Source organism: Ischnura elegans, chromosome 6, assembly GCF_921293095.1.
Source record: "Ischnura elegans chromosome 6, ioIscEleg1.1, whole genome shotgun sequence".
Classification (NCBI taxonomy): domain Eukaryota; kingdom Metazoa; phylum Arthropoda; class Insecta; order Odonata; family Coenagrionidae; genus Ischnura; species Ischnura elegans.
The window spans coordinates 63,355,123-63,427,211 of NC_060251.1; positions in this window are offsets into that span (position 1 = coordinate 63,355,123).

Consider the following 72,089-nt stretch of genomic DNA (forward strand, 5'->3'; position numbering starts at 1 on the left):
AAAAAAGGAGTAGGAAGTAAATGCTACAAATGAAAGAAATCTTCACAGATGTAATTTTAATAGTATGGTTAAGGAGAAATCACAATCAATGAACCTGATATTTTAATGTTGTAATGTTATATTACAATGTTGGCTTGACATTTCAATGCCTTGATGGAAACAAATGACATTAAAATACCATCAAATCACAGTTGAACTAAATATGTACTCTGAAAATTTAATCACCATATCATATACTAATATTCATACCTGCGATTGATGATACTAATATGAAAAAATATAAAAAAATTGCATTGAAATTAAAATACACGTAAATAAGACCAAACTTTATTTGATGAAACCGTTTTCCGGTGAATCATTAATTATGACCGAAAAAATTCATGAAATTCATGGATAAACGGTTCCCTTTATTTAAAATGCAAAATTTTCCAATAATTTCCCTAAATAAAACTATTCTGCTCACTTGATATCAAATGGTGGTAATTTGAAAGTAAATATGTACCTGGTTCTCAATATAAAAAGTTTAATGTTAGACAGATTAATTTTCACAAATTTCCTATTGTTAATTCATGTCCTGATTATTTAAACATTCGAAAAAAGAACGATATTCAACATTAAATACATAAAATTTATTTAGTAAACCCTTTGTAGGCAGCAGGCATGACAAAGGAATTAAGCCGAAAAATTATGCATGGCTAGTTGCGGAATTCTTTAGGTAATATCGTCCTCTTATTTTCGAAATCTCAATGATACCTGAAAATTACGGATGACGAAATAGAACATTGTAAAGTCCGTTCGAATTAGAGTAAATTGGGAAACTACCCAGTGATCAAGACGTTGCCGTTGGCAGTATTCGCTTACACTCTCTACTGCAAGTTACGAAAGCTCATGAGTTAGGGAAGAAAAGAAAACAGAACTATTTGGAAGATAAACTGCCGCCTACAGCCATCTAACGATTTGATCGTTGGATTATTCTTCCTCATAGAATAATCCTCCAAGGTCGTTAGTATATTAATTGCGTTTGCTTGGTTTCGCTTATAGTAGGGCCCGCCCGCCTTGTGACGGTGCGGGAATCCTCGTCCCTTCCCTTCCTTCCCCGTCCTTTCCCTGGAGGTGTCGTCGGGCTCTCATCGCGGCGATGCCTCCAATCCTTTTTTACTGTCTCTCCTTCCCCTCTCGAGAGGCACGGGCGTATTAGTCTCAGACTTGGTTCCCGGTCCTCGAGTTGTATCCTCGCGGGGCCCGCCCTGGGACCCCCGAACCCACTGCCGCCTACAGCCAACGATTAATCCAAAGATTTGATCGCTGGGGTTTTCTCTTTAATAGGAAAATCCTCCAAAATCGTCGGCATATTAATGACTGATGTCAGGTTTCGCGAGTAAATGGGACCTTTCCACTTCTTGAGCGATAAGGTGTTTTTCCCCGTCCCTTCCCTTCCAACCCTATCCCCTGAGCCGTCGACGGGCTCCTATCGCAGAGGCGCCTCTTTCCTTGTTCCTTCCCATCCAAACCCCTCCCTGGGGGCGCGGGCGTATAAGTCTCTGTCTTGGTTCACGGCCCCGGTGTGTTGTATCCTTCAAAAGACCCACCTATAGGAGTCCTGATCTCTTTGCCGCCTGCGGCACAACTCATATGGGTACTCAATTAACAGTTAATTTGGTTATTAATCCTGATGAATTATTTAAGAAAAGCCTCCTGATGATGTCGTTCTTCTCAGATTCAAAGTTTGACGTTTATTCACCAACTTGCCTTTTCCCGAATCTATTCCCCCTTTAAAAAATAAATTTTACGATATTTTCTCCGAAATAAGTAATATTGTTACGATTTTAAAAACTATATCTTGGTATCCCGCTAATATATTGAATAATTCACCCTGCTCATAGACTTGTCGCCCTAGAGAAAAAAAACTTTCTAATAAACTTGCTATTCACTCACTGGCAGGCACAGAAAATATCAAACTGCTGTCTGTAAAAAAAAGCAAGGCACCCAAGTTTGAGCTCTATCATCTAAACGAAGCTATCAAGTTCAATGCAGCAAAAAGCAAACGATGGAGATTTTATTTCTACGTTGGATCATGTACTTTAAATAAATGTCAGCTTCGCAGTATTTCTTGAACTTAATTTTTTCTAAAAAATACCTCTTTTTTGCGCGTAAAATTGTTTCCCAACTTTGAGCGCTTGGTATTCCCGTAGTTTTCCTTTCAATGCCTTAAATTTTTGATTTTACGATGCCAAATTTATTATTAACAGTTTTCAGAAAACAAATTATTTATAACATGAAAATTGATGGATTTGTTGTAAACAACGAAAATCTCTGCTAACTTAATTCAATACCTTGGAATTTTGATATTACGAGGCCAAATTTATTATTAACAGTTTTCAGAAAACAAATTATTTATAACATGAAAATTGATGGATTTGTTGTAAACAACGAAAATCTCTGCTAACTTAAAAAACCAATGGGTCGATTGATATTTAATTGGTACTGATGTATGTTGTGCGGTAAATTGAAGATTGGTACTTCTTAAATTTACATAAATATCGCAAATAAGGTCAATCTCGATTATTATTTTTCTAGATGTTTCTATGCGCGTACCGGCAACTCCCTCGGGGAAGAGTGAGGCGAAAAGAGCGCGCGTGGTTGCCACCGACTCGGCATAAGCAACCAGTGGAAGATTCATTAACTGCTAGGGTACTGTGCGTCACGATGCGCAATGTGACAAATGTGGACGGCTTTGAGAGGCTTTCTCTTTTCTGTTGCTTTGTTTTGGCCCGCCTCGTTAGGCAGAGAAAAAGCGACAACCAAAGCTGAAAAGAAAAATAAACATCAAACGATATTGAATATACGGCTGACATTTAACGTGTATGATCTACATACTTGCATTTATTAAGGCCTTTTTACACGGTACACGGAGTTGCGCAATCTGGCGTACGTGCGAAGGCGCAATCAAAATTGCGCCGTGTAAAGCGGTGAATTGCTAGAACACATGAGAGAATGCGTGGATGCGAGACGGAAAATAGCCCCTGTTCTAATTTCGTTCATGCATTCGCGCAGTTCCACGCCATTTTAGAAATTGATGCAGCTCTAACCTGCGTGCCCCGTGAAAAACGGCCTTTACATTCTACCGCACACAACAGTACCAATACATTTTCAATTGATCCAATGGTTTTGAAGTTAGCAGCGATTTGCGATGTTTACAGCAAATCCATTAATTTTAGTGGTATAAACAATTTGTTTTATGTAAACTGTTAATAATAGATCTGACTCTCTTACATAAAAATTCCAAGGTAATGGAACGAAAAATACTGGAATACCAAGCGCGGAAAAAGAGTACTTTTTTTTTAGAAAAAAATAAGTATAGGAAAAACTATGGAGCCAAAATTTTTTTGAAGTAAATGACCCAACGTAGAAATAAATTCTCTATCGTATGCTTTTTGATGTATTGCAATTATTTTCTTCGTTTATACGATAGACCTCCTCTTTCTTGGGTGTCTTGCTTTCTTTTTTACAGATAGTAAGTTTTTTTCGGAGCATGAAGATAAATTTGTTTATAAAGATAAATAGATAAAATATTTTCATAGAAGATAATTATTAAAGTCTCCACCGATATATTATAACCAAGCATAAGTGATGCCATTGTGTATTGCTGGAGCAATTTTTAGGGGGTAACAGGATAAAAAATTCTGCTGACACTAATTATCTCGAATCATATATCCTTCTGCTGGAGTAATTCAGTCCGGACGAACGCAATCGTGATAATGATATGCTATATTTTAATTTTTAGCTATCTCCTGGCTACGAATTTCATCTTCATGCGTGAGGGAGAGGGTAGGCTGGGGCGATTTGCATTACGTTCAATGTATTAAAAAAATCTAAAGCTTCTAAATGAATAGATACTATCCATAAATGCTCGGAAATTTCCAGGTTTTGTATGACAACACCAGCTACTGCATGATTTATGCATATATTTACGAAAGGCAATCACGTTACAGGTGCTTGTACGTATCTCTGAGGCTACCTAAAAGGCTCCGAATTATTTGCGTAGAATGAATTAAATCAGTTAAGGAGTAAAAAAAAATATACAAGTAAACCTTCTTTCACCGATCAATCAGTGATTCAACCCGAAAGTTGGTTTGGATAGGTAATGGTAGAGCTCACCCAAACATAGTCGTAGATATGTGAATTTTCAGGCAGGGTATAGCGTTGGGGGTCCAAATTTCGCTATTTAGAGCCAAATATTGACGGAAAAATTCAGAAACATCTTTTTGTTCTTCAACAGAAAAAAATCATTTTGCCTAATACAGCTCCATGATTGGATATGCCACTCACAGTTTTCGTGTGACAGCGAAACGGTGCACAAATGTTCACCTAAAATAATAATTATAAATAGCAGGGTATAATGCATTCATGTGGAAGTGAAGCTTCTTCTTACCATCTCTCAATACCACAGCCATCTATGACGGACTTGTCCAGGGGACGAAAATCTTTCTACTTACTACAATGATGAACCCGCATGGCATGTTCCCTGGGTGCGGTGCCCTGTAGAGCGGAGACCACCGGCTGGTGCGGATTTTTCATTATGTCACGTTTCCACTCCATCTCGCATGAAACCTCAGATTACTTACTACAACTCTATGAATAAATACGCCACTCACAATTTCAGAGCGAAGGGAAGACGGCTCAAAAATATTCACCCAATCCCCAAGCTACATCCACGTCTGCCTCCCGCCAACCATAACGATCCGCGGGGCGATTTGCGTGCTGGCGATAAAAGAAAAATGGCATGAATCGCTAGCGGAAGGAATCTGAGCGTGGGAGAGCGCTAGATCGAGGGGCCTGAGAGGGATATATATTTCCCTCAGCATCCACCGGATCCACTACATTGATTTCCTACGGGTAGGCATAGCCATCATATTTTTCCCGAGCTTGGGCCGCGCCATCCGGTGGTCTCCGCTTTACAGGGCACCGCACCCAGGGAGCATGCCATGCGGGTTCACGGTCCGTTATCGAACCGCAGCAACAGAGGATTGTGATGAGGGCATTACCTAACCGCGACTGAAGCACGCGAACATGGTGGAACAACTGGGTAGTCCGAGTCAATGTGCTTTCTTTATATAAAAAATTAACATAGTAGTTTGTCGGGGGTAATAGCAGGCGTAGTAATAATAAAAGGACTTTGTAATTTATACACTGGTTTAATACTAATCAACTGGTTTCGTCGTGCTCCACGTCATTATCAAGCACATGTGCCAGGGATGCCTACTTACAGAAAATATTGGGGGGCCCAAAACGGGGATCTTGCCCCGGAAAATTTTGTAAAAAGTGAGTTTTAAGTTTTCTAAGCATTTTAGAAGAGTCATATGATCAACATTAGAACCATGATAACTCGAATCTCGATATCTGGACACTCCGGGGAAAATCGACAAGTCTGACACATTCTTCCTCACACCCATAACGAATTTTTGAGGGGGTTCGGGCCCCCTCAGGCCCCATGGAGTCGGTGCCACTGAAAATTGCTGTAATATTTTTGCGGTTGTGCGCGATAATACCTACGTCAAAACTGGTTGCCGAATAATAAACCACTATGGAAAGTACAGAGTGCCTTTAATTATCACTATGCAAAACTCGAACAATGTGGATTCGCCTACTATCAACCTCAACTGTAAATGTTACTGGAGTATTCTTTAAAACGTAATTCTGCGGGCAATATAATTACGGTGGTGCTTGAAAGATGACGGTTATGAAAACTTCTACGAAAGATCGATTGATTATTTTTCATCGATTCTCGCAGTTCATTTAAAAATGCACCGTAATGAAGTTGGCCTCGCTTTTATTTGGTTTATCATTGATATTCTTATTAAGCCATGTTCGCGTCTGCATGATTAAAAAACACTATTCGCGAATGTGGTTGAAAATATTTTGCCATCATTGACGATATCCATCGAAGTTTAAACGATATTATAATAATGGCACACTGAGCGTTATTAATATTTACCATATACATTTTAAGTTAACAATTTTTCCAGCGTTCTCACACTTTAGCCAACCTAATGACATTCTCAAATGAGTTAGCTTTAATTGCAATATCCATTTGCAAACAACCCAAAAAATGGTATGTTGACAGGATTTAATTTACTTTCATCATATTTTTAATTGACAACGTAAATTTTATCAGATTTTAGTACACATGGCCATGGCCAGTATGGCCATGAAAAGTGCATAATAAGTTTTTTTTTCCTTGATCAAACAAATAATTCAATTTGCCTCAATGCTTTCCATTGGCGTACCGCATTCTTGAGCACTTTCTCTCAAAATATTTTATCGTTAATAACGCATTGTTAAATATGAATACGCATTGAAAACATTTCAAAAGCAAAACTCCAAGGTGTGCACCTTAAAATTTTTAATCTACTGAAGCATTAATTGTGCTGAAAAATATAGAAACATTAAATACAAACAATAAAGAAAAAAAATTTGAAAATTATGGAAGAAGTATTTAACTTTTCCTATTGATTGCCCACGTTCAGTAAACTACTAAATCACTGAACATCACCAGAGTATATTTATGCGACCTGATTCTTGGACTACATATTGAGTGACTTCGGAGGATAAAAGGAAATTAAGTCTTCTGGAAATGAACAAGGGTGTCGGAGTTTCTTCCTGACACTGACTCGATTAAAAGGCGCTATCACTACACTTGGAGATTCCTTCGCTCGAACGGAAATAGAAAAAGATAGACTCCAGGGAGGGATGACAGGTTTAATTACTCACTCTTTCTCAGACAAAAGCGAGTCCATGATGAGGAACCTCTTGCGCGCAGCATAAGAACGGTAATTTCCCACTTCAGGCGCTAAAAGTTAGTTCCGGAATGAATAAATCATTTGAAAGCAATGTAACACGCTCAACATAGAGAATAAAGGGGGAGAATTTAATTTTTTGGTAGGCTGCCAGATGGTGATGTTTCATGGATACAGTCATTATGAGTCACAGCACAAATTTGAGTTTCACGATGATACATATTTTTCCCAGGATGTACGGCATGATTTTTTGTATAAATACATTAATGTCAGTAATAATAAAAAGAGCTGTAGTAATTTTCCACTTTTTTTAATTAGCTAAACCGGTTTTAATGTTTGCACATTGGCTTCAAACAGCTCTTGATAATGATTTGAAACCAGTTGAGCTAATTAAAAAGTGTGGAAAATTACTACAGCTGTTTGTAATAATGCTATCGATGAATTTTAACAAAAGGCACTCATCAACAATCAATCTCATTAATGTCATCTGGGTACAGGCTAATAAAAGTCAATGTTGCTGAAAAAATTAATAGCTACTAAGCGAAGACCTAGAAAACTGAACAGCTAAAAACCTACTAATACTCATGTGAGCAGTTAGATTTATCCTGGGATGAAAATGTATTTACTTCCCAGATTTTCACGATGAAGATACATGCATTATTTTGAACTGCGAATTTTCCATTGCTTGCATGTGGATTTGATATTTTGTTTGGACGAATTATTGCAGTCGTTGAAAACAAGTGTGTATTTATACTTCTGTAATGATTTTGTAAAATAATTCTTTTGTAAAAATTTTGTAAAGCAGTAAGTTTTTGGAATAATCATTGTAATTGGTAGTAAATGTATTGTGAAAGTGTTTTCCGTTGGGTCATTGGGTATACATAAAATTGAATATATAAATAACGTTTTTCTGACAGCTTTAACTTATGAATCACCGTCAAAAAGTCTGTTAAGTCCATAAATTGTTTTCACTTACGCTCGAGCGGGGTACCATTGCTTTAGAAAATACAGACTTCATAACGTGAAAAATCTGAAATTTTAGAACTTTAAGGTCAACATAGTGATATGACTTGTACGAGATGTGAAGATGAATGTAAATGAAGCGAAGCGGAAATCTTTTACTCTCGTAACCATAAGAGTAAGAAAATATTGCTACACCGCTACGCATACTGGGAACGTCTCCTTGAGTGCTTTTTTTTTGTCATAGCCTAGCCTCACAAGAGTGAAGATAGTCAAAGAGTGAGGAAAGAAAGCACTCTTCCAGATTTTTGATTACAGAGAGAACTCAAAACGATCGCTTGTTCATAACGTCAGGTTCTACGAAGATAAAAAGCCCACGAAACTGCATGCCCTTTTTCATTTTCCGGCGGGAGTAATGGCAGTTGTCACCATGAACGACATTTCCACTTTGCTCCGACCGAAGCGAACCGGAAGACAAATCTCCGGAGGTCGTATCAGCATCCCCAGCATCGGAGACAAAAGAATGGACAAGGAAAACGACGAAGGGAGCAGAAAGCAGTAGAGGACACGCCTTAAAGCAAATTTTATCACATTTATATTTGTGGAATAATTAACCTTTTCTCCGCAGAAAATTTTCTTTCTTGAAGTGAAGATGATAGGTTTCATCAGCCTTTAATCAGTGACGTGAAATGTTTTCTGCATAACCTTTGGCGAGCTATCTGGGAGACTACAACAAATCAATTATTAATAAAACGTTGTAAAGTCATTTTCAAAGCGTAGTTAAATAAGTTCAACAGATTCAGGCTTCAATTGGTGGAAGTTAGACGTATTTAAATAAATAAAAGATCGTAGCACTTTTCCACAAGAATTTTTAATGCGTACAACGCGCTTCGGCTTACTGAGCCATCATCTGGTACAACACCATTTGCTTGTGCCAGATGATGACTCAGTGAGTCGAAACGCGTTGTACGCATTAGAAATTCTTGTGGAAAAGTGCTACGATCTTTTATTTATTTAAATAGTTAAATGTTTATTCATCTGCTTGGCTATTGTACAACTTAAATTTAATGTTCTTCCAAAACGAACCAATTATTCGGTAAAAATAGTTATCTAAAGAAGGATCAAAAAACTGATGTTAAAAACTCGTGAATTATTATTTTCGTTTTTAAGTGTCAATATCTCGCCAGATTTCGAAATAAGGCTTCCAGTATTAAAGTAGGATGGCTAAATAATGAGTTGAAATTGAATTCATCTCGTTTATTTCTTTTCTTGATGCATTCTGCAGGTGTGAAGTTGAGGTCTCTCAGACCGCTTATTGAATTCAGTTGCAAATTTACAGAAATAAATAGTAAAATCGTTAAATTTTAAAGAGTGTTATATCCTTATTTTACAAAAATATGAAGCTAACGATAATTATAAATATTTAAAAACTTTTTTTGTCATTATGTAAATAATTATAATTTTCAAAAAGGCAGACAGAGGTCTCTAAGACCGCACGTCACCAGTTTAGGGTTATAACAGTATCATGGAATGCAGGTCTTGAAAAAGTTGAAATGGCAATTTTTGCGGGTTATTTTTAAATTTCCATAAGGGCTTGAAATGGAAATGAGTACATAGTGTTAATACATACAAGGGCGTATCCAGGATCAAGACTAGAAGACTAGAGGGGGGGGGGGGGGGGGGAGACAAGCCATGATAGTTCAAGTTGTAAAGTCCCAAAAATTTTAGCATCATTTTCAAATTCGAATGTATGGCTTTTGTCTTAACCGTAGTTTGCAGGTACACATAGATAATTGTATTTTATTCATTAAATCACTTTAGCACAGAAAAGGTTAATGGGACCAAAATTTTACGAAAATTATGACAGCACTTAATTAGTTTTTAAAATTATTTTCTTCAAAAATTAATAAATTTTGTTTTAGGTCTATGTCTTATACTAATATTTTTTCTTAGAAAGAAAAGTTGTTAAAATTTTTTTTTTGAGCTAAATTTATACACACTTATAGGGCGGGGGTCAGATGCCCCTCCTAACCCCGCTGGGTTCGCCCATGTATAAAAAAAAAGTTAGACAATTTTTTTGATATTAATATAGTCAAGTAAAGGTACAAATTTAGTGGTAAATTAACAAAACGCGAAGACTAGAACATCGACGTAACTTTTTGCGATGTTCATTGATGGTAACTTAGCTAATAAAATGAATGGCTACCTGTCAATTTTGATTTATTAAATAATGATAAATGTCTTTAATTGTCTCCATCTGATATTTTATAACAACTCTTTCTGGTTTCGGTAATATATACCATTTCTTTAAATAATTTTTTTGTAAAATTATATTCAGTCCAAAAAATTTTAGCATCATTTTCAAATGTATGTATGGCATTTGTCTAAACTGTGGTTTGCAAGTGCACATAGATCGTTGTATTTTATTCATAAAAGATGATTTATTGTGAGTTCTTGAAAATATGTTCTTATGCTCTGTTCTTGAGATTAAAACCCAGTTTAACACTTTCATCTGCTACTATTCTGATCTCTGACTCTGATAAAGATATTAAACCGCGTTCTGATATTATTCACGAGAATTACGGAAACAGATCAAATAATCTTTTATATATTCATTCAGTCAACGCCATTCCCACACCAATATACCAATGTCAATTGACGGAAGGGGAGACAAAGGCATAGGAATGTAAAATACAGAACTGGTTTTTTTGGTTGATAGCCACAGAAAAAGAAATGAGAAAATATTATCGAAAAATCTACAATTTCTGGGAAAAAATATACTTTAATAGAATTTCTTCTACATACTTTGAACTTCATTTCTGCGAATCAAATCTTAGCTCAACAATTTAAACGCTGTCAGAGCTTTGATTATTTTAAAAAAATTTACCAGCTGTTACCAGCTTTCTATTGGTAATCGTTTGCAAGTGAAAATAATAGCAATAATCAAAGGATACCAGATATTCTTGACAATTTTATCCAGTACTACAAAATAAAATAAATACTCATAGAAAAAAGCGTTATTAGCGCGAATTTTAAAGAATACTAACATTTTCGGTATGCAATAGTTCCACGTTGAAATATTTTAGTATTCTTTATAATTATTGCACATATGTTAATATTATATTGTACATAATTGTTATATAGAAACGCAAACCGTGAAGAATTTGACTTTTCAAAAATTACAGAATAAAAATCCTACACCATCTATCTCCTCCTTATGTATTAGCTCCACCTTCCTCTTTTGCTAGTAAATTAATGTTCAATCGGTTAAAATAAAAATGTCCGATATATTTAATCGATTTTCCCATCACTATTCCCACACCTCCACCTTATCATGTCCGAACACATACAGGACTACCTATACCTAGCCTGCACGCACGGAAATACACGAACTTTCGGCGCTGGAGATAGGAAAAAGGAACGGAGGGTTTAGGCGCCTCACTCTCTTTTTATGGCCTGGAAAAAAGGGTCTTCCCTTCGCCCTCAAAGGAAGGAGGAGGAGGAAGCACCCTACTTGGCTTCTTTCGTGGAAAACCGCAGAAAACGCCGAAGGGGTGACGCTGGGCCTTCCTCTCCTTCCCGTGGCGTTCCTCCGCTCTCGCACTCTTGGAGGCTCCGGTTTCAATCGGCAAGGAAGGAAGGGAAGAGCAGGGAGGGACCGTTGAGGGCGTGGAGGGTGCTAAGAAAAGGGTCGACCCTGGCTGACTTCTTGGTGGTCTCGCATCAAATAGGGATTTAATCCTGCCCCTTAATCCGAAAAAGGAGTCAGGGAGTTGGCGAAAGGGGGTCGTAACGTAAGAACTTGATGAGACAGGGACAATAACAACCTGTTCGACGAAATATACGGCAAGAAATGAAGTTGAGAGGTTTTTTTTAAACGGTATTTTTCCTAAAAAGCTCTCACTTTTCCCACGGAAATATCCCAGAAATTCGAGCACCCATTTTGAATCAAAGAAGGGAATTAAAATGTAGTAGAAAAAGATAAGTTTCACAAATTAAGAAGAAAATAAATGTGCTCCCAGAGCTTTTTGCAATGAGCAGACAGGTAATAGTGCTCCACCAATATTCCGATAGTTACTGGAGAATTGAAATTATTTTTGGAGGGATAGAAATAAACTTGTGGTTGATTCGTCATGTCCATACGTAACGAGATAATCTATTTTTATATATTACACAAAAACCACGTTAGGAATATGTGTGCATTTAATGTGAGAAATTTTGAAACTAAAGTAAGATAAATCCAAGTATAAGTGATATACATCACATTTTATCATCAGTTGGAAAATAGTATACGTAACTGACACAATTACGTAAAAATGTCCCGTAAGTAACATTGGAATTCTCCATTGTCAATTTTATGGTCTCACTAGCTGACCCGGCGAACTTCGTACCGCCTAACAATCAATGAACTTACAGTTTGCTTACACCATTCATAAATCAAGATCGGCTGTATCGTTTTTAATCATGATTAATTTATTATAATAAAATAAGGATACAAATTCAATAAAACTACGTAAATGAGTACCAAAATTGCTTGTCAGAAAGACATTTTCTTTATTAAATCTACATAGGGTGAATCGGAGCACGTTTACGCGGATTTTTTTCAACAAAGTTTCTTACGTTTTAGCTTAAGAAATTTTGGGCATTGTGGTTTAATAAAGCAGTTCATGAAATAAAAATTATACGCATTCAGTTGTTGGCTATTTGCGTTATTAGCTGTAAAAAAATATTTTTAGGTCCAAGTCTGTGGCATACACTTGGCCCATTCAGGGGGCAGGTTGACACGACCCCAGACCGACGCTTGACTGATGCTCAAAATCGTGCAAGAAAAGCCCCTATGAAGCAGCATTCGCATTAAATGACTTAAGGCGCGCCAGTTGTAGTATCTCTGTTTGGAAAAAATGCACTGCGTAAACGTACTGCATGCGTAAACGCACCACGGTGAGCCCTACACATTCGGGTTTAATGTCTTGCGTCAAGCACCTTCTGAGAAACAACAGTTTTTGTTTTGTTATCAGGCGCAAGATGAAGCGGATGAAGCTAAATAATTATAGCGAAGCAAAGTAGTGACGCAGCGAGGGGAGGTTTTGGGGGATAAACCCCCCCCCCAAGAGCTTAGAGAATTTTTTAATGAAAGATTTTGTTATTAATATTTGGGGGACGGATGACTAACAAACAAAACATATTTAACTATTCACACAGCCACAAAACCCACTATTTTGAACCATTTATCTTAAAAAATGTCTGGGGGAAGTGCCTCCACACTTCCCGCTTACCTTAGCGAGTTTTCTATACCCTACAGACCCGTGGTATTAGCTGCGCCCAAAACCCCCTATCCTAGCTACGCACTTGAAGCGAAGGAAGAAATACAGAGGATGGTTTATCGACTCGTGAACATAGCACGCTAAATTGACCATGAGAAAATCATGGGTTTTCATTAGCACATGAGCACAAACAACACAAAAACTAAAAGAATGACCACGCGATTTTTTAATCGTTATCACGAATGCAACACGAATTGTAAATTGAATACGTTTAAGCTCAAAAGGGCATATGAGTTGAGATCATGGAATCTACGGAATGAGGACTTCCTAACCTTTGAATTTTCCTTTGAGTAAAGTTGCGTGAATCACATTCATCACCAATTTTTTTAATGATCAAACACGTTCCGTTGGATAGTTATGGTTGGTTTAGGCTTCGAAAGATCATGAGCACAGAAACTACGTTTCTCTGTAAATCGTGCCTTGGTAAGCCAGGTACGTCCAAGGACTTAAAATATTAAGATAGATAGTTGGTGATTTCGTCTTCGTTTGTTACACATTTAAAAGATTCGAATCCATGCAGAGTACGAACTATTTGAATTTACCTCGTTTTAGTCATCCACATCTTCGTTCTTGCTCGCTAAATCAACCATCTTTGATTCTTTTGGTGATGAATCATATTCTGGAACTCTTTGTTGATGAGCTCACCTTCAGCTGAAACTAATTTGCAATCATTTCAAGGAAATGAGTTAAAAATCTTCGATTCCTCGACAGGAACACGGACATTACCGTTTGTCAACAATTGCTTGGAGATTTGTTTACAAACACGGTATTGAAGTGTCAACTCGAGCTGGGCCACGGCTGGGCTTACAATCAGCTCGAATTAAATTTTTAAAATGTAATTTCAATTTAATAAATATTTTGAATATATTTAGTAATTAAAATGTTATATTGTTACTAAATTCAGTTATTAAAGTGGTAAAAACAAAACAAATTATTTAATTTGTAGTTTTGACCGACTTATCAATTGTAGTGTTACTATAACTCCTAAAAGCATGCCCATAGGAAAGAGATGAATTTTTTGTGTGAAATTATCCTTTTTTAATGGCCTATATGTTAACCCCGCCTGAGACGAATCCAAAGAACCAAATCTCATTGAAATCGGTGCAGCCGTTCTCGAGTTATAAGTGTTCTAACTAACACGATTTTCGACTTTCTTTATATATATAAGAAGATAGATTGTTGAGTACCTCGGTAAATGAGGCGTATTTATAGAGGTATTCGTTACTGTAGTAGACACTAGACACCTGCCTCTTTGCTTCGCCACGGTAAACTCGAGAGAAGCTGTGAGGTTAGTGTGAAAAATTTTTTGCTGCCCATGTTTTTATCTCTCCAAAAATAATTTCAATTCTCCAGTAACTATCGGAATATTAATGGAGCACTATTACCAGTCTGCTCATGTTTCAAGAAAAATGACTATGTCATTTTTATGATAACATTTAATATTTCCTCGCTATTGTACCGTGTTATTTATTCCTGATAGGATCTCGATGACTGCTAATTTTCGGGTTCTCCAGCCGCGTCTGTCGTTTATGGTTGACAACAGTTTCGGGAGCCATCCTGCTTCCGTCTTCAGGTCGAAGGTGAGAAGTTTTCATGTTTTGCCGTCTTATATAGCACTGGCCGATCTCCTCCTGTGCGCTGATTGGTCAGAACTCTCCTCCAAACGTTGCTGATTGGGTAGCCGTTGTCCCTGTTGATATTTTGTGTTTTTTGAATTTCAATTGCTTCCCTGATTTGCCTTGGGTAGTACCAACTCTCTTTTGCCACTATCTTCGCTTTTTCGAATTCAATGTTATGGCCCGCCTCACTCCAAACATGCTCTGCAATGGCTGACAAGTGCAGTTGTTTTTTATTAGTAGCTCTCACATGCTAGGATCTCGTTTCAAACATAGGCGAAAGAGTTTCGGGTGGGTGTTGTGGCTATAGTTGGCCTCCTATCTAGGGAGCCCGGGTTCAAGTCCCGGCGGTGGCAGAGATTGTTCAGAGACTGCCCGTATACTGCTTGGGTACCTTGTGCGGAGCACACTTTCACATGTATCCACTCCTCGTTTAATGCCGCCTGTCACCTACCAAACCAATATACTCTCGCATTTCTGACACGTGGATTGGGTTGAGGTGGTGGCTAGAGAGTTGGCATCCCCCCCCCGTGGGCTCGGGTTCGAATTCGGGTGGTGGTAAAGAATTTTCAGGAACTGCACGGTTACTGCGTAAATGTTGCTTGGAGGAATTTTCAAGTGCAACGCATAAAATCGTTCATGGCTTGATTTGGTGGAAGTTCGATATATCGATAGTAAAAGAACAAAAATGCTACCTTCCACACTTTTTAATTCCAAAATTCTACAACCGAACATGGTTTCAACACATTGAGTCATTTTCAAGGTTGAAAGGCAAATGTACCTTGGAAATGACACAATGTGCTGAAACCATGGTCGGTTATTAAGTTTTCGAATTAAAATGTGTGGAAATTACCATTTGCGTTCTTTCGTCATGGTATCAAGCGCCAGGGGCGCAGCAAGGAATTAAGGTTGTGGGGGGTTTAGGCGCAACTAATACCGGAGTGTGTGGGGGTATGGCATACCCACCAGGATAAGCGGTAGATGCGAGATTAATAAATTGCGGAATTTTAAGATAAATGGTTCAAAATGGTGAGTTTTACGGCTTTCTGAGGGATGTTTTTATCAATCCTTACACTATTCTATTAGTAATATCAATCAAATTAAGTAAAATGAATTAAACTTAAAAATTTCCCTGAGCTCTGGGGGGGGGGGGGGTTTATCCCCCAAAACCCCCCCTCGCTGCGCCACTGTAAAGCGCAACACTCCGTCCGTCAGATGGGACGTTCAGCCGTAGTCCCCTTGGCGCCTTGCGCTAAGAGCAGGCTTATACCGACGCCGGGTTTCTCTCGACTCCTCCTTCCCATTAAGGCGCAAATGACCTTAGCTATCGGTCTCCACCCCCAAAGATTATCCTCATTCGAAAGAACATTATAGGCGAAAATTAAGCAATAATTGATCGAGCCATCGTCAAAGTTTCCTTCTTCCCCTACATTAATTCAGTGCCTTGAGTGATTTGAAGTCTTCCCTCTCTTCGGGACTCAATGTCGGGCCTATCACTTACTTTCTCCTTTCCTGTTCCACCAGAGATAGCGTCGCGACTTTCTAAGAGCTAAGTTGTCGGCTCCCGGAAGTATTGAACTCGCCGAAAAATTCATCATCTTCCATTCTCTATACGAAGGCACCCTTGCTCTCATAATCTAAACCCCACGATTCAACATCCTGAGAAAACGCTGCAAGGAATTTTGCCATGGGTGGAATGAAAGGATTCAAGTTTTTGAAGAAGAGGCGTTAATTGATGAAGTGGATAAGTTTTTTTCAGAATGGCACCGCTTCCCTGAGGGTGGTGGGGTAACTTGTGTTGCTGTTTGGGTCCTTTCTCCATGGACCCAAATGTGAGTTTGTGTTTCAGAACAGATTAAACCCAAGAGACCAATGTAACTCTGTCTGATTATGGATCAATTTTGACATAAAACTATGCGTTAGAAGATTAATGTCGAATTGTTTATACATGTAGCAATCTTTACGTCTTTCTAAAAAAGTGTCTCTACATTACATACTCGACATGGCGTACGTTTCTTCATCGGTTTTCCCTGGAAAAAAAGAATATACGATGCCAGAGTTATGCATCTTCTCTCTTACTCGGTGAAGAACCCGTGAAGGCTACATCATCTCGTCAATATTCCCTCTATGATCATGCAATTAGAGAAATAATATTTACCCTCGCCGTCTCGCTTAACTGGCGGAGTGCCCGTGAAGACTTAATCATCTCGTCAATATGCTCTCTCTGCACATGGAGGTAGAGAGAAAATACTGACCCTCTTGCCTTCCAAAACGAGTCTCTTATTTTGCGTGGGCCTAAATGGCCCTGAGGATGATACCAGAGTTAGGCGTCGAAACGTCGAAAGCCGCCGTCTCGCTTACCTGGCGGAGAGCCCGTAAAGACCTTATCATCATGCCATTATTCCCTCTATGTCCATGGAATAAGAGAAATGATAATGACTGTCACCCCTCTCGCCTTCCCTAACGAGTCTTGTTTATCCATGGGGTTCCGTGACCCTGAGGACGATACCATAGTTAGGAGTCAAAACGTCACCAGCAGCAACCAGTCGCTTACCTGGCGGAGAGCCCGCGAAGACTTCAGCATCTCGTCAATATACTCCTTCTGCTCATGGAATTAGAGAGAGGATCTTGACCCCACAACCCCTCCCTAACGGGTCTAATTAATGCGCGGGCCGCCGTGGCGCCACCTCCTACCCAGAAACCCCCTCTTCTCCACCCATCCTGTCCTTCAAACCGACCATCTCAACCCATTTCCTCTCTCCAACACACACTGTCCCCATCAACTTGCGCCTAATAATTAACTCCGTTTCACACGGACCGCCGAATAAGTTCTTTGGAGCAGACGCTCTTCCCCCTCTGCCTTGAAGCACTCTTCCCCTCAGTCTTTCTCGCGAATTTTTGGCCTCCGATAAATTATTCCGCGGATTATACATGCCGGAGTTGCCACCGAGGATACGAAGAGACCATACGGGCAGCTGCGCGCTTCAGAAAAGGGGCGGAGCGTCTTCTGGTTTGAGTTCTCGGAGATGACGGACGAAGTGTGAGAGAGGAGAGGAAAAGTGGATAAAAAAGAAACACCACCCCGGATCTTGCTGTAGTTTTCAGAAAGGACATCTGCATCTACGTCTAAATTTACATAATACCCCGCAAGCCGCCTAAAAGGCGTGTGGCAGGGGGTGTTAGGACACCAGCCGTTTACACATAAAAATGAAGTGCTCTAACGAAGTTGGGATTAGCGTTTATTAAAGTCTGTAGAAGAGGCACTTTTATAAACGTCGCGGAGGTGATAGTATACACGCAGAAACGATTTACTATATTTTTATTGCTCAGTATTGGCGATACACAGAGACAAGTGTTCAGGTACAGCAGTGACGGGCGCAGCAGGCATTGCGTCTATGACTGGGCACACAAATCCTTGACAAGCGACTCCCCGGGGACTTGCGCAAATCATTTCGCCACTGTTTTCCCGGAGAGCTTCCTCGAACGGTCGCAGAGGGCGCGCGGTGCGCCGTTGTGAGACGATATACCTCCAACCATTATGGCGTGCAATGCAAGACCGCAAAAGAGTTCTTTATGGTTCGGGGGAAAAACGAATTCCCATATCTATCCATTCGGCAAAAAATCTCTCTTAATTTATCGCTTCTATCGGACCTGAAAATATAGTGTGGCTCTAATATTATGTTCTCCGAGTCGATCTGAAAGGTATCCATTCTCAATCGTTCAAGAAATCTAAGCCTAGCGCGCAGCCTCCAAGTCTCCAGCGGCTCCCAGCCTAATTCTTTTAACATCTGGGCAACACTGTCTTTACGCCCGTAGCGGTTTATGACGAAACGCGGACGCAGAACCATGCAGGGAGTTTCTCCTCTCGCAGTTGGCAAAAGGAAGAAATTAAGTTAGCTCCCTGAGCTAGAGCTAAGAGAATTAGCAATCGTATTATTTAAGGCTCTAGGGACATGCGAGACTATTTCCCTCAAGTTCTCAAGCGCGTTTACATCAAAAAGGCATAATAAATTGAGGTCCTTTTGGCCTCACTTACCGTATCTCTCTAAATATGAGCTTCACTTTTTTTAACCCTGATTTTAGAACCCTAAAATCTGGGATCGACAGTTTGATTCTCGAACCGGCTCAAATTCGAGAGCTTTCCTAAATAATCGAACAATGTCTGACGGATTGGAGTAAGCCAGCCATTTGGATTCACGCGGACACCAGCTAAACTTGCCGAAACCACGAGGAAATTACGAAATAGCAATGTAATATTTGGAATCGGTACTAAATTTACTTATAGAACCGCAGTATTTACAGATAGTCCCGCGGTAGGTCTGTAGTGAGAGCGCTGAGGTTGCAAGAGATACAAAGTGCAAAGCAATGGGGAACATGCACAAATTTTTCAAAGTACTAGAATAAGGAGGTCCCTACCTCAAATGTACTCAACGAAAATTTCGCGGATGAATGATGTTTTTTTAGCTGAGTTATGAGTCTTTGAAAATTAATCTTCATCGGCTGCTTGAAAACACGACGTCATCGGAGCGTGACGTCACGGCACGGAATCCACTGATGATAGACTGAGGAAGTGGATTAAAAAATCGGTCTATGCAGGGGCTCAAACACAAATATGGTGAAAATAATTGCTGTTTTATCGTCAAACAGCAGATTGTGAATACGTTGGGTCGCCAAGGCGTTATCGAAACAAATGAAGGGAATTGTTTGGTGAGATTTGGAAGCAATCACTATTTTTAAGAAAATCAGCCGCCATATGGATGTCGACCAAAAGTAAACTGTCGTATTGTGCTTTCTTAAATCCCTCTTAAGTATACTTGTCCTTTTAGGAACTACTAAAAAGCTCGTAGATGATTTTTACTTCGATATATTGCAATCGAGTGTCTGCCTTCCTACTCTCTTAGCGAAGTGAATGGTGTACCGTGCGATGACGCCAGAAGGCGTTTCAGGTCACGTGACACCAAGCGATATTCTATCACTTTTAATAAGCATTTCATGACGTTTGTGTAATGCTAGGAGAGTTTTGGCTTATATGTTTGGACTCGTGAGAAAATTGTCTATTCAATAAGACTTACTAGCATGATGAACAAATTTCATACATGTTCCCCATTGTTGCCAAGTGATACAGAGTTGAGCTGATGATTGAAGGCACTCATAAAAGGTAGCCTTTGAAAACCTAAAATATGGTAGTAGAATGAGACGGACAGAAGAAAAAAATATCCCGTTTAATTTAAATACGATAAATGCATACATTGGAGGCTTATTTCGGGACAAGCTTTACTCTCTTACATCCTAACCAATCTTTTCGGGTGAAACGAGGAGTGAGCTTCATTTAATGTAGGTAACGAATCAACGAAATTAATTCAATTAAGGTCCTTAAATGCCTTGTAAATTATTCTTCGTGTTTTGCGTACAATCAGAATGAAAACGAGAAAAAAAATGCGTGGTTAGCCATCGGAAATCGACGTTTCACCATCGGAAGTTCCGTCTTGTACAAGAGTAGTTCTTTTTATATTCATACACTGATCGAAGATTTTTGCGTCGCTGATCAGGTGATTTATGCTTTTTATTTGGCTTCTCACCACGTCCTCCGACCAGATGAAGCTACCTGCAATGTTAGCGAAACAACTGTCTACAAAAGCTAATCTAATGAGAACACGAAGAAAATGCAATTTAGATAACCTCCTCAAAATTATATTGTTGTGAAGATTGAGTAATTTTGGAAGGACCAAATATCGGATAAATAGCGCTAAATCTTTGGTGTACATCAGTTATCAATTATGCACTTGAATTTCTACACAGAATGTGGCAATGAGTTTCCACACAGAAGCTCAGGTAAAATTTTTCATTAGGCAGTACTCAGTGCTGGTTGTAAAATACAGCTAGTATAATCTTCATTCCTAATAATAATAAATTTATTCATAAAGATATTAAAATTAGAATAATTAGCAATTAATGGTGCTGATGAATAAAATTTACTTTGGATTAAGACACAAATTTACTAGACACAACCTAATTTTTATTTTTAAATTTTTACGAATATAACTGGAATTCATTTATTCTTCATTTTTTCTATTTTGTACTTTCCCTTTGCTAATATATTTGGCGAGAGTAACTGCGAAATCCTTTAGAAAAGCTCCACGTGTATAGCAGAGGAAAGGTAAGATTAAGATATAAAAAAAGGGTCGAAAATTTTCCATGGTTGCGCTAAATTTTCATGAACTTGAAAGTGCTTTGATTTGAGTTCTTAGGCGGTAGTCTCAGGTCGTTCCCGAGGGATGCCAACTCGATGATTCATTAATTTTTTACGGACACACCTTCCCATTCCCCAACTTTACTTTTCCTCCTCCTCCGTTTTCCCCCCTCATCACCAACGGCAGAACTTTCCCGAATATTTTCCAAGAAGCACTTCCTTTTTAAGGTAATTCAACTACCAGAATTCCCACTCTGAAAAATTAAATTTAACAACATCTCTCAAAGCCAATTATCTCCTTTTATTTGCATCGATATGGTGATTAAATTGAAAAAAAAATAAACGTAATAAGCATGATTTTGGGGGAAAATATACTCGACTTTAGCACACTCATTTCCCCAAAATGCGCTCGAGAATGTATTAGAGTCAAGAAAAGGGGACATATTTCACTGTTGGAATATGGTTACTGAATTACTTGCAAAATATGCATCAAAGAACGATATACACAATCATATAATCAATTGATTTGACTTGGATGCGAATCACTGCAGATTAAAATTGGTAGCAGTGGTTCTAGTTAGGCAGATTATAGCTTCATCTATGAGCTCCAAAAAAATTACCCACAGATCTCGTTTTTAAATTTCGCATTTAAGACATAACACCGAGACCATATCACTATAGTAATCACTCTAACGTAAATGCATATCTCGCATTCAACTGTCTGCATACATATACATTCTTATCTCCAAATAACATGCCATCGTATTGAAAATAAGGCTAGAATGATCTATGAAAATTTGTTAGTATGGGCGACGTAGAGCTCACAATCGACTGACAATAAGTAACATGTTCGTGAACTATACCCACATCCAAGAAGGAATTGCCTGTAACTTTTCTTGGGCCATCCCCACTACGATGATTATATTTTACGTTACACGGAGGCTTGCAAAGGATTTAACCCATGAACCTTCGCTCTGCAGCCCAATGCTGTGTTCCAGGGGTCCTCAACCTTTATTAATGCAAGGGCGAAAAACCGATTACACATAGTCCGGAGGGCCACGATGCTCCACGTCTCTTTACCATCACATCAATAAAATAAAAAAAGCATTATTTCAAAGTGCAGAAGTCTTTATTGGTATAACAGTTCAATAGATTATTGCTAATTTGGAAATTTCTCATTTTTGACTGGCGTGCCGATATTTGGTGGTTCGCGATACAATATTTTATTAGCCTTGAGGTGCCGTACGAAATTAACCATGGCAGGCCTCATGCGTCCCGGGAGTAACGAGTTGAAAACTCTTGCTCTATTCAATAGACTACCAAGCGACTTCGTAAAGGTCTTAATTATCATATCAGAGGTAAAAATATAACTGTTCTTCTCGGGCGTGATGTCAGTCGACTTATTGTAATGAAAATAAAATTATTATTATTACACATAAATTTATCGATGAACAACCTAGGATTCGTCGGAACACGTCATTATATGGCACATTTGAATAGAAAAGAGAGAATATATATGCATACTTTAGGACTTTCGTAATTACAATTTTTTTAGTAGATACGAAAATCCTCTCCTTCCTCCTGGACTCTGTGCTCTTTAACTCTTAACCCACACATCATACTGTTGAGTTTTTGGGATTTTTATTGTTTTTTTGAAATCAATTTGTATGTGACTATATAATCTATAGCTTCCATATTGACGTACCAGACGATGAGATACCACGCCGAAACCTCGGTCAAACGTGTATAAATGTATGTGGAATAAAAGTTTTGTACGTTTCATGAGGCAAAAATATGTTCGAAGACGAATAGATACAAAGACCTACTATAATAGGAAAGTGATATCGATGATTCATCTGCAACGAGAGTCGGAGGAACATTCTTAGACAATTGTAGTGGTCAGAATCAGAGCATTAGCTAACCTGAATAATGAGTGATATTTTTGTACGAAGAAAGCTTAAATACCGGAGGATAATGTGTTTCAACAAATTTTACCTCATAGGATGCGGCAAAAAAAATCAGCTTCCCCGCTAGCACCGCAGTTGGTCTACTATTCGTATTTTTGCCCGAAAAAGTATCTTTAGCCAGCATGGAGGCACAAAGTTTTAAAACACACCTCCGGCGAGACGAGAGTATGTCCCAGGTGGGTAGACAATCGTGCGTTAAGCCCAGCCTTAAAGTTACCACCAGGGGCGCGGAAAAAAGGGCGATGAAAGGCACTCATTCTTACGCCGACACATCACTTTGCGCGAAAGCCATGATTTTCGCTCCGAGGGGAGCCATTTTGAACCACTTGGAAAACGAGACGCGCGCAACGAGAGGTATATATATGAAAAAAGCTTGGCGTCAGGTGGCGACACCGCGCGACGAGTGAGTTAAACTCTCGCTCTCCACATCGTCCAATCTCACATAAGGGATCCCACCTGTTAATGAGAGACGATGACTCGACTCGCCAAAGTTGACGCTTCGAAAGCAGTTACCATGCGTTGAAATTCAAACCAGAGAAGGGATCTTGGCAAAAATGGTTTTACGGAGTGGACGACACGAGTGGAAATCACATAAAATTAAAAACGATGTAGAAATATTGCCGAAATGTTTTACAGGGTGGATGTCATGTGTTGAAATTCACATAAAACTGAAATCAAAGAAGATATCTTGGCGAAAATCTTTTTCAGAGCGGAGAATACGAGTTAAAATCGATATAAAATTGAAACCAAGGAAGAAATCTTGGTTAAATAACACGAGTGGCAATTCATGAAAAGTTTAAAATATGGAAGAATTCTTGGAAAAAATGGTTTTAAAGAGTAGATGATACGAGTTAAAATTAGCATGAAATTGAAACCAGAGAAGGAATCTTGGAGAAAATATTATTACCGAGTGGATGATACCACTTGAAATTCAAATAACATTGAAAACTGAGAAGAAATCTTGGAAATATGGTTTCACTGAGCTAATGGCACGAGCTGAAACTCGCATAACATTAAAAACGAAGAAGAAATTTGAGCGAAAATAGATTTAATGAGCGCTTTCCCCATTCTGGGTGGTTCAATTTTATTTACATGAGTTGAAAATCACATAAAATCGAACTAGAGAAGGGATCTTGGCAAAAATGGTTTTACTCAGTAAATAACGCGAAACCAGAAAAAGTATTTTGGTGAAAATGGTTTTAACGAGTGGGTGACATAAGTTGAAATTCACAAAAAATTGAAACCACAGAAGAAATATTGGCGAAAATGGTTCTACTAAGTCTCAATCCAGGAAAGATATTTTGGTAAAATACCATTTCATGAGAGAATGACACGAGATGATATTCAATAAAAAATTGAAAACAGAGAAGGCATATTGGCAAAAAAATTGTTTTTACTGAGTCAAATACAAGAAACTAGAAAATGTATTTTGGCGAAAATGATTGTGCTGAGTGGATGACACGAGTTGAAATTCACGAAAAACCGAAACCAAGGAAGAGATTTTAGCGGAAATGGTTTCACTGGGTGGATGGTTCGAACGATTCGGCGAAAAAGGCTTTGAAGAAACCAAATATTTCATTCAAACGCGTGTTCTCCAGCCGTTGAGGCTCTCACTAACGCACTGAAGGGGCATTATATCCAAAGTTCCCACGAAAAGCCGTTAAATTATCGGGAGAACGACCAGGAGCGCGCCATAACGTGAAATGAGTTTTAGAAGTTGGTTCCAGTCTAGTAACATAGTTACTCCCGTCCCCTCCCCTCATTCACAATGACTATTTCACAACTCATCATGTATTCACTTACGCTACGGACTGTTTACTGCGAGAATTTTAGAGAACTTGCTCTTCCTCTTCCGATCCTAGGAAGTGGGAGGTTTCGTCAATATTTTTTTCCATCCTTGAATATACCAGGCGTTGAGCTTAGATTTCGACGTTGGCATATGAAGGATACTAACCAACAGAAATGGTCGTTGTCGCAGCTGAGAAAAACGGAAAAAAATGTGAGAAATTCCACAGAAAAAAATCATTCGCCTTCGCCGGGATTCGAACCCGGATTCCTTGATTTCTGGCCAGGTGCTATACCCAAATAACCGATTACAACACAATGTTGCTTCTACGTAACATCATAAATGCATACATTTTCAGCTCTATTCAAGAAAGATACATACTACGCGTCACTTTGTCCAGACAGATTTAATGACGAAATATGTCGCTTCCACGATAATGTAATAGAAAATTTTCACATGGTAAAAAATGATAAAACTTGAAATTTGATTTCTATCAGAAGCACCTCTGGGTTGGATTGGGTTAAGCTACCGAGGCGTCAATTCCCTCTGTGGAAAAAATAAATCGAGCAATCCAGGTTTGAATCCCGGTCAAGGCAAATTATTATTTCTCATCTGCGGAATTTCGCACATTTGTGAATGGAATTTCGCACTCCGCAAAGTTATCGCCTTGGCTAGTCCCGGTATACTAGAAAAGTAAAGAATGGCTAGACAAATAACGTGCTTCGCTTGAACCAAAGGCATGACGCCAAGGACAATTCGTTCAACGTACAGTTCGCTGGATCAGGTGATGTACTTGAAAGGCACTCACGAATCACCTGAATGGGTGTCTTCTCAGTATGCTGGTGATTCTAGCGATGATGGTGATCCCGTCCGCTTAGATTTGGCAGAAATTTCTCCAACGAATTCGTAGGTTGAAGGGCTTTTTGTAACTTTTCACACTATTCCTAAACTCTTGCCTTGCCATGATGTTGTCTATCTGATATCTCCCCATATGCCGTGACCTTTTTCAAGAATGCCTTCATCCTTCATGATGGTTGAACCATGTGTTTGTGAGGAATGACTTGTTTCTTCTGCACAATTCTAATGTGCAGGAGGAACAACATTTAACCTCCTTAACGTTTGTCAAATATAGTCGCATTTTCATCCGTGTTTATGGTTATAAGTAGAATCGAAGAAGGTGAAATCCATCTTACGCGGTAAGACAACCCGAAGGAATCGTTATGTAGCGTGAACGAATATTACGAGAAAGGATCCTCAAGATGGCCTTTAAATGTATCGTGACTCAGCGCGCATTTAAATGAGTTAACGAAATCGGCATTGCGTCGCTGACAGACCATTTGATCCGAGTTTCACGGGCAAATAATTTGAGGTGCTAACCGAAATTTATATACGCGATGATGTGATCTATCAAATTTATAACTTTTTATTGCTATTTATTGCAATAAATAACATTATGCTGAAAAAATGGAAAAGAGTGGATCGCATTGCAATCATCACCGCGGAAATTTTTGAAAACCAATTCAAAAGCGACCCAAGTGGCAACAGAAATCAGCCTTCTATGAGATTGAATAGGTTAGTTTCCTATCATTTTTTATTGCCTAAATCGAAAGATTATTACTCCTGGAGTAAGTATTTCACGCTTTTAGATTTTTAAATGACAAAATCTATTTTTCGCGATTAAATAAAAAGTGAAAATTTTCAAGCGCGTGAAAACGCGACGGCTAAGTATAAATGCTGGGAAAACTCCGTGTGACGTCGTTCTAGTTCCCGCTGCCGCAGGTAAGGTGACCTTGAGGCTAGGCTCTTAGCGCTGATACGGCGCAGGATGCTAGCAGGTAGCGCTTGAATTAAATAAGGATTATTAATACCTTATCAAACGAAGGAAACTTACCAACCGTAGGCAGTTTTAATAGGTGGTTATTAAGACATGTTTCCCTGAGCTCTGTGTCTCATGCATGCATTGGTAATCTCAGGCGATGTAAAACTACTATGATCTACACGTATAGAAACTAGGTCCCTGTGACGTCACGTGGAGTGAAATCGCATGGGCGCCAATCTGGCTTTTTTCAAATGAGGATTAAATTGACTTTTGCCATTCGTCTAAACTGGGATTTGTAAAACCAAATAATTTGTTTAACATGAATACACTAATAGTGGGTAACGAATCGCAATCAATGCCTTTCGTTTTCTTTGATGAAGGAAACTACCCTATTGGGCCTACTCCACGATGTCCCTTTGGTAGCGTGCATTAAGCGTAAAGGGAGCCAAAAAAGAGTAGACAGCTCCCGGTGTAAAACTCGGTATCCAACTCGCTTCTTCAATATACTCACGATGTTCATACCGCAGAGTTGTATTCGCAGTTTTACATGTTTTGTGGTAATACATCCTGAAGGAATCGTTGTAGCGTGCATGAAGCGTAAAGGGAGCTCACAATAGCGGAAAGGTAGTGCAAATGACTCCTTCCCGTTCGTACAGCTGGGCAGAAATCGACATTTCCGGTGTAAAACTCGCTGTACAACTCGTTTCTTCAATATTCTCACGATGTTCACACCGCAGAGATGTGTTCGCAGTTTTACATGTTATGTGTTATTACATCCTGAAGTAATCGTTTTGTAGCGTGCATGAAGCGTAAAGGGAGCTCAAAATAGCGGAAAGGTAGTGCAAATGACTCCTTCCCGTTCGTAGAGCTGGGCAGAAATCGACTTTTCCGGTGTAAAACTAGGTGTCCAACTCGCTTCTTCAATATTCTCACGATGTCCACACCGGAGAGATGTATTTGCAGTATTGCACCACCCTCCATCCCCCCATCCTAAATTTCCTCCCAGAGAGAGAGCGCACCAGTTGCCCATCGACGGCGCAACGACGGAGTGCGCTCTTCATTTCATTAAAAATGAGAGAGAGAGATGAAAATGAAAAGATGAAGTCGAGGAAACGACTCTCGACGACGAGGAAAATATTTCCATCCGCCTGGTCACGAAAGACTCGCGACTTTTTGACCTACTTATAACAGGGGGAAAATAATAATTACAAAAACTATATATAAACTCACTCACACATGTGGAAACTCCAACAAACGAACGCGGCAAGGAGGCCGGACGCGCTGTTAGGCCGAGTTGCTCCCGGCCTTAAATAATAATAATAACAAAAATGAAACGAAAATGCGCTCGGTTTAATTATTGCAAAAATAACACCGAATCGTACTTTCGCGAAAAGCTCGTTTTGGATATTTCGTTCGAAAATTATTCTTCCCTTGTGAGTGAGAACTTAAATATTTTTTTAAAATCCCACGCATATTAGCGAGTGAATATCAAGGGAGAGTTTAGGACCAGTAGTTTATGTGCATCATACTGGGCTATCATGAGAAACATTTTATTGAAGGAATAACTTATCGATTTACTCTGTCATAAATCATCGCACAAAAGTAATAATAATTACATTGAAACACACTTTTGTACAAACATGCGCGAGGATATGATAACATCTTATCACTATCACGGGAATGCTGGCTCGTAAACAATCACGTATTACTGATTGGATTTGCTAACCGTTGGAAGTATTAGTAACTCCTTTAACTTAAAAAAATTGTTTACTATTGGTGTTGCTGTCGCCATCCTTAGAGGCAGTGGCGTAGCTAGGAATTTCATTCGGGGGGTCCAAAATCAGAGGGAAATATTTTGGAAAAACAGATTACTAAGTAGATGGTTTTAAACTAATTTGAACACTATTAATAATAGAAAAAACTTCATTTGTCCCATAAAAATTTTGTAAATTCGTTATTTTTCAATATTTTGTATTCTTTAATGAAGCAAAGTAACTGCGTTTTTAAATCCCGGGGAGGGGGTCGGGTTCGGGAACCCCCTCGCTACGCCGCTGCTAAGAGGAATAAAGATAAAGCTGTGAGAAAAAGGCGCCGTGGATTCCACCTTTGTACGGCGCCATTCCAACAACAAAACATTGACAACGGTAGCTTTTATGCTAACGTGATGAAGATGTTCAATCCCCTGGCAATATAAGACTTTCATTTGAGGCTATTTTTTAGCATGATTTTCATGAATAAGGGAAGAAATGTATTCAATACGCATTAAAAAACGGCATTAAGAGTTGATGATAATAATAGATTTATTCTTCATTAATTGGCGTGGATACGTGAACATAAGACTTTCATTTGAGGCTATTTTTTAGCATGATTTTTATGAATAAGGGAAGAAATGTATTCAATACGCATTAAACAACGGCATTAAGAGTTGATGATAATAATAGATTTATTCTTCATTAATTGGCGTGGGTACGTGACCATAAGACTTTCATTTGAGGCTATTTTTTAGCATGATTTTCATGAATAAGGGAAGAAATGTATTCAATACGCATTAAAAAACGGCATTAAGAGTTGATGATAATAATAGATTTATTCTTCATTAATTGGCGTGGATACGTGACCATAAGACTTTCATTTGAGGCTATTTTGTAGCATGATTTTCATGAATAAGGGAAGAAATGTATTCAATACGCATTAAAAAACGGCATTAAGAGTTGATGATAATAATAGATTTATTCTTCATTAATTGGCGTGGATAGGTGACCATTTCTCCACGATAGAGATGTAAATTTAATGCTTGATCTGAGGTTTCCGCGGCGTTTCCTCATAAGAGTCTCGGCTTCCGGATGTTCCTCCGCGTTGAGTTTTCGGTAGATGACGACAGTTTCTCCAGCCATCCTGCTGGCGTCTTCAGGTCATCTAGCGGTTTGATCGTTGGATTATTCTTCCTCATAGGATAATCCTCTAAAGTCACTGGCACAGTAATGGTTTTTCCAGGTTACGCTAATAGTAGGACCCGCCCGCCTTTGTGACGGTGCGGGATTCCTCTTCCCCTCCCTTCCTTTCTTAGCCTGTCCCAGGAGGCGTCGTCGGGCTTCTATCGCAGCGGCGCCTCCTTCCTTTCTCCCTCCTGTCCTCCCCCTTCTGCGGTGCAGAGGTGATAAGCTAACGCTTCCAGACCTCGGCCCAGGAGAGTAACTCCGCGAGCCCGCCCTAGGGTTTCGTATCCTCTTTCGTATCCGGATTTTCTTCTGACCTGAAGACGCCAGCAGGATGGCTGGAGAAGCTGTCGTCACCTATCGACAACTCAACGCGGAGGAACGCCCGGAAGCCGAGACTCTTATTAAAATTTAAAGTAGCTGACGTGAAGTTTTTCTTTTCTTCCTAGACGCCATTTTCGCAAACCACCAGACGGGTCGAAGTGCTTTGAGCGCAAAATTCGCCGTTTCCATCAGGGTTAGGGGAGGGTTGAATCAATTGAAACGTCAAGAACTACCCCCCCCCCGCCTACTATCACCATCCTTCTTGTATTTCCAAAAGGGGTTCTGGTCTCGCTCCCGCAAATGGTTTTGAATTGCTTTTTCCTCCGTTCAAGTCATCCCTCTCCGTTTCTTTGTGATTTTCTCGAAACAATTTCTCTCTTCCTGCTCAGTACCCTCATTTCTCACTTTTTTCCTTACCTCGCAGTTTCCTTTCCATTCTATCTTCAAGTAAGAGATCACGCGCGTCCGCGTAATGTAATTTCATCGAATAGATTCCATCTCTCTTTATTCAATCATTCGCTCCCTAGCTATCCCTTCCCTTTGAAGCATAAACGACTTCGCTACATTCAAGCATACCACGTCAAGGTAGGGTGTTGAATGCGAGAGGCCGCGGGTTCGAGTCCCGCCTGGGTACTGTGCACCGTTGTTCGGGCAAATTCATATCAATGCTCATAGCTGTCTAACAGTGTTTCCATATTATTGGCGTAAGGTATTTCTAGAGTTCTGCTATTCATCGATAGGTCGATTTTGAATGTCGTCATTTTTTTACTACAATTTAATTCTTTTGTGATTTACTGATAAACTTATTCTTGATGACGTTCCACAAAGCTGTCGATAATATTGGAAAATGTGCTCTTGTATGTTTTTTTATTTCAAATTTAAAATTTTCAGACGAAATTTGCTTGAATTTTCTACCAAAGATTGAAAAGGTTGTTAAAACTGATAAATGACATTTATTTTGGCATTATGATAAATATAAATGATGCATAATCAAATATTTGATGGACATTTCTTAACAAAAAATCTAAATCCAAAACTCCCTTTTACTCTGTGGTGTCTACTCCACCCGTACGAGGCGCCACCGTATTTTTGTTCCTCCCACCGACCTTACGTGGTAACCATCGCTTTAATTAATGTGCGTTTCGTCGTACCTTAACTCCCACGCTCGTTATGGAGAGGCAACAGCCCTTGATTCTTCGCACTATGTTAAGAGAGGGTGTTGAAAGCTGTCTGAATCCCGGTAGGGCATTAGACAAGGATAGGTGCATTACTTCCTTGTCGCACGGGATACATAGAATATGCGGCTGACCCGGTAGCGTTCCCGCATCATTCCAAACTTTTTCTCAAGGAAAAAGGCACGTGACTTCACTCTCTCTTTTCGTTTATAGTATAGATATGACAAGCAATATTTAGCTCACTTAAATTCGCATACTAAATTGCGCTACCTTATGGGATTAAGTGTACACAATATTATCATTATCAAACTCAATAGATAAAATATGGCTCTTTACATGGTGAAATAATTTAGCGGAAACGCTAGATATCTTCAAAATAGGACGATAGTTTATGCTATAAGTTTGAAAAGGAAAATAAGTGTTTCCTATGTCTTGAGATTTTTCAGTGGACTAAATTTTATGATTTGATGTCAAGGAATGGAACTACGCATACTCGGGTATTTCATAATATTTTTAATATTTATGGACTAATATCTATCAAAATAAGTATCTAGCTAGAATTAATAGTTTTTCTATACGGGTTACACTTTGCAACCCTTTCAGAATCTCTGTAACTCGAAACAGGTAGATAATTGGATGGTATATGAGAGGAACATCAAGGGGACTTGTAGTAAATGTCTCATTTACTGGTTTGGTATCTGTTCTTCAAGTTTTCAAGTTCCTTACGTTGTATCCGTGTAGTCACACTTAACTGCATGATTTACCCCAGAAAATGTCCTTTTTCTCTTACGTGATAACGTTATCTAGCAAGTTCATTTAAATCTACATCCCTATCGTGGAAAAATCTATTTTGCTCAATTTCGAAAATACAAGGTGAGAAGTTCTCATCTGACAGGCTAGAACTCCACCCTGCCGCCCCCGAGGCCGGAAAATTTTTAATTGCGATTCCCACTGAGTAAAAGGCATCAAAACATGGCACCTTCGTGGGCCGTGAAACCGCAAAACGTGTGAGTATGTGTTAGAAAACCGATCGAGGATGTGCTCCACAGACCAAAGAGGCGTTCAGCAACAGGAAGGAATTAATGACGAGCATCTTGGACAGGAGAGGGAAGTAGAGTCTTGCAAAAGAGCTTCGTGAGAGTTCGGAGTGAAGGAAGGAAACTTTTTCAAGAGGTAAGTAAGAGAGGAAGTAAGCGGCTCGAGTACCTGGAGTGAGGTTTTGAGAGGGCAACAAGAGCTGAAGTTGGCAATATACAGGAGGATATTATATAATCGGGGAAGGGGACGCAAGGTAACATGGTCTATTGATACAAATAAAGACATAAAAGGTCATATGCTTATCATCAGAAAGTATCAAATCGGATCGGAGAATATGGAGGCATTAGCAAACGAACCAAGACGACTGCATAGAGGTGGGCCAAGAATTACATTCCATAAAAAGCTGATATCTGTTGCCGCTTAGGTGGTATTTAAATCGACTTTCAAAAATGTCCGGTGAGAGTGCAATGCGCGGTGATGCTAACCACTATTTTTCCAACAATTTGCGATATAGTGTTTGTAATCGCAAGGTATAGCATTGAAAAGCAAAACATTTGATAGATCACATCATCTCGTATATCAATTTGGGTTTACACCCCTGATTCCCTGATCATACCTTATTTCCTAGTGAAACTCGGATTAATTTGTCCGTCAGCGACACGATTGGCAACTTTCGTAAACCCCTTTAAATGCGCGGTGGTTGAAAACACATTTAGAGGCCGACTTAAGGATCCTCTTGCGTAATATTGGTCGAAAGAACACTCACTCCGTCAGTGATTCAACCTGAAAATTGTTTTCAATGGATGCGGGCAGAGCTAACTCCATGCAAAACCATACACGCATAAATTTCAAAATTTAAGGATAGGGTGAACAAATTCTATCCATGAGATACTTCGCACAGCAAGTAAGATTAATTTTGTGGCTATTCTCCGGATGTTTTAGTACTAATGAACGCATTATTGGTGAAATCACGATTACAACAAAAAAGGATCCTCCTTGGTTGGCCTTTACATATCGATGGCTAAGTTCTAACAACTCGTATCTTTAAATTTGGCCGGTTTGACACAGGTATCTTAAACAAAGTGTAATAACATTAAACAATAAAATTCAAGCAAAAAAATCCTCTTGTTGGCAATTGTATGCTTCTTTTTCAGTTTTATGAATTTTTGGTTTTTCATTTTAGAGTACAATTAGAAAAAATAAATCGTTTCTTTGCTCTCGTGAAAATTTGCAATTTTTTAGATACGTGTTGTTAGAACTTAGCCATCGATATGTTTTCACACACCGCGCATTTAAATGGGTTTACAAAAGTCGCCACTCGCCTCGATGACGGTCAATGTGATCCGAATTTCTCGGATTAATAAGGTATAATTAGGGATATTAACAGAAATGTATACACATAATGATGTGATCTATCAAATTCATTAATTTTCGATGCTATACCTCCAAATGACAAATTTGTGCTACAAAATATCCGAAAAAGTGCATCGCAATGCCCTCATCACCGCGCCGCGGACATTTTTGAAAACAGATTAAAATACGACCGAAGTGGCAACAGAAATCAGCCTTCTATATGATGGAATTGAGCCTCCTCCAATTGAGCCTCTCTTTGGATGAAATACTTCAGTCACCACAGCTGGATAATGTCTAAATTCTTAGTCGCCAAATAGTTTTGACCATAGGCTTATACGCACGGCAAACGCATTCTCCTCCAGCACCCAATTAGATCCCGCGGTTATAAGGAGACGGTTAATGGCATTGGATAGATACACGGTGCGGGAAAATTGGATCTCTCGAGGAACCTTGCCGCAGATATTTCGGTATCCGTGCCCGATTCGGATATCCCACCCCTTCGACCCCTTGGTGCAGTACCCGAGGGACAACGTAACCTCAGTGTTTACACATTCAACACATCATTTACACATCGGGGCAACCGGGTTGTCGTCGACTCAAGCTTCCACGGGCGTGACCACTTGACCCCTCCAGGGGTGGGGGTCTACAGCATGGGTCTCCAAAATTTTTCAATTTAACGGCCAAATTATATTTTTCTCATATTTATGTGGGCCGAAGGAATGAAAAATAAAAACAAATCAGTGCAATTAATTTAATTTCTCCAAAAAATAGAGCATACATATTGAAAAAATAAAAAAATATCTTGCTGGAAAAAGTCAGGGGAAAATTAGTAGATTACTGCCTTTAGTTTTATGTAGCCAAATTAGTGAGACGAATGTCATTGTTGTTTTGACTTCAAATTTTATTAAAATCAGGTTCCAGATTAGATGAGATAATTGTAAGAATTGTAAGTAAACACACGGGGATTTGTTTGTCGGGCCTGATGAAATATCGTTTCGGGCCATAGTTTGGAGACCCCTGGTCTAGAGGATAAGACGTGAAAATGGGAGGAGAGGGTTGAATGGAGGGTAGGGTGCTCTGAAGAGGTTGTTTTAGAGAAAGAGAAGGAGGTGATGGTAATTTTCTTAACTTACCGTCAGAAATGAGAGGGTTATGGTATTTGGGGGTAGAATTCAGTTCATTCAGCTGAATTCATTTGCGCCATAAGGGAAGGGTATAGAAGGATGGATGAAAAGAGACCCAGCGTCGGAATTAGCCTGCTCTTAACGAAAGACGCCAAGGGACCACTCTAAACGTCCCATCCGACGGACGGAGTGTGACGAGATAGTAATATAGGAAGTTCTAAACCACTTCACTGCCAGCCCTTTTTGAATGGAAATTGCGAAGACAGCCTCGGCTTGCAGTGAAGTTTTCTCGGGTTTCGCACCGGGTCAGGTCCTCCACATCTCCTTCTAACGTTTCGATGAACAACTCTCCCATCTTCATCAGGGATCCAGGAATTCAATGCCATTTCCTACAAGCCTCGGAGTCTTAGCAAAAATGGAATGGTATCGGTATCCCGGCATCTTAGATGAAATACAAGGTCAGATAAGAGCATAGCCTTCTCCTTACGCAGCTTCTCAAGTTTCCGGATGCTACGATTAGTCTCCTCCGCGTAGAGTTGAGTGAAACAATATTTGTTTTTTTTTCCGGCCAAGGGTTTTTTTCAGGAATTTCGCAAGATTGAAGAATTTTAATTATTTTAAGAAACTAATTATATTTGATGCATATTATTTCTCTCAACACGAAAAATATGCTTTGGGCCTAAAACCTTGTCAGAATATTTGGGGATGAAAATTATTTTTGCGCAGGAAAAAATGTCATTTAATTATTGCTACTGGAAAAGGATTATCCGACTTTTCATTTTTTCACTTGAAAGGTTAATAATAGAGTGACGCAAACAAACTTTTAACATTTTTGTAGGTGCGAAATACTTCCCAGAATGAAACACGATTATTAACAGAATAATGAAAGTATTCTTAGTTAGAGTGGACCTCAGCCACGTACATGTCTTTGTTATCATGGTAATAGATGAAATAAGTATATGTAGACGCGAAAAGCCAATAGAAACACGTACATATCACCAAAAGGGGCCATAAAAACGAAGTAGAGATATTAGAAACATAAGTTCCATAGCATAAAGTGTGATAATTCCAGAAAAATCGGCTGAGAATCAAGATGACCACGGAGAAGAATGTCTCAGGTAATAGGAGGTACTAATTGCCAAAGGATACGTAAGATATTGTACTCAATTATACAATACAGCACTAGAGGAGGTGTAAGATCGATCCATATAGATGGATAAGTTGGTGCTGGTTAATGCCACCCGAAACAGAGACGAAGTATGTAGATTGTCATTTGGAAGGGGAAGGAATCTATATTATATATAAGAGAGGATGTCTGTTTGTCTGTCCGCTATGTGTTTCTATAAGGCTGCAGGGATTGCAACCGACTTTAGTACATTGGTGTATTTCATGCTTCCATACCCCATAGTGCTACTTCTACCTGCGTCCTTTGCGTCGTTATCTCATAACCATTGTTGCGTCAAGTCATACAACTTCTACGATTGAACATCCTGCCGAGTGAGCACACCTCTTGACACGCACAAAGAGGAAACATTAAAATCCTATGTGATAATGAAATCCAAGTTTCAAGTTTCCCACTCCTCTAGGTAATATACTTTCCTTTCAACGGTGGGAGGACTGCTAGTCTCTTAAATTCGCCCCTGAGGTTTAATCATTTTGAATAAGAAAACACCACGATATTTTTTATTTAAATGCAGAAGAACGGTAGGTATATGGAGGAGTACCACCATACCCTCTTGCATGATTTATAAACTCATTTCCGTCCTCCGCTGCCATATGGCTACATCCTACCATTCTGAGCGTATGAGACTGTTGAAGACAAGCTGCGCTCTTTTTTCCCATTAAATATTCACATATATGCTGTTCAAGCTAGCATCAACTCATCAATCTAATTATTAGTTTATTTTTGAAGTTGGTAGAAATAAGCCCGCTGACGGATATCCAATATGAAAGCCATCTGTGTTTAAATTACATGCAAGTATCATGGCAGTAAACAGGACATGTTGTATTCAGAGGTACCATGGTGCGGGCATGCTTTTCCGACATGGTTTAGGAAAGACATAACAGTCAAATAACACTTACATCAATTTTGGTAGGCAAAAATTACTTATATCTACATTCGTAACAAAAAATTTTTAAATATCGATTCAACAAAGTCATATGCGGACTTATAATAAAAAACACAAAGGGTAAACAATTGTAAAAAAAGTTAAGGAGAGTGCTTCCCGGAACTGCTAATGTTGTCATGAAACCACATATTATATGGATTATTTTAACTCTCCTTCGAACAAAAATATGCTTGTCCTGAAGATTCATCCTTTCTATCAAGGCCAATAGGGTGGTTTCCTATTATTTTTTTATTGCCTGAATCGAAAGATTATTACTCCTGGAGTACGTATTTCACGCTTTTAGATTATTCAATGGCGATATCTATTTTTCGCGATTAAATGAAAAGTGAAAAATTTCAAGCGCGCGAAAACGCGACGCGTAAGTAGGAATGACGGGAAAAAGTCCGTGCGACGCATTTCTGGTTCCCCCTCCCGCCTTGTGAGGTGACCTTGGGCGAGGCTCTGAGTGTTGATAGGACGCAGGATGCTAGCGGGTAGCTGAGTACCTTGCTGGCTGGTAGCGCTTGGCTTAAAAAAGGTTCATTAATACCTTATCAAACGAAGAAAACTTTCCGACCTTGGCCAGTTTTAATAGGTGATTATTAAGACATATTTCCCTGAGCTCTGTGGCTCATGCAAGCATTGGTAACCTCAGACTATGTATAACTCCTATCCTTTCGTGTAGAAACTAGGTCCCTGTGACGTCACGTGGAGTGGCATCGCATGGGCGCCAATCTGGCCTTTTTCAAATGAGGATAAAATTTGACCCTTGCCATTCGTCTGAATCGGTATTTCAAAAACCAAATAATTTGTGTATTATGAATACACTAATGGTGGGTAACGAATCGCAATCAATGCCTTTCGTTTCCTTTGATGAAGGAAACTACCCTATTGTTGAAATTGAAGAGCATTATATTCTGACCTCGTTACCACCCAGTATAGGTGATATGGCTTCGGGTCATTCTGAAGAAACAAGTGGAAGTATCACTAAAATATTTCATTGGATTACTAAATGCGACCAAGGCAGCAACGTACCTGAATACCTTCACAATCGCAAGCAGAAAGTTTTCTGGGTGGAAATGAATTGAACGTTTCAGGCGACGAACAGTGGGCTAGAATCGGAAAAAGCTGACCAAAACCTCAAAAACAATTTTTTTGAGCTAGAAAGTTGAAACGTCGCATACATATTCTCAAAAAACTCGTTCATAATTTGCTATATTATTTCTTTCCTGTGCCTCCTCGTTAAAAATATATTTGATGTCAAATTTGAACAAATTTGTTGAAAAACTACTTCCCTCGAATTTTTCTGAAAATAGCCAACTTTATCCTCGTGCTGTGGTTTCATGATTACATTTATAGACAAAAATGTTACGCCATCTTAATTAACACTTCTTTTTCTTCCATTTGGAGGGTTTTTAATCGAATTACTCTTATTATGCAATCCTTGGGCACTGCAAGAGGTTCACTGAAAGGCTTCTTTCTTAGAGTGCATTCCATATACTACTACGGAGAATGGACTTACATAGTTTACTTAACGTAGGGAAACGGACTCTTTCATTAACAAAAAAACTCTCTTCCAAGGCAAGAGCCGTCCATGATCCATGGCTTGTAATTCCTAGCCTCCCATACATTATTTTATACTATTTAAAGTCCTGCCGACAAGGGTCTTCTTATGGCACTGTAGAAATGCGGAGCCCTTCCTCCTTGTTTGTTATGGCCTCCTGCTAGATGTAGAAGTTTCGGAAGGCATATTACTTGCATCGAATAATGCATGTTTCCATATAAATACAATTAATTTTTATTATTAATTTATGCCTTACGCCAAATTTAAAGAATTGATTTTTTTATTTTCCTCATTTCACGAAGGCGGGGGACAATAGTGTCCCCATTAGATACGTCGTAAATAACATTGTTCCTGACAACAAAATTAAGTTCGGCACACACACAGCATTCCTTGCAAATAATTACACGGGATTCGAACAGCTGTAACTTGAAACCCGCAGACTGGTGAGGCGCATTACGAGCCTGGTTACCAAAGCCGATTCATGGGTGGGTACGGAGGCTGAGCTGAGGTGAAAATATGCAAATTAGCGATAGTGGGGCTGGGCCGCGCGGCACAGTTCAGAGGTTTCCCAACTCCATTCCGTCGCAGCCGCCGAAAGCCTTGGCAATCGCCGGCAAGTGATTAAGAGTCTGTTGCCGCGGTGGTTGGCGGTGAACGGGGAGCTCTCAATGGCCGCGGAATGGAACTTCCATCCACACGGTGGGAATAAATTTAGTCCAGGGCCTTCTGTTTGAAATTGCCCGCGCCGAAGGTGTCATGTGCAGTCCTCAATCACTTCATGGAAGTTTCAAAGTAACCGCAGATTCGAAGAAAATGTTATACACCAATGCATCAATATTTTAAAAACTCCTTTGCTTAAACAAATAAGCACTAAACAAAAATTCTCACGTGGTTTAAGCTCAGCTTATGGGTGGAATTTTGGGGGAGGAGGAAGGGGGCCTGGCTCCCCAAACTTAAATGGTAATTTGTCCGAAAAGAGAATGAAATCCGTACATTTCAAGTACAGTGTAAATAAATTTTTTTTTTAAAGTTTGAATAAATTTCAGTCTTCGATAGAACTTAAAATGCTGCTTTTTTCCGAAGATAATTTCAACAAATTTTCCAGGAACTCTTAGGGAGGCTATGGAATACCTGCTAATTCACCTCGGGGGTATTCCAAGGCCCCTAAACTCCCGGTAGGGTTGCTAGCCCCTCTACAAAATACTCTTATTATCGCCTATACCTATACTGAAGTATTTTCCGACGACTAATAGCAAATATAAGCAGATTTTCTCAACCATTAAATGAGGCAACCCTTATGGATATACAATGTTTACCAAGTCTTTAATCATAAAAATTTGTGATGATTGGAAAACAGGATGTACGTACGACGAAACACTTCCACTACATAAACAATGGTGCCTTACCTTAATTTATTATCACCTTTCACGGTAAAAGTATTTTTTATACTTATCAGTCACTCATATTATTCCTTTATCTTTCAAAACCTTTGTCCAATCTCGTATCAGGTAATATCTAATGTTCTCTTCCAACAATACCTCTTAAAAATCAATGCGATTGTGACTTTCCTATAGTGACGTACAAAACCAAGAGTGAACTGGTCATGCAGGGTAACTTATTCATCTACCATGATAAACACGATTACAGCTACGATTCAACCACAACGATCGTTTTTAATTTTCGCACTTATCATGATTTTATTTCACACGGCCCGGATTGAAACACCAAGAAAAAGTGCAGAAAATACAAAGCTTTCCATTTGTTTACCACAAAATGAAATCCTAAAATGTTAACTCGTCAACAAATGAATTTTTCACAAGCTGTGTTATAAATTATTATACATCACCTCAATTTATTAACAGCAAAGTAAAATAAAACGGCGGCTCTCAGCCCCAAATTAACAAAATTTGGTGGTCATGCATTCGAAGTTATGCACAGGTTTACATCTTTGATACTTAAAACCCAAATTTCGATAGACGAACATTTTAGAGACCATGGTAGTTAAGCAATAAAAGAAGGCTTTCCATCTCAAATTAATAGTAGTTTTTGAGAAAAATAAACCGTGATGGCTATCCAGAATATTGCCATAAAAGTTAAATTATCGCATGTAGTCGAAATAAAACTATTTGAAAGGAGTTTTCACCCTTTCTAACCCAGAGCTGGTTCTGGGAGAAACCCAATTCCAAGATTTCTCATTTTGAAAACTTGAATATTTATCACTCGATCATAATTATAGTGGAAGCTTAATATTTCGCCGTTAAACTTTACACCATAAAATAAAACCTTGTTCACATATTCCCCAAATGGAGCTGAAAATTGATACATTTTCTATGTTGCTCAAAATCAACATTGGGTTATAATGGGTTAACACTAGAAACAGGATTAAATGAATTTAAGCGACTCATCTCTTAAGTGCTGTTAAGAAAGCAGGTCAATATTAAGGGCGAACGAAAAGCAACAACATTTGATGATGAATTTAAATGAAGCGATGATATAATCCAACTTTAAAAGGAAAATTGAGAGAAATCTAAGGAATGAAAACCTCAAAGATATTCACAGTCATATCCTTGGTTTCCAAGTAAACTACCTGTGATAACAAATAGGCATGAATGGTGAAAGGTGAAAATAATCTTACCAAAGCCAATTTTGGATTTAGTAATTTCCTTTGTTTTCAGGTAAAACTACGTTATAAGGCGGCACATTTTCAGTATGGATAATAAAGGTATGTGAGCCAAAGAGCTGAAAATAAGGATAGTATGTAAATCATTTCTTATTAAATAAGTTCCTTGGTTTTCAGATACATTTACCATATAAGGTAGCACATTGAATATAATGATAATATAGGCACGTCAGCGAAAGGGCTGAACATAAGGTATGGTAACCATTTTGGATTTTTTATTTTCCTTTTTCCAAGTAAGCCTACCCTAAAAGGATCACTAAAAGTATATGAGGTAGATTTAGCTCCAGGTAAACCTATCTCAAATACCTATATTAACATTACATATGATGATAATATAAGCATGTGAGCCAAAGGGCTGAAAATGAGGTTACGATGTCAATTTATGTGATCCATTTCGTAGCGATATTTCTGCTCCGAGTTTTTTTTTACCTTGGTTAGCAGCGCCCAACTGGCGTGCGTTGGAGCAAAAGGGAAAGCAATTGAGAATTAGGCTGTTGGGATGGGAGAGGGAAAAGGTGTTTGAACCTCATCTCAACCGGACTCACTCGAGTTCGCTGGCCCCTTCATTTCGTATTCCTCGCGAGGAATTCCGAGGCTCCACACCTTGAGAGAGGGCGGCATGGAGAAAGGGCCATTGAAACGGGCCGCTTTCCCCAGAGGGATTTATGCAAATTTCATCCCATTCCTATTAATATTTGCGCCGATCCGAGCTTTTGGGCGGACCATTGAAAACCTGGCCGTGGAAGGATGTAGATTTGACTGGGTTTGAAACTGGGGAAATTCGGTCTATAGGTTCCCGAGAGAAGTAAGCGAGAGTTGATTTGAAGAAAAGGTGGTTCAAAGAGTAGCTGATTGGACAATATGTTCATTTTAGTCGCTAGTATCATTGATTAGATCATTGTGTCCAGTAATAAGCGAGATGATTTCATGATTATATGTTTCAATTTATACTACGTTTATATTTACTCTTATGATTTTTGTACAGCAAATTGTTTTGTTCTTAGAGGACACAGGTCCTAGAGGAATTCTATGTTTATATTTAATCTATGATTTTTGCACAGAAAATTGTTTTTGTAATTAGAGCACAGGAGTCCTAGACGAATTTTGGGACGATACCGGTAGCAGAGATGAAAATTGGAGTTATAAAAATCTGTTCCATATTCCATAACATTTTTATTTCTATTGCCAATTCTTGATACTTGTTTATCAAACGTACTATTATGGAAATGTCTTTTTCTGTCATTACGTATATGCCCCGTTATTACTGCACCTGCAGTGATAAATGAAGTATTATTTTAAACGTTGAATCACCGGATTCTGACGAAAAATACCATCTCATTCTCGAATTTCACTATTTATGCATTAATTTGACTTAAAAGTTTCAATTTTTCCATGTCGATTAGTCAGTCGAGGTGTATCAACTCCACACTCGTATGAAATAAAAATATCGCGTTGAAAGTATTCAATAATTATTATCAACGGGAATTGACAAAAAAAGAAAATAGTACGAAATAAACTTTAATAGTGATTGTAAATGAGTGAGTGGTATAAATTGTTATGTATTATAGTGAGATACCCGTTTGTTTCGCATGGACAATTGTTTTTCTATTGTACCCACTTATTGAAAACTTTATGTTTCCGTGAAAGAAACTCATGGCAAAAAATTAACGACGACAACATTGTTACTTTTAGTGTTGTCATTAATTTAAATTATTTAACCCAATATTGCATCTAAGTAACATCAGAAATGTATACATGTTCAGCTGTATTCAGGAAAGATTTTAACTACGTGTTCCTTTGTGCTGTAAAGTTTAATGGCGAAATATGTAGCTGCCACAATGATAATGATGACTGAGAACAAAATTTTAACATTTTTAAAATGAGAAGTCTTGAAATTTAATTTCTCCCAAAAGCAGCTCTGGAATAGAAAGGGTAAAAAAAAGTTTTGTAAATTGCGTGCCATTATTCAGCAACAGACGCCATGGCTGTACTAACTTGTATCACACTCTCTTGCCTGTATTGTATTCATATGTTTTGTATATTTTAGCAAGAAAAAAATTATAAAGAAAGTACTTCATGATACACCTTCTCAATTTAAAACCAAATTACACCGTATCCTTAACATGCCTATTACATGATTGCGTGAAATTGCAAATTTTTTTCACTGGTTATCCAGTTTTAAAATTATTATTGAAATGTCTGCTCATGAATACAAGAAAAAAAATTTAATGGTAACAGACGACCCTCAGGACAAGGCTATTCGGGCTTACCGCCGGGTGGTCTCCCTCAATTCTCAATTTCGGAACCCCGCTCGTGTGCCGATACGTCGGTAGAATGGCCGGCTGGAAGCCCGAGTAGCCTTTTTCGAATATATTCGCCAGGAAAGCATACGATTTTACTTGACCCTTAGGACAGTTCCCACTAAGTCGAACGCTACGCAAGACAAGTACGTCTGAAGGACCCATAAATTAATTAATCATGGAAAATCTATCGTCTACAATGGGCGAATCTGTGAGGGTGGGATCGGAGTAAACAACCGCTCCCAAACCCTTCGCCTTGGAAACCCTTCCCTACTTCTCCAGCTTGGCGTTGGGGTGTACGATTTCACGCGTCGAAGGGTTGCCGAGAGGCTAGAGGTAGACCTACGATCCTAAGCATTGAGCATGATTAAAGCAAAAATGGTAATATCCACACTATTTTACTATCACTTAACCGGCCATGGTTTCGACACTTGGTGTCATTTTCAAGGTAATCCAACAAAAAAACTCTCTCGGTATATATACCCAGGCCAATCCTTAGCGAAAAAATGTTGAAAGTTCAACAGTTAATGGGACCACTGTGAAATCCAACAGTAACTGTTGAATGCAGCAGTAACTGCTGAATCCAACAGTAACTTCTGAATTCATCAATAACTTTTGGATTTATTAGTTACTACCAGAGTTTACAGTTATGGTTAGTTTTAACAGTTACTGCTAGTTTTAATAGTTACTTTTAGTTTTAACAGTGGTCCCAATTTATTGTTGATTTCAACAGTTACTGTTGGATTCAACAATGGTCCCAGTTAACTGTTGAAATTTCAACAGATTTTTCGCTAAGAGAGGGTAGGAGGTGGGGGGTATATGGAATTGGAGTGAGAGGAGTGGGAGGGGGAAACAGTTTAGGTGAACAAATGAGTGAAGACCGATACCAGAAGACATATGAAAATGACACCAAGTGTCGAAACCATGGTTGGTTAAGTGATAATAAAATAGTGTGGATATTACCATTTGTACTTTTATCATGGATATATCATCATTCCACAAAATTAAGCCGGAGACGATATTATACCTAAGCATTGAGCTTTTGACCTGCAATCACTGAAAGCTCGTAGATATCTACGGCATTAGTATTGTGAGAGCACAAAATGTGCGGAAATAGAAAGAAATGGATAAAAAGAGATATAAACACACGCTTTTTCTCAAAACTGCTGATTCGATTTTATAGATAATAGCAGGCCACCCGGCATTGCTCGGGAAGGACAGTAGCCAGGGAAGTGGGAAACTTGGAATTCATGGTCACATGGCGAAGTTTTAAGTTACTGAACAAAAAAAAGTCGAAAATCGTGATAGTTAGATCATTTATAACTCAAGAACGGCTAAACCGATTTAAATGATACTTGGTTTTTTAGATTCTTCTCAGCCCCGGATATTGCAATTCCGTTTCATCGAAAGATAAGCCTATCAAAAAAGTGTTCACAAACATGATTGATAACCACAAAAAGCACAAATGGTTGATTGAGCGTACAATTTTGGTGGCAACGAACGAATATAGGGTTAACCAAAACTTTACAAACGCTAATGTGAAAACGATGCAAAAGACGCATCGGACGCAACCCGAAGTTGCACTGCAAACTTAGGGAGCCTGAGATGCACCTATGTACTAACTTTGGTCGAAAACCGTGCTGCCGTATGATAATGCATAGCGGACAAACAAACAGAAATCTTCTTTCATATGTTTTATTATCCGGACGAAAATTGACGGTTAAAAAACACAGAAACACATAAAAAAGAGACACTAATAAAAACTAGCAGACGTTTAAAAGGGTGTGAGTGTCTCTTTTTTATGTGCGTCTGTGTTTTTTAAATGTCAATTTTTGTCCGTTCTCATCGATCGGCCATATACATACATTATCGCTTAATGCGCTTTCCTCAAGATTTAATATATAACGTAAAAATATCCCAGGTTGGGCAGAAGCACAGGGCACAAAAATATGAAAAAAAACATTCACAGAACTAAATTTTTGGTGGTATACCTACATCCACCTTCCTCAGAGATAGGTAGGATATACATATATATGTGTTTGTGAGTGTAGAACATCCTAATAGGAAATAGATTGGTATCCATGCCTACCCAGATTGTTCACAAATATATCTATCCCCTTTTGTCGGCCGCGGGCATCCATTCGTCCACAGCTTTCAGAAGTCTTCCCGGGTCAACGTAATTTCTCACCCCCTTACTTCCTGCATCCCTCTCGAAGCTCAGAGGGTATGTAAAGGGTGGAACTTAAACGGTTTAATGGAGCGTGAAAAAAGACGAAGTTGATTGCATTTTGATACTCTCCTAAGGGGATGCTTTGCGGTTCTCTGAGTTCTCTTGCGGTTCACTGGGAGGTTACTATGCCTTTCCTCGACGGGCCTGATACCACTTTGGGTTGATGCGGCTGGGTCCATTAATAAAAAAACGGTCGAAAAGGGTGCATTAGACCCCAGAGGCGTACACTTCCCTTATTCTCTCTCAGGAACAAGCACACATATAACCTGTTTCTTTTGCCTTATCGCAGCAACCCTTCCTCCATATCTTCCAAATTTTGCATTATCCCGAAGCTGGTGAATGGGGCCAGAATATCGATTTCATGGTCGGCGGGAAGGCCACGGTTGGTTCCTCAACGCGAAGATGATGTTGAAGAGGTTGCGTAAAAGCGGAGAGTCGGGTTCTCTCTCATGGGATTTTGTTTTCGGAATCGAGGCAGAGGTCAGGCTCGTTAAATTAGTGGCTGGCTTCGTTTAGAGCGGAATAGAGCCCGGTAGGAAGGTTATACTGGGATAGAGAAAGCCACCTGAAAAATAGGTTGTATCGATGAAGAAGGAAATTTATCCTCCTCCTCGCAATTAACCTAATTAAGAAAGCGAAAAATATCCCTATCTGGAAAATTGAAATAGCGGGCAACATTACATCATCTCTGTCGCAATAGGTAGAACCATAAAACCATTCAGAACCGATTTACCGATTAGGGCGCCCTCAGGTATCCGTAAGATGTTTACTAAATTTAAGATGGGGGACTCATGACTTCGAATGTTTCGCTTTTCGGAGATCGCGATGTATCCAAAGAATCCGGCAACAGGGCAAACTAACGGCCAATCGGAGCGCTTGACTCAGAGTTTCTGAAGTTTAAAAATGGTGCGTCTTCGACCTAAATATTATTGGTAATTTTGGTTCTGGCATGAAGTAGCTAGGGTTAAAATTTCGTGACATAATATTTCTCTATTCTGTATAGATATATAATATTATATGTCTGCTTATATCTATAAATATTGGAATAAGTCCGAAAAAATATTTGTATTCGAGAATGACGCCTTAGCATCGAAACGCGTCGTACAAAAAAAAAGGGTAAATATAGAAATGTTGTATATCTTCATTCAAATTAAATTTTCACCAAGTGAAAGCGGAATCAATCGATTTAAAAATATTTCTTTCCTATTAGCCCTCCAATTTTAACTCCACTCGTTCCTTTCCTAAGGGAACACACTTTGAAGGATAAAATGATCGCGTTGAGATATAAATGAGCTCCCTTTTGATCAACATTCCTTAGTGTTTGATACTCGCGCCTTTTGTAGATTTTCTTTTTTTGGCCTAAAGAGGGCAGTAAGGGATTTGCTCCAGTAAATGTTTTGGTTCTCTTTTGTTTTCCTGGGTTCATGAGGCTACGAACCCTGCCTCACTCGCTGACGCACCGTGCTACGGGTAGCATCGTATATCGGTCAAGAAGCCTGACGCATGCTGAAGGTGGTACCTATAACCTGGAGTCACTCTGTGCTCTCGGCCAATTTTCTTTTTGTATACAGTCCATTATTTTTTTAGGTTTTCCCGGTGTATAGATTGATGAAAAATTTCTCGGGATTCCCACCGGGTGTGGTATTGGGTTAATTCTCCCAACATTTCAATGGCTGAGTCTGCCATCGTCTTCAGGGGTTTACACTTAATGGTACTTTTTTAAGATACCTATTTTTTTATTTATTCATATCCCTGGTTCCCATTATTGTTGTGTGCGGATGTAGCGACTAATAACGGCATTCCAGGCACTGCTCAGTTGTAAGCCTTAATCTTTGTTTAAGCTCTTCTCCTTTAAGGCTAATAGCAATTGCCTCCTTTACAATTCTATCCCAATAGTTATTGGTGCGGCACAAAGCCTTCGTATTTTTGAAGTCCATCCTATTACCAAGGTCCAAGCAATGCTCCGCTACCGCCGAATTTGGCGGATAAAACAGGCGTATGTATCTTTCATGCTCCGTCAGACGTTTTTCGATTGTGCGGCCAGTTTCCCCAATGTAAACGTGACCGCACTCACACGGGACGCTGTACACTCCCGAGGTTTTGAGGCCCAAGTCATCTTTCGGTGTCCCGACGCAGGTTTTAATCTTGGTTGCAGGTATGTGGATTGTATCTATATTATGTCTTCGGAAAATAAATAAGTACCTTAAAAAAGTACCATTAAGAGTAGACCCCTGAAGACGATGGCAGACTCAGACATTGAAACGTTGGGAGAATTAACCCAATACCACACCCGGTGGGAATCCCGAGAAATTTTTCATCAGCCCACATTTTTGTCTAATTATGAGATATCTGGCATATCTTTCAAGTTCCGGCCAAGTGCAGACGAAACCTTAAAGGTGCATACAATTATGTGTCGATGGCTGGATGATAATTTTTGAGGGGCCCCAATACCACTACTCCGAGTGGTGCCATTTACATAAGCAGACATAAGTTCCGGGACAGAGCGTTCGAAAGTGAACTGGTATTTTCCAACACCACTTTACTTTGTACTATGTCTCGAGTATTTAAATACGTGTACGAGAAATGAGAGAAGAAGCGTTTAAAAGTGGGCAGATATTTATTTCCTCGTACTACCTAAATGTTTGCAACGTCTAGAGCTCTTCGAAAAGTAAATCAGTATTTACATGTTTCGTGACATGAGTAAACGTAACTACAGTTCGATAATGATACATGATAATTAATAATTGAAAAGTACTGGATCATTAGTTCCCACGGTAGACGAAGTCAGTAAATTTCAAAAGTCATAAGTTCAGAAAATCAATGAGGATAGCTTCTTTAAGTCATCAGATACATTATAACAAGCACACAAGCAATTCTTCTATTTAGAAGTAAAGGAATGAGTTGCGACTACGGTTGTTATCACCACAGTAGGAAGAAAGGCCCTTCATTCGATAAATACATCTACTTCCTGCTTGAATCCCTTGGTGTAAACGGACGGCTTGGAAACTCTTGGGCCATAACTTTCTTGACCGCTCCGCAGTGTGGAGAGGAGAGATAGTTCCTATCCTTTTGCCAGGCCCTTGGGCAAACGCTCTGTGTTTCGCGGTCCTATCTCGTCCCAGATGGGCTGCATTGATGTTCCGGTAGCGGGCTAACCCATCGTCGCTGTCTCTCAGGAGAGCAATGAATTGAGGAGATAAAGAATGCTCACCACTTCAAGTGCACTGGCCGCATCATCATAATCTCGAAAATATGTAAAATAGAGACGACGATAAGCAAATACCCAGGAATCAAACTTTTCGGAAATTCAGAATAAGAAATTTCCTGGGCATAAATAATAAGGATATTCATCACCACCTCACCTACCGGACATATTTTCTCTTCTTTCTCGAAGAATTACGCTTTAAAAATTTCGATTCTTGAAGTCTGCTTAAAGTAGAACACCGGAATTAACGAAGTCCTTCATTTATGCCCATTAGTTTTTACCAAACGTCATACTTACGCTTAATGTATACTCAAGGTAGGATTAAGACTACATCATGGTGTGGTTAACCTTAACCAGACCTAATAAAAATGTCCATTACTACTTAATGTCAACATTAAGCTACATCTTAAATATGAAAATGTTAAATCTGAGAAAATACTGAGGTAATTAAAATACAGGATAACGTTGACAGGGATCTAGCCCATTGGTATTAAAAATTTCAAGACTGTAGCTTAACCTTGAAACAAATGGGCGACTTTATTAATTTATAGTTTCCAAGTAAACAGCACTCATCAGCCTTATACAACAGAGTTTCCAGCATTAACAACGCACAGCACCCATGTCCTGATTATGGACCACCTGCCTAGGCGGGACTCGAACCCGCGACCTTCGGTATGGTAGGAGAGGACTTTGACCCACCGACACCGATACTGGAGACCAATGGAGTGGAAGTAATGCGTCCTCTTAAGTTACTTACACCTTATTAATGGTATTCTATTTTGATGGGCTTACATATGGCATAATGAGATTCACTCCAATACCACACTTCCTCCCTCATCAATCAACAATTCCGCATATTCCGCCAAATATCTATATATATATATGAGGGGTTGTCTGTTTGTCTGTCCGCTATGAGTTTCCATACGGCTGCACGGATTGCAACAAAAGTTAGCACATAGGTGAACCTCAGGTTTCCAAAGTCTATAGTGCAACTTTGGGTTGCGTTCGAAGCGTCATTTGCATCGTTTTCACATTAACGTTTGTTACGTTACGTCATACTACTTTTGTGGGTGGACATCTTGCTGGGTAGGCACACCTCTTGTCACGCTCAAAGGGAAAAGAATACTCTCAGGACCTTTATATAACTGTTAACCTTCTCATGCACTATGAGAAGGTTAACAGATACGCTCCTTCATAAGCGTCTCATGCTCTCAAATGTTGTTGATTTACATTTGGTTGTGTCCGACGCCTCTTTTGCGTCATTTTCTCGGCGTCATTTGCTACGTCACGTTGTAAAGTCGCTGTCAGGCTATGTTGCAAACAAACAATACTCTTCCAATGTACGATTTTTATTATGTACAAAAATCGGTTTACACTTGAGGTGGCACAGTTCTCTCTAGCACAGCGTTTCTGTTGGCACCTTCTCTTATATTTCTGCCTCCGCGGTGGCTTCTCCGCTGGTCTTATATACGCTGGATACACTGCTTTTGGTTCGATGCGACAGCCTCGCCGCGTTGACCGGCCTCGCCTGGTTGACCGCGTTTCGCCTGGTTGACTGCGCTGATCAGCGTCGGTGCGTTGTACTTCCTGTTTGACTCGCCACAACGTCATACAACTTCTTTGGTTGGAAATCCTCCCGGATACGCACGCCTCTTTACTCATAAAATAACTCAAATAATACTACACTTACCTATTAATCCTCTCGGTGCAAACATTTTTGTTGGGCTTTGAGTTTAAAAAAAGACGTTTTTGGTATACATACGTATGGACACACAGCGATCAATGTTGTGGAGCGGGGTATAACTTGATTCCGCGCGCGTTATACGGAATCTTATCCATTGTTTTCTGTTCAGCGTGCAAAAAACTCATAGCGTGTGACGATGAATTCCAAATTCCAAGTTTCACACTTTTCTGGGTACTATCTTTCCCGAGTAACGCCTGCTAGTCATCTAGAAACTCGATTCCTCGCCACCGCAAACCCCGCTTGCCCAGCATTCTTCCAAACAAATCCGTTTTTAATATACCTTCCCCGATTTTTACTCGCACAATCCAATATTTCTGCCTTCTCCGTATCTCACCAAGAAGTTTCTTCCTCAACCACCATGTCTGACATCATTCCCTGATGGAGCGCGTGATTATTATTGTTACTGCATTCATAAGTTTCATGTTGGTATCTCGTAAGTCGTCTACTTGATTTACGGTCGTGTTTTGTTTGGAAAGTACAGTTGCCAATTCCTATCGCTTTTTATGTTTATTTGGTTGAAAATGTATGCTATCGGCTTTTGCGTCTCATTAAGTGGGTAACAAACAAACAAACGCGTTTCCTGTTTTTTTTCTTACGCTCTGCTTCACGAGGAATTAATTAATAAGTACGAATTGCAACAAATCTCCCCTTATCGATTCTTCAATCGTAAATAGATGAAAAATAAATTTAAAATAATTCCTGGAATTTAATTAAGGCACATTTTTTCACATACCTTTTCAGTGGAAGCGTTGATGGAGTGAGGATTGATTAGGGAATTCGTTTTCATATAATTTTCAAAGAAAAGCGGGTTTTAAACCCGACAGTAACATCATGGACTTCAAACAAGATGGCAAAATCTTAAATTATTTGAGATATTATTAAACAAACAGCTTAAAAATATTCTTTTCCATAATCAGTAAAATACAGGATAATTTCAAAAGGCCCGATAAATGCAACATAGTGTACTCTATTTCCATCGAATCGATGCATTCGGTATTTTTTTAGCTAGATTGTTTAGATAAGACGATTTATTCGTGCTAAGTTATATCGATATAAAATTTTCGTTATGCAAGCGGATCACAGACATCCTCTTTAAGAATGAAGTCTATCTAGAAAAGGAAAAAGATGTTGTCCTGTTAGCTTCTTTATAATTTACAGGACATAAAATCAAAAACGAATTCAGGAAGCAAATAAAATCCATGAGTTAACTACTAAATAAAGAAATAAACCTAAGCTGCATGGATTCCTGAATGAGTTCAGAAGTATTTTTTGTTGATAAAATTATGAACGAGAGTGCTCTAAAGGGAAAAATGTACTATTAAACACGATCTCTATAATAACCACACCAGATAATTTATCTTTATTTAGCTCCGTACTTCTGCAAGAATAAATTCTAAAAGTAAAGAATCCACATTACTCAAGGGGAGGAAAATTACTATTTATTACAAAATTACTCTTGAAATATTCATGAACTACAAGTAAGCAATATTACCTTTATGAAGCTTTTGTATGAGGCTTCACATCCCATATGATGTTTAAGAGATAGAGGAATTTTTACGAATGAATTTATAATGGGATTTTTAAGCATCACACGACTACATAACTTACCTGAGTTCGGCGTTTTCATTTTTTCGTCTCAATGAGTAACTCAACGGATTGTTACGCACGAATTAATTATTTGCAGTACAACTACGTTCTGTAATACAACACCACAATCCAAGAATATAAGATAGCTTGAATATAAAGGATTTTCATCGCAGGTAAAAAGCTACGAGATTTCCAATAGCGCTACGTTGGCCTTTCATCGGTTAAAGGGCTCCTGATAAAAGGCACGTTACAGGAATATAAATAATGCCCCAAAAAACGTTTTCTTAGAGAATTAAAAAATATATACGATTTTTAAAAAGTTCTGAAAATAATAATTTCAAAATATATTGCTATGTATTAAGCTATTCCATGTATTTGGTAAAAAAATCTCCATGAACCTCCATCGGCAGAGAACACATAGATTCTATAGATTTTGGAAAACTCAATTCTACGTGAAGTAAATGGATGAATAGGCAAATTTATAATTATAAGCCAAAGGATATTGATTGCAATTTAAACTTTGAAATCAATATAAGCATTGATTGAACAAGTTCATAACTTTATAGCAAAATGGCTGGGGTCATAGAAGTTGAACGCATGACAGAATTCAAACATGGTTTTAACAATTAAATTTTTTCTATTTTTCATATTCATTAATAATTAAACAAAAAGAATGCTATATACAATTGTCATTTGGCTATCAGTCCAATCAGTTCTATGAGACGCCCTTTATAGACTGATGAAAAGATTCTGTGGGCTCCTTATCAACTATCCGATCAATTGGATAGCGTTCCAAATGGTAATGGTTCCCAAATTTATTACGGTTGATGTTTAGATAATAAATTAAGCAAATATTATATACAGCCTGGTGCCATTTAATTGATATTTATGGTTTCAAGAATGCGACACAAAGCCTAAAAGCCTCGTGTTTTTAACAATACTTAAATAACAGATGCTCAAGAGAATGCGATAAAATTACGCATCACCAGAGACTGCAGCGATTTCATTGACAGTTTTTCAGCACGCGAAATCGTATACTACGTCAACCGTCGACAATCCACAAAATTCCTCTCACACCTAACAGCTGAATAGGATGTGAGCTGAATCAATTAAAATTACACCAATTCTAAACTCTAATTCCACCCTCATATTTCACAATGACCCGTCGCATTTGGGACAAGGAAGCATTTATTCGCAAAATATTTAGTTTACTGTCCTTAACAACGAAGTCAATGGGAAAGTCACCACTGCTAGGGATATCGCCGCGCACGCTAGCTAAATAAGCACACGGAAGAAAGAAGTGTAACATGCATTCAAGGATACTATGTCGAATATGCTTGGACCGGATACTCACTGCCTTGATTCTCCAGTATTGATATGCTTGACATACCTGGATGATTGTGTATGGCGTACATTTACGCCTAAAAATTGGTAAGAATTCGGCTAATCCTCGGGGAACACCTATTTATTATTCTCAGAAGTACAAATACATTAATACATTTTGAATATCATCATAATCATTAGTCAACAATATTAAGATTGGTTTGATGCAGCTCTGCTCTCCTATCCGCTAGTCTTTCCATGGCGACGTATTTCTTCTCTTTTACATCCATTATCACCTGTCCAATGCAAATCATTCGGGGCTATTCCTTGCCCTTCTCTTCCAACTGTCCTTCTATGATTGTTTTCATCAAGCCATAACGCCTAATAATGTGGCCAACTATTCCGTACCGTCTTCTCCTTAAGGTTTTTTCGAAGACATTTCTTTTCTCCCACTCTTCTTAGAACGTCTTCATTACCTACCCAGGTATCCATTTTATCTTCATGATTCTTCGGTAGCACCAGATTTTTCATGCTTCTCGTCTTCATTTCTCTGCTGCTGTCAACGCCCAAGCCTCGCTTTCATAGAGAAACATGCTCCATCCGCAGTACCTGATGAATTGTTCCTTTATTTCCATGCTTGCATTCTCAGCTGTAAGAAGATTCTTCTATCAACAAAAAGCCCTCTTTGCCTGCGCTATTCTACTGACTACTTCTTTCTTGATTCGTCCATCTTTGGTAATTCGGCTGCCAAAGTAACAAAGCCCTTCACCTATTCAAGCTTTTGTTTTACCAGCTTCATGTTTATCCTAGCGTCCTCTCTTTTGCTGCATACTAATACCTAGTCTTATTTTTTTAGCTGATATCTGGCTATTGCCCTTTCCATATTTGTCAAAGTCTCCTTCAAATAACTCTCTGTCTCAGCTATATCTTCGACGCCGTCAGCAGATAGCATGCATAATTCTTTCTCCGTGGCTATTGACACCCAAAATCTCCTCCTTGATTTCATGGCTGTATCGATGTAAGCATTATAAATTACTGGAGGCATTGCACATCCTTGTCACACTCCTTTTCCTATTCTTGCTTCTACAGAGTTGGGCCCATATTTTATCACAGCTACTTGGTTTATATACAAACTGTGAACAATTCTAAGATCATTGTAGAGCACTCCGATGAAATTTTCTTAGGTAAATCTCCGGGCGGGGACTTCTCAAGAGGGTACATCGTTCATCTGTGATTAAGTTTTGAGGATAGGAAGTGAGATCACTTATGACCTGCGGTAAGCTCTGTGTATGTAAACATTAAAAAATACGGGGGATAGTGTTTTCGATATAATGCCACTTTTGAGGACAAAAATCTAAATATTTCTATAGTACAAACATATCTATCTTCAGTGGGAGAGCACTATCTCGAAAGTACTAGTGATGCCATTCGTAGATGAAGTTATCTCATTTCACTAAGTTTGGTGTTCTTGCGCGCTCTCCTGACTCCTGAGCCTGCTACTTTCAATTCTCACCCATTTAAAGTTATCCGAATTTGGTCCGCTGCTGCCGCGAGCGAGAAAGTTTACGCCAGACGAAGAGTCGACCGGGTTGGAAGGTTGAGACTGGGATATGCTTTCCCAGAATTTCCACCATTCCTCGCGCCTCGATTCGATTAATATGCGAACTTGATCCCCTCCTTCCAATTCCTTCCCACCGACTCACTCCACAAGAAGAGAGGCGGTTATTCCATGGAGGAAAAAAATTCTTCTCGGCATCCGTTCCCTCCCACTCCGCGTATTCCGCGTAACAGAATGAATTGATTCTCCAACTCCTTCCCTTGACGTAGTGCGGAAAACTTATCACCAAAAGCTGCTTGCTACCTTCCCACCACGTCTCGTTCACCGCAGAAAACTTGGGAAAGGGAAGGGGGGGGGGGGAGGGGTTACATTTCTCGATTCCCATGGTTATATTTTCCGAGTTCAGAATGGGAAGGAAACAGTCTTGCTGTCGCCAGACGCCTCGAGATCTGATCGGTAATGGGAACTGAAAAGGTTACACTTCCTTCGTCGTCATAAGCGACACCGATACGTCCTTTCACATATTCTTACTACGTTTACCTCACGAAGGAAATAATAATGCGTGTCGCGAAAATCCGCCAACCTCAATTGACAAATTATAAAAGGCGTTGAATATATACGCTCGTGAAAGTGTTCCAAGAAGAATTCTTGGAGGTGTGTCAATTGTGATCCATCGGAGAATTATCCCTTGCGGTCACTATGAGAGCATTATAATGTGCCCCTGCAAGAGTAGTGTAGGCATTAGTCAAGCCTTTAACTTAATATTGCTGAAATCTTAGATTATGAAAGTAGTTTAAAAAAAAGATTTTTTAACGAAATTATTCATCTCCCTAAAAACAAAGTTGACTCCAATAAAAGATCAGACATCGAAAATCTCAGTGAAATTTATTTTTATTAAATAAATAAAAATGGATGGTAACTATGATACTGTAGTAGCTTAGTAAGAATCGGTAAACAAAGTTGTGCAAATAATGTAAGGTCAAAATTCCTGTCTCTTCTTTTTCATTTATGCACAATTGAATTATTTTTATATTTTATTACTGTAAAAAAATTATGACAATCTTTCATGCCTTCATGTATTAATTTATTGTAACCATTATGATTCATAGCCCTGTGGAAGATTTGAGATATATATCGAAACATTGGCAAACAATTTCGCCTATCATTCTCGGACCTATGCCCCGAGACATTATTCATCATAAAGTATTGAGGTGAAGAAAAAGATATTGATTTAGAGCATTTTGAAAACTTAATTCAATTACTAAAAATATTTCAACTGTAAGAAGGATAAATGACCTTAAAATCGACCCTAACTCCGTCTTTAGAAGCTAAAGAATTTAAAGAGGAACCCCAGATGACGTTTAAAAGACGATTCTGTACAGTATCTTTCCCACATTCAGAATAAGAAGTAAACAAACTTGCTATCACTAGGCTCCACGGGATCAGCTCGGAAATGTGATTGGAAAAGTTTACACGTCCTTCGTCGTTATGATCGACACCGAAATGTCCTCCATTCAACCATTAATAAAATCGCATAAATATGCAGACCTGAATGGATGCATTATAGAAACATTGATTACTATCACTAGAGCGGAACGAAAAGAATTTCTGAGGATTTTTTTTAACAATCAGAAGGATTTTTCTGATCTAATCTCAACACTTCTATGTGAGCATGTTTAGAAAATTTTGCTATGACGTAAAAGAGGTTAATCGTAATAAAAATGCTGAAATGGAAATATATCCTAACACAAACTCTTCGACGATAGAGAAAATCAAATGATAATTCAAAGATTTAATTCCCAGATTACACAGATAATTTACATTACCTATTCCTTGATCAGAACGAGAAGAAAATCGTATTCCTTTTGTCTCCAGCCTTTGGGTCGGTTCCTTAATGAGAACTGAAAAGGCCAACATTTCCTTGTCATTATAAGTGATGTAGACTTCTCTTTCTCCATTATTCAGACCACATTTGACCTATCAAGGGGCCAATGATGTATTTCACGAAAATCGACTTATCTACAGTACTTAAACTATCCAGAAAAGGAGGTCCGAGGGAAAGTTCTCTTTAATCAATAGGAAATATTTTTATTGTCCTTTAAAAATTTCCTTGTGAGAATATTTTGCGGTATAAGAGTATAATATTCAAAATACTAAAATTATAAACGATATCCTGAAATATCCCTCTTCTATTCTTGACCTTGTTTAATACATTTTATAACATTTCTTGCAGTTTAGGTTAATGTAAAACAAGTTATAGCCAACGTTTCGATTTATTTAAAATCATCCTCATGGCTTCAATATGTTCTAATTATCCTCTTGAATTTTTCTTAAAGTTTCCATTTTCGTAGTCCAAAAAATAGGTGAAGGGTTGAATGTTGTATACAGCTACTGACTATCTAATCAATCAAGGAGGAATATTATTCATCATCTCATCATATCGTCATCTCACACTACAATATAAAGTACAAGGAGAAGAAGTCGAAAAAGCAGCTGTATACAACATTCAACCCTTCACCTATTTTTTGGACTACGAAAATGGAAAATTTAAGAAAAATTCAAGAGGATACTTAAAACATATTGAAGCCCTGAGGATGATTTTAAATAAATCGAAACGTTGGCTATAACTTGTTTTATATTTACCTAAACTCCAAGAAATGTTGTAAAAGGATATCCTGAAATTGAGAGAGTAAATTAAAAATTATACACATTCATCTCAGCCTTATCGTTTGGAAATATGTGATAGTAGTTAAACCGACATTAATAGAGTCGTTGATGGAGGGAAAGTGCTCAAAATGAATTATATGTGGAAGAGGAGCATACAAAATCGGTTTTTAAAAATCCTTTCGGTTATTTTTGGGTCTCCCTCGTATGTTACGATGTGTTATAAAATCTCACTTCGACGAATACGAGCCGATTAAAAATTTTCATGCCTTCAAAGTAGTGTCGGGCAAACCCCTGTGGTCGTGCGTGGTCCGCTTCAAAAGCTTTTTTTCTAATTCACCGAAGAAACCTCAAAGTAGTTCTTCAATAGGGTTCTTCTGCCCCAAAATAAGCAGCTATCTCCATTATTTGGAGGCCCAAATAAAACAGGCCAAGAATGGAAAAACATTTTTACTGAAAATACCTTATTCTTATGTTTTTAAAGTTGATGAATCCAATATGATGGTTTTAAAGTTGTATCACCCACCATTTATTCACATTTTACAGTTAAATTTATGAAATCTAGCAATATTTTTAGAATAAAACAGTTTTTTATAGTTATAATAAAATTGAAAAAGTAGGTCTAATGAACGAAGATAATGGGGGATTACTGTTGGTACTTCACCGAGAAGTTCAGCAAGCGATTAATCGCAGAAAAAGCTACACAGGAAGCTTCAAGGAAAAAAGAGAAAGAAAATGTAGACCAATTCCAGTTGACAAGTGAACCCTGTATTCTCACGCTGTAGTAAATACAAACAATTTTATCACGATGTAGTGAACAGTAAATACAAACAATTTTATGATGTAACACAGTGTTTCATTGATTTACTTATATACCGTATGGGGATATTCGACTAAATATTAAATACATATTGCTTGCAAACTATGGGTGATACAAACAAACTAAAGCCAGGGTTGGATTTGGAACAAAAAAATTTATAAATAAAATAAATAAAGTTTCGAACAAAATTTTTTTGTTGGCCTGTGTAATCAAAACGAAGGGAATTATGCTTCTCTATCACGATCTCTATCGATACAGATGAATTTTCAAATGACGTCACCCCCGTGCCGGATCCAACCGTGGGGACAACTTCATCTACTGAGTGCGTCGCCGCTGTTTACAATCTCAAAGGGAGCGAGCGAGGCACGGATGAGGTCAGGGAGAGAAGGGGTTGCTGCGTGAAGTAAGAAGTGGGGAGTAGTCGGGGCCAAAGGTGAGGTTAGCGTGTACGGCGGGAGGTTGAACTACCTCTCTCTGCCTTAAATGATTTCCCCCGAGGGCCGATTGCCGCTCTGCCTAGCGGTGGGATTCTCCCGAAGAGTAGGCACACACCTGCTTCCCTCCGAGCCGAATCGATGAGGATCAATCTTATTCGGAACGGAAGTCTCCTTCGACAATTTCCCAGGGAACACGCGAGGGGCTTGATGCAATTCGGGACGGAAACGCTGAGGCTTGAATTAAAGTCTGTCATCCAATAAATCGATCCGTGACTTGAGAATGATTTAAGTCTTGTGACCCTCGGAAGAATCCTGTAACCATGAACAACTCGGCCTTGGCTAGAAGAGCTCGTCTTCTGGGTATCCGATAACGTTTGATATTTATGTGTAATGAATGCTGATGGAGTTTTTCCAAGGATTGTGGAAGGTTACACGGGATTTCCACCGGGTCAGGTTCTCCAACTCCATCTCGGACGAAGTTTCGATGGGCGAGTTGTCCATCGTCTTCAGGGCAACCCCGTGTAACCTTCCACAATTCTATACGCCGGGAAAGCCTACGATCATTTTTCCAAAGAGTTGTTGAGAGGAGAGCTATAAAAAAAAAGAGCTTGAACGTGGGAGACGAGAAAAAATTTTAATTTGAAAAGAATAAAGAGGTCTTTGAAAAATAAAATAGTCTAAGGCCTAACAACCATTATGCCCAAACCTAATGTAACAACGTACAAAAGAAGTTTCTCGCAAATGGGACCAAAATTGTATAATTCTTAGCTCATGATACTAAATGAACTAATTTTTTTGGTAAATACATAAGGTTGATGAAAAAGATGGATAATAACTTCAGGTGACATTGAAAGGTTACAGTAAAGGGTCTGTATATTGCGTATATAATGATTAACTTCATACGCGTTGTAAATTCTATTTTGTAATTTATTTTAATGTAACCACATTTTTATATTTATTTTTATGCAGATAATTTCTTTCAATGTTTTTCTTTGGGTAATGAGTGTTTTTGGTCCAATGTTTTTTGTCTCATTTCCACATTGAAGAAATTTGACGTTGCTTAAATATTTCGAAATCGTGCGGTTGTAAGTCATATCATTTCTATCCGAGACCGCTCCGCTTGGAGTATAAATGCAAGAATAAGATGTTTAGATTTATTGGTTACATAATATTCATATAATAGCTTTATTGGCATCTCAGAAAAATAAGCTTTGAAAACATTTGATTAAAACAAAGTTTTAATCATATATACGTCCATATTTCTCAAGGTCACTGTAGATTCTGATCTTCATATTTTTATCAAATCAATAGTTTCCTTCGTTCACTTCGTAGAATGGTGACATGTTAGAATCAAAAATACGTTTTGTTATACTCCACACAGCATTTATTTTAAAATTCTACCGATTTTTATCTTCTCAAATCATTATGAAGAGGTATTAGAATAATTTTAATAAATACTGTGTGGTATTAAATACAGTTAAGGCTTGTATAACTATTTATGCTGGGTAGTAAGGCAATAAATTTCCGGTTTTGACGTTTTTTTCTCGATGACAGTGAAATTTTACACCGCATCCTGGAAGTTAATTTTTTCCTATCCGTAAATTCTTATAATGAACATTTCTGGAATAGAAATCTACAGTGAACATAGAGAATTCTGTAGAATGACTGATTTTATGATAACACTAAGTTGCACTTAATTTACAATCTTCCTTGGCAACTCATGGAAGTAAAGAAGAAAGTGTAATTGTATAAATTAGGCTTTATAATAACTTCCCACAGCTAAGGCTTGTATAACGGTTTATGCTGGACGATAAGGTAATTAATATCAGGTTTTGACGTCTCCTACTCGATAACAGCGAAAACATACTAAATAATTCGAAATCACGTAATAAGCGATCTGATTTCTATAAGAGGCTGCTTTGCGTGGAGAGCAAGCAAGCAAGGATAAGACGTTTTAGGGAGGTTAGAGTTCATAGGTTTGATAATAAGAGCATTATTGGCTTAATAGTATTAAGGACCGTATTTTTAAACTATACTCTCACTCTTCGCCGGAGTAGGAAGAGTGAAAGTTGTCTCTCCACCTACTATTCGCAGTCAAGAACGTTCCTAGAGCAACACCAAACTCTTCGAAGTAGTGATTGTTGAGTTGATCGCTGAAATTCACATATCTACGTTATGCTAGTCTCAGAAAAAAGTTCAACAGATTCAGGCTTCAATTGGCAGAAGTTAAACATATTTAAATAAATAAGTATAAGTCTTGTGCCAGATGATGGCTCAGTGAGCCTAAACGCGTTGTACGCAATAAAAATCTTGTGGAAAAGTGCAACGATCTTTTATTTATTTAAATACTCAGAAAAAAGCTTTAAATACATTTAATTGAAATAGTGTTTCAATAATATGTTTCGTTGATATTTCTCAGGGTCAATGTAGAACTGAAATTTTAGCGGTTACGCTAAGGTGCATTTAATTTACAGAAGAGATAAAACTTCCTCGTTACCAAGAGAGAAGTGAGGAAGGAGGTGGGGAAGTAGGGCAAATGTCGATACACGAGGAAGGGAGAAGGGAGGAGTAGCTGGGGAGTCGGAGCGGATGGACAATGGAAAGGACAGAGGCAGATTCCCTGAATCCCTCCGTTTCTTTTCTTTTTCCCTTTCCTCGGGAAGAGCAATTAGACGGAAGCCGACCGTCCATTCATATTCGGAGACGACGCGCGCGAGCACACGGCTCTGGATCACTGCCTAGTCCTCATATTTCAGCCCGGCCTCGACACACATTCGAACAAGCCTTTCTTCTCTCCTACCCCTATTCCCCACTAAAATCCTCTCCACTTCGCTCCTCACTTCAAAGGGGCACTTAAAAATCTCTCTCTCTCTCTCCCTCACCAATCTTCAATCTCGACTTAGCTGCGCCGGAAAAGTGTTTTCCAAGCTATCGATAACTCTCGCAATCCCTGAATTATTGGAAGAAGTGAATGGCTTCACACGTTCAGCGTCACAAATGATGCTTAAAACGTGAGAAACAGCAAAGAAACTGACGGAGACTGAGACTGAAATCTGTGTTTTACTAACGTGGGTTTAAATAATGAATAACCAGGAAACAAAAGAAAGGAGTAGAGGAAATATCAGTGTAGATAGGGCGTGCACATTTCTTAAACAGAGTAAGACAAATTAACAGAAAAATTAAAGGCAACTAATTGTTATAATTATACAGCTGCGTTGAATATATATGACAGTAAAATTCATCTTTTCCGGATTTCCGGAAATGTTCGGTTATAATACAGAAATATCCTAGAGATGAAATTATTCCATGGACAGTCAATTAGGTCAGGAAATTTGCCGGCTGTTATTACTAGTACTTTCTTTCTGGCACGATTGCCAATAGCCAGAGCAACCATCATTGCCACGTTTTGATATCTTATTAGAGACACATATTCCATCAGCCTTTCTTCCACGTACTTTCCCCACTAAAATCCTCTTCACTTCGCTCAAGACTTAAAAAAAAATCCCTCTCCTCTCACCCATCTTCACGCAAGAATCGCTGAGCGAAAAAGTTGTTTTCCAAACCATCGATAGCTCTCGTAAATCCTGAATCATTGGAAGAAGTGAATGACTTTATACATTCAGCGTCACGAATAATGCTTCAAACTTGAGGAATGGCAAAGAAACTGACGTACTGACTGCAAATTTGGAACTGATGGAAAAAATTAGTGAATATAAGAATAGGCGACTCTTAAATAACTTTTTCACTCTATTGATTATTCCTCAAAGACACGCTGTAATGAGTGATGAAAAAAATATGTTTGAATCGCATAATAATTCTGAGGCTGCATTCCTTTTTTTCAGTTTGTCAATACTTAAAACGAAAATGTTATCCAAGTTTATTTTTCGATCGGTTGCACCAACTCACGACACACTTACAGAAAAGAGTTTTCTAAGCTATCGATTATTACCACAATCTCTGAATTATTGGAAGAAGTGACTGGATTCACACATTCAGCTTCAGGACTAAGGCTTAAAAAGGCAAGAAATACTAGCCAAGAAATAACGGAGGAAATGAGTGAATGTAGGAATAGGAAATTCTAAAATAATTGTGATGTAATAACGGGAATAAAAATCATTAAAAACCAGAGAATAAAAGACGGCACTAACAGGAAATTTCCGTGTAAAGAAAGAATTAAGAAATATAATTTTCTCAAGATTAAAAAATAAATTCTTGCTAGGCAATAGAAATCATCCTTATCCATTGGCAAAAGCGAATATAATCTTACATGTGCAAATAATTTTTTTTCTGATACAAGAAATATTCTTTTGGCACTAATTATAACTTTCTCATCATACTTGAAAAATCTAATAATTTCTGGGGCCTTGGGGCAATATTATACTATTTTCTATCAAACGTAGTTCATCTATAAAAAATGTATTTTATTTAGCATTACTGCCCTCTTTGCTGCAGCTACCAATTACCAGAACAACCACTATTGCCACGCTTAGCCTTTCTTCCACGCCCCTTCCCTACTAAAAACATCTTTACTTCGCTCAGCACTTCAAAGAGGCACCAAAATATCTCTCCCTCGCCAACGTCATTCACGACACGCTGTGCCAAAAAAGTGCTTTCCAAGATATCGATAACGCTCACAATCCCTGAATTATTGGGAGAAGTGAATGACTTCACACATTCCGCGAGTATTCCAGAGTAACGATAAAAACACGAGGAGCAGCGGAAGAAAGAAGAAACTGAGATAAAAAATTAGCGCATAGAAGACATACGCTATTCTAAAATAAATTACTCGTATTTCAAAAATTACGATTGAATTAATTATTAATAAGGGAGATAATAAAGCAGTGTAAGTTTATAAAGATTTCATTCATTATATTTATCAATTTCTTCCACCAATTGAGTGCTTCGAGCTTTGATTTAATCCCTTTTCTCAACCAGAAGGTTTGTTTTTCTTTTCTTCCAACTTAACAATTCTTTTATAGCAATAGCGGATTGAACTCGAGAACCTTGAGGAAAAGGACTGCGCAAACATTACCTGCGGAAGAGGGGAAGGCTATGAATTCAGCCGCTAATATGCAGCGCCTTCTTCAAAAATGGAATAGAAAATAAAATGTCAACAATAGCGAGCCAAACTCGAGTCACATTTTGAAGATGGAATGATCATGCTGCGTTTAACAATTAGGAACAGATATCTTTCAGAACGACATTGATTACATCATCCTAGAGACGCTCGATATATCCAGGAAACGATATAATAAGAGTGATATTTTGAGGAAGCGATTGGTACAGAAATTCGATTGAATCCCAAACAATAACGGAATTTAATAATAGCTAGGGCGAACTCCGGCGGACTAATATCTCATCACGAGCACTTAAATTTTTATGTATTCTCTTTGGTGTCTGAACATTTCCCACCCCTCGAAAATTGTGGAAGCGAACTGAATATTATACGTGAAGATGTAGAAAACAAAAGACAGCTCTCTTTAAGTAGAATTACAATCACGGCCACAGGAAGTACGTGTACTTCATAGATGCGGATAAAATTCTTTTTAAGTGACTAAGATAAATCGATTACTTATTGCTATAATTTTGAGTTCTTGCTTTTGATTTCAAAATTTTTTCTTGCAAATGATGTTTATAATAAAAAAAATATCTAGTCACACCAATGCCGAATCAGCCACGAAAACACAACACAACATCCACAATACGTTGAAAAATGGTTGAAAATTCAACATGCATAACTTTGTATATTTTTCCAGTTGAAAATAATATAAGTAATCAAGTCTATGGCGACATTCAATGTGGGTGTATTACAGAAACAGAAAAATATTAAAAACGTTTTACCAACGGTACACCGAAAATTCAATCCGATCACCGATTATCAATCGAACACGTGTCACTTGATTCTTTCGAGAAATCGATTTTCCTCGTATTTATGGGACACATACTACTCTTCGCCCAGAAAAAAATCCTTAAGTGACGAGGCGGTTGAAAGCTTTTGTTCGGCCACCCACTAGCCCATGTGCGCTTTCACGTTGATCGGAGCGAAAAGAACTGAGAAATGAGAACTGGCTGCACGGTCGAAAATTTCGTATTTTTTTACGTGCGGGAGCTATTTTCCCGTGAACGCGGGCTTTTGTTTCCCATTGCTTCTCCGCTCCGCCGCTAGATGTCATGGTAGGGGGAATCCATTCTCGTATTTTAGAACGTGAGACTTGGAGAGCGACCTCATAACTTATAAACACCTAGAACAGTCTCCAGCTCTGCAATTGCTACGTACCGTCGACCAAATAAGAATACACCTTGACAATCGAACTTTGATAACTCGAAGTGGATTGGGAAATAAATAAAACCTCGTAGAGGCAGAAATTGCGAGGTAGTCCGGACAACTACCGAAGGTCTCCTGCTACTAAGTGAACCAATTTATTGATCAATTCTATTTCAAATCATTTATAACAATTTATTAAGGATATTAATAGTAAATCCTGGATTATATCCTGATTGGCTTGGTCAATTGACGCACGTAGATTCTTAAGTATTAAATAAGGTAGTTACAGCGCTTCGGTAAAAGTAATAAGAATTTGATGTAACTTTTGTTGGAAAAAATACACACTTTCAATGATCCAAAGAAAAAGGGATTCCTATGTACCGTGTTTGAGATATTTTACGGTAAAATTAGGATAATTTAAAATGGACTTTTATGGAGAAATACGGTTTTTTCGAACTAGAGAAGCTGTTTGTCACTAGACCCTGTTGAGACGGCACTCATCAGAAGCAAAATTTAGAATCTAAATATGCACGGGAATGTATAAGTTCATTATAAAATAAGAAAGATATTTGCGAATAACTTCCTGAAACTGGCAAGATGGCCGCCGGGATCTGTGGTACCTACCAACAACGCAAAACGAAAACCACTATCCCGAATTCGCCTAAACTACGCCAATATATTGTTTCCCTGCTACTACATTTGCTATTCCCTATCTTAAGTATTTTTGTTTAAAAACAAATATATACATATATTTTTTGGATTAACCGCTTACTGTTAGATTGAGAATATTTAGCCAAGGTCGTCATAAGTTCAGAGTGCAAAGGTTGGAAGCAGTGTTTAAACTAGTCAAGTCGACTACTGTAAATACCTTTAAAAAAAATAATTTCTGACGTTTGTATTGTTCTGAGGTGCAAAATTGCACTCACATTTCATTCCTAATTATGATTAATTTTGTTAAAATTTTTGGCAACTATTTTGCGTAAATAATAGGTGGCCGAAGTACATCACATGACTTAAGTCGATACCGCCTGAACAACCTCACCGCAGAAGAATCGGTGACTTTTTTTTTAAGAACAGTTCAATATTAAGTATTCGAGAATATTTATTTAATAAAATAAACGAAATAACAGCTAGATGTGGAAGTGAGGGATAAAATGCTGCCCATGAGGCCCAACGTATGCCCGAGACACAACATACTAATACCAGAACATTGTGCAATCTCTGCCTCCCACCCATACGGTCTCTAGCAAGGCATTCCGTGGCAGCAAATCAGATAATGTAAACTCTAGTTCATATTTGCCTTTTGCACACCTAGCTGAGGGCACGCTAATGGAAAACCCAAGTTTCCCATCGGCCCTTCAGACCAATAGCCCCAAAATAGCCCTTACGTTGCTTAGCCACCGACCCGTGTATAATGGCGCCCGTCGCCTCTAGCTAGCTGCCGATCGTTCATTTTGATTACCGATAATAGCTTCTAACAGACGCTGTTTGCCTAGAATTTGCCGACAAAAACTGAAATTTTAGCCAGAGTTTCACATTACTTAAAATCAACCATGAATATAACAAAATGGGATCCTCAAATAGGCTTCTAAATGTGTTGCAAGCCACCGCGCATTTTAATGGGTTTACAGAAGTCGCCACTCGCATCGCTATTGGACAAAGTGATCCGAGTTTCACGGGGAAATAAGATTCAATGAGGGATGTTAAGCAAAATTTATATACATGATGATATAGTCTACCAAATTCATAACTTTTCAATGCTAACCTTGCCATTACGAGCATTATACTGCAAAACATTGAAAAGTGGTGAATCGCAATGCACTCATCACCGCGCTGCGGAAATTTTTGAAAACCGATTAAAATGCGACCGGGATGGCAACAGATCTCAACCTTCCATGGAATGAAATTGAGCCTCGTATATTAAGTCCCCTTGTAATCAAAATATATAAATTTTATTTGCTAACACATTATGATGATAACATTGATCTAAAGGTATGAGATACTTTGGCAAGGTTTGGTTGGAACATACAAATTTATCACAAACTGGATTTGATTATTAACTCACTTAGTGCCACCTGCTTGGAGTGGCACTGGAGAGAAATGCCAAAGGTAATTAAATTAAATGAAATATCTTACAGAAAACATTCTGTTATGCCATTTTTTGATCAACATGCTGTTTTCCATTCTACTCTTATGACGTTAATTTTTAACTGCATAATTAACCCTGATTTTATATTCAAGAATTTAGTTTATTCGTAACTATTAATTTGAATAATTAACTACTTCAAAGCCGATATTAAGGTTCATAGCACTTTTGGCTAGCAAGCAAAAGCAAAAAGAATAAAAAATAAAATATATCTATAAAATATATCGTGGCACTAAGAGGGTTAAGAATAGAGCAATCAGCGTATTTTATTAGAAGTAGTTTTTTCACCAGACTCACATCACCACCGAGTCTTGCGTAATTTGCAAGTGTGTAAGGCCCTAAAACTCTTTTATCAGAAAAATTAAAAGACACTCGGCACGCTGTAATGACTACATAAATTAGAACTAGGAATAAAATTTAATGTTATCCATTTGGATTTTTCGAATGTTTACAATGAACCTGAATACTTAATCAGTTTTGAAAGTAAATGATACAGGAAAAATGAGAGTTCAATATTTAAAGGATACTATAATATGCCTCTAAAAATTGGAATTATTTAGAATCCCCGGTAAGAGAACTTTAACCAATTTTTTGCTAAACTATTTTCAAGTCTCTCAATCACTCCGACCACCATGCTTCTGAAACTTTGATGTAATAATAATAGTAATAATAATAATAATAATAGTATTTATTTTACGGGAGTAAACCCAATTTACAAATATTAAATGTATAGAAAATTGCAAGAAAATTAATACATTTACAGTTACAATTATAGTGCAATAAGAGTAGCACATCATATACAATTTACATCAAGTCGATAGGTAGTGTATTGACAGCAAATATGTTAACATATTTCGTTTAAATGAGTCAAAAGAATCATAAAATATGTCAGCATTAGTCACATGTGATGCACTGTTAAATAACCTCATTGCCCTGGTGACAAAATTATTATAAACAATATTGTTTTTACAAAATTTAACAAAGAAAGTGTTGCAATTTCATGTTGAGGTAACTAAGCAATTTAAACTAATATCATTGAGACAAGTGCAATATAGCAAATTATGGCATAGTTTATATAGAAACAACAGATCGTTAAGTTTCCTTCTGACCAGTAAAGGTTCCATATCTAATATTTGAAGAGTTTCTCTATATGGGGTGTATTGAGCATGAAATCCTCAATAAATCCTCAATAAATTAACCAAATAATGATCATATTCTGGAAATCAACCTTATTCTCTTATCAAGGCATTCAAGCAGGGATTGAGTTACTTCCGCTTTGTTCCTTAACCCATCACACAGTGGTCTGAAATCGGAAAAAGCTGGACAAAAGTCCAAAATTGCGTTTTTTGAGGTAGAGACTTGAAACTTGGCGTATATACTCACAAATAGTTGGTGATTACGGTATAATAAGTTATTTCTCCTATATCTAAGCCGTTACTGAGATACAGGGGATCAAACATGACCAAATTTCCAAAAACACGCCCGATCTCGTTTTTCTCCGAAAAACTTCGGAGTTAAACGGCTGGTAGAGTTTTTGAAGGATTTTAATGCAGTAAAAAACGTTATATTCCAAAAATATGGTACTTTATCTACATTTTCCATTATTTTTTAACTTTTTGGTTAGTATTGGTGCAGTATAATGTCGCAAAATGGCGGACCCTTTTTTCTGGCCAAATTTGACATAAAGTAGACAATATCTTTAGTTTAAGAAAAAACATATCTCCAATTTTTCCTCAGAGTATTTAATAGACATCATTTAAGAGAATGGAGCAAAAATCTTTGAAAAAAGTTTGCCCCTTCATTAATGAACGCGATTTTTCGATCGCGCTGTTTACCAGAGTTACGGCGTTCAGTAACCAAGTATATCGATCCAATATTCTAGTAATGTCTTCAGTTAAGTATTTTGGGTCAATAGAGACTGTATAGTGTGCTTAAAATTACGATTTTAAATAATTAAGTTCCAAACAAAGTGAAATATCCAACGGTGTCCCCGAGTCTCTAGGCCCCCGTGTCGCGGAGCCGGGACGTGCAGCGCGATCGAAAAATCGCGTTCATTAATGAAGGGGCAAACTTTTTTCAAAGATTTTTGCTCCATTCTCTTAAATGATGTCTATTAAATACTCTGAGGAAAAATTGGAGATATGTTTTTTCTTAAACTAAAGATATTGTCTACTTTATGTCAAATTTGGCCAGAAAAAAGGGTCCGCCATTTTGCGACATTATACTGCACCAATACTAACCAAAAAGTTAAAAAATAATGGAAAATGTAGATAAAGTACCATATTTTTGGAATATAACGTTTTTTACTGCATTAAAATCCTTCAAAAACTCTACCAGCCGTTTAACTCCGAAGTTTTTCGGAGAAAAACGAGATCGGGCGTGTTTTTGGAAATTTGGTCATGTTTGATCCCCTGTATCTCAGTAACGGCTTAGATATAGGAGAAATAACTTATTATACCGTAATCACCAACTATTTGTGAGTATATACGCCAAGTTTCAAGTCTCTACCTCAAAAAACGCAATTTTGGACTTTTGTCCAGCTTTTTCCGATTTCAGACCACTGTGCATCGTGACAAAACTCGGCCTCACTGCTACGAAGCTCATTCCAGCCATCGCACAAATCAATTGATACGTGGACTCCGGCGAAACAGCTCAAATAGCCTTAAACTCGAGCACACAAGTTGACTCTGCATCCCGTTTCAATCCTTTGACGCGAGTATGACGCCTAGGGAATGGAAGCTGCCCTCGATACTCACGATAATTCTAGCAAATAGACGTCTCGGCCATTACGAATAGGATCCCAACCAATCATCCGAAACGAGGACGACACCTTCCGCCATCTGCACGCATCTAGTCAGACCCAATTTGCAACTGCAAACACACGCTTAGAAGTGAAGGAAAAATACCAATTGGTCCATTTTCAACTCTAGCTGTTGAATCAAAAAAACTTGTAGATTTCACACATCGATATCGTCCGGTGCGAAAAAATTCCATTGTCAGGTGAAAAAAATACATTTTGTTTGCACCATACGATGTCGCACGCCGACGAGACTGGTCGATATTCAAATTATTTATGTGAAAGTAGACGGCCAACCGATGTTGCTCGGTGAGGATATTACCCATAGGAGTGGGTAACCGTGAAATTCATGGTCACATATCAGGATTTTTAGCAGATATAGTGACGGTATATCGATATCGATTTCCGTATACCGCCCATGAGATCCGCTAATACTCCGCACCCCAACATTTTTCGTTCTTTACGTTTGTACGTGCATAAACTAAAAATGCCGTGTGAACGCATACCCCCGTAAAAAGGTTTGGAGGCTTAACATTGCCAGGATATCCAGCCGCAGAAATTGTATGACGTGACGTAACCTGACGACGAATACCCTAGAGGTGGCTCGCAGGGTTCATTTACATCTACATAATACCCTACGAGCCACCTCTAGGGTGTTTGGACTGGGTTGATCAATCACCAGCATGCATTTGGACTCCCACATGCACACCACACCGTCCAAAAAACGTCATGTATAATAAAAAACTATACCACTATATGCTGTTAGAAATAGAATATAGAATGGAAATTCAGAAACATGCATTAAGTTTTACATGGGTTAGTAGGCTACACTAAAAGTCATGCAATCTATTTACGAGTTCTATTGCTGCCGTTATAATCTCTTATTGATCGTGGAAAAAATGACATTCGGAATCTGTCTGTTCTGCAATCTATCTCTCTTATTTAATTTATATGATGTGTGTGACCAGCATGCATGTGGGAGTCCAAATGCATGCTGCATGCTGGTGATTGATCACCCCCTGCCAAACACCCTAGAGGTGGCTCGCAGGGTAATTTGTAGATGTAGATGTAGATGTAGATGTAGATGTAACAAACGGTAATGAGAAAACGACGCAAAGGACGTGTCGGACGCAACCGAAAGTGGCACTTCGGGGTTTGAGACATGATATGCATCTATGAACTAACTTTAGTCGCAACCCGTGCAGCCGTATGGAAATTCATAGCGTACAGACAAACAGATATCCTGTTTTATGAATACAGAAAATATACGAGTTTCTTTGATTCAACATGATGAAATTTCACCAAGCCACGCCTCAAATTATCAATTTCAACTCTAGCGTTGACTAATAGTTTGGGGAAAAGACGTTGAAACGTTTGCAGGTCCAATGTTCGCGGAATTCATGCGGGACCTGGCGAAGGAGGATTATAGCCGTGATAAATCGAGTACAATAGAAGGTTGAAAGAAAAAATTGCTCTAAGCAAACGGAGAGCGTAACGAACTCTTCACACGAATTGGATTGGAAGCCTCTCGGGATTCGGAGACTATGGGCTATGCGTGTATTGCTTCACCAATTACGAATAGATATCTTTCCGAAAGACATGGAAAACATCATTCTATAACTGCATTATGTTTCTAGGTCCAACAGAATGATCAAGCATGAGAGATTATATATGAAATATAAGCATAGGAATGCTTTTTCCTCTAAAACAACAAATTTGTCTTGTATGATGTTGGGCGCGATATCGTGGGAGATCTTAATATTATTAAAATATTGCAATGTCTTATTTTAATAACAACAAAGTTGGTTCAATAATTGCAAGGTCGAACTAAGGTAGTCAAGTCCCTAGCACTGCGCATCTCACGTATTTTCGTGCGGGTTAACGGCTGATATTCTAACAGCTCCAACAACACGCTCAATGAGAGGGCTCATGGGGTAGCATATAAACGTAGTGTTAGTCAGAATCAGCTATCGAAATACTTTTTTTAAATAATAAGGTTAATAAGCCAATAGAATGAAGGAAAAGAGGCATTTAATTGTCGATAGTGTGTCCCTGTAATGAGTGTTTTCATGAAAAATTGAGGAACTTGATAAAAAATTCCTGAGTAAACCTTCATTATCGCGTGGACCCAGACAGTTCGAAACTAATTTGATCGACATGGCCAATCTATAATTTAAAAAAATACATTTAATGAAGAGGGTTACAAAAAATATTGTTATATTTAGCTTGCGTAAATATAACAGCCTGACTGG